This window comes from Rhineura floridana, chromosome 3, assembly GCF_030035675.1.
Source record: "Rhineura floridana isolate rRhiFlo1 chromosome 3, rRhiFlo1.hap2, whole genome shotgun sequence".
Taxonomy (NCBI): domain Eukaryota; kingdom Metazoa; phylum Chordata; class Lepidosauria; order Squamata; family Rhineuridae; genus Rhineura; species Rhineura floridana.
The window spans coordinates 192,398,624-192,466,022 of NC_084482.1; the positions used below are offsets into that span (position 1 = coordinate 192,398,624).

Here is a 67,399-nt window from a genome sequence, read left to right on the forward strand (position 1 = left end):
CACTTTTCCTGCTTCTGTCTTACTTTCTAGTAGTCCTTAGAATCTCTTTGCCATTCCTTTTTTCCTAGAAATTTGAATGCATCTTTCCTGTGGATGGTTTTTCTGAGACCAGGTACTCTATAGAAGTTATTTTCTGCACAATAAGTGCAGGTGGATGTTAAAGAATCCCCTTCCCAAATGGCAAATGCAAGATGTGAAACCTTTGGAAAGAGGTTTAGGCATGTCTCCTGCTGTGCAGGAGCTGCTGTTCAGGCTCTCTCATTGTGTAGTTCACTTGCAGTACAATGCTCAATACATGTTTACTTCAGAAGCAAGTTTCTGTAGTTAATGGAGCTTACTCCCAGGTAACTAGCTAGAGGATGGCTGCCTAGGCTTTGGTATAGGATTGGCATTGGGGAAAATAGGTTTCTTGTGCCTCTGGCAGTTGCAGCTCCACAATCAGAATCAACAGGACACAGCTGGCTTCCCATGGTAAATATGACGCAGGGGGAGGGGAACAGAGAAGCAATAAAGACTGTATTATCTATAATTTTTTCTTGTGTCATGCCCCCATGGCAATTTTGTGACTGGTGCCCTCAGTACTCTCAAAATTCAAAATGTGCCCCTGGTTCAAAATGGTTAGTGCCTGCTGTATAAAGCCTGAGCTTCCCCATCCTTGCACTAGCACAACAGCCTATCCTTCCACAATGGCCAATTGAATAGTTCTGTGTAACTCAAAAGGCGTGCATACCCCAGACAATGTTAATCCAGATGGTTTCACTTTAATTTTTAAAGTTACATGACCTGGCTCAATTTAGCAAGACAACCTTTTGATATTATTAAAAGCTTCAATGAAAGCAAGTTAACAGAAGGAATGGAAAATGTACAAGCATTTAACATTCACAGTCCCTGTTATGAATCCCATAACTGAAGAAATGGAAACATTTATCATTTACCATATTCAAAAACTTTATTTTTAAAGTTTGGGGGAGCAGTAAAGCAGAGGTTTCCAGCCTAAAGAGAAGGTGGTATTTCCACTCCCATAGGGTTGTGTTTAAACACTGCAGTTTAGGTTATAATGTAAGAGGGTAACAATTAAGGCCAGCACAACTTGCAGTCTACCAGACTGGATGCAGTACACCAGGGGGTTTGGTAAGCCTGCTTTTGTTAACTTCCTGGGAGCCCAAAAAAACGAGGCGCTCAAGCCCGGGGAAGATCCAGATACATGGCTAGTGAGCTGCCTTTGCTGGCCCGGACCACCAAGTCCTGCTGACTTACAACAAGTTTCACCTGGTGGCGGCTCAACAACCATAAGCTCACAGGAGGTTTCCAAGCTTTATTTGTTTTCTACAGCAGCTTTCTGAGACCACACCACCAAATGAAATGTAAAAAAAAGGCATGTCATTCAAACAGCTGTCAAAGTAGGAAGAAGCAACCTTTTTTGAGTTGCACAGAATTCTTTGATGTCTTAAAAGACCTGTGCAGCACAAACACTTGCCTCTTTACTTCAACCAATGATGCTTCAGATAAGTAAGGCAAATCTTAATCTTATTTGGGCAGAACAGTACACAGGGCCCAATGAAGCCAACTACTGTAGCTGCTTCCTAATAAAAGTAATGAAGGAACCATTGTTAACGCAACACAGCCCAGGCATTATCTGACACCGAGATGTGTTCATCTACAGTCTCACTTTTTAATCCAAAGGAAGTTTCACCTTTCCCTTCCATTAAGCCCTCCTCTTACCCAAATTCTATATTTTAATACACGTTCTTCTCTCTTGTAAGTATTACAGCAAACTGTTTAGCTTGCTGCCTCTAAGACAATAATAATAAACACAAAAGACTCGGGGGAGAGGAATAAAATCTAGGCTCTAATACTTTTTCTCCCAAGCCATTTGTTTCAAGGCAAAATGCTGCCAGACCAGAGCTTTGGCCTTCAGATCATCATGGCCTCCCCGGAGGCACCTGGCAAGGCAGATGTCACTGGGTGAGACAGCAACTCTCTTTGCATGAATAGCGCACAAGTTCCAGTCCTCAAATAGCTCCAGCAGATATGTCTGACAGGCCTCCCGCAGGGCCAGAATAGCAGGAGTCTGGAAACGCAGGTCTTGTCAAAGCCATGTGCCAGCCTTTGACTTCCGGGAAGGGTGACTTAGCCTGTGCCTGCTTTTGAGACGGGCTCCTGCCTCAAAAGAAGCTTATTCAGATATATCAGTCAGTTTTTTCTTTTTTTTTTGACTGATTAAACTTCTCCCGGGTAGGGAGAAACGAAGAGATTAACCTCAAAGCCTATTTTTGTTGGGACGACCAGATCTCATTAATTTATGGGACGAGGTCCAGCCGACGAAGGTGGGACGGATTTTCAACAGCAAGCTCTATCTGTTAAAGCGAACGTTCATCTTATCTTCTAAGAGAGAACGCACTAACAGGCAAGCACCCTTCTTTCTATATTTTTCTTTTACTTGACTTAAATTGTTGCTGTTTAAAAGAGATTTGCCAGATTGATCGGTTTTTGACATCTCACTGGGGAGCCGTAACTTCTCTCTGCTACGCACTAATTAATAGCTTATCTCTGTTTTTGTTGCAAAAAGCTGTCCTGGATTTGCATTCTAAAGATATACACAGAAGAGGGATTTCTATTCCAGATTTTTATTTTGAAAAATATTATACTGTTTTGAGACTACTCTCTTTTTGGTCTATTTTATTTTGACGAATCTGTTTCTTGACGATTGCCATTAATTGTTTCGATCCTGGGAACTGCATTTTGTTTACTTAACTATTGGAGAGATAAGGCTGTCTGCTCTGTTTATACTGTGATGTCACCAAGTTTGGAGTATTAACCCAATTGTTGCTGAAATAAGAAGTGGTTTTCCTATATTTTTCTTTTAAAATGGCAATTAAGAAAGTGGCTGAGAATCTGGAAATAACTATGTTTCAGAAAATAATGGATGAGATTGAGATAATGAAAATTGAATTGAGTAAAATGAAGCAGGAGATTAAAGATATAAGGGTCCCTGTGAGAGAGGTGACCCTGGAAGGGGTCCCTGTGAGAGGGGAGACCCCGGAGATTGGAACAGGGGTCCCTGTGAGAGAGGAGACCCTGGAGACTGGAATAGGGGTCCCTGTGAGAGAGGAGATCCCGGAGATTGGAACAAACGTGGAACAGGAACAAGATTTGGAGTCTATGGACTTTAGAAATAAAATCTATTGTTTGGAACTCAATGTTATCTCTGAAGAAATTAATGAAGATTCTAGAGATAAAGTTATCAATGGCATGGACTATCTTCTGGACTGGAATGATGTGATGGAGCCCAATATAGAGAAAATCTATGGAATTAACTGCAGCCATGTGACAATGGAAAAACTTTTAAGAGATGACCCAGTGTATTTTGAAAAAAAGAACAGAGATATGATTTTACAGCAGTATTTCAGCAACCTATTCAGAATGGATGGCAAGAAAATATTTGGGATAGAGGTAATTCCCATCAGACTCTTACTATATGACTATGGCTTTGACAGCAAGATTATTATGGAATACTGATAATGGAAGATTGGATATTGAAATTACTGGACTTAACAAGACTACTGAAGATGGAAGATGGAAAATGGAATTACTAGAGATAATAGAACAATGGCTACTGAAATTACTGAACCTAACAGATTCTGATGTGATGGATTAATTGAAATGTTTATTTTGACTATGGTTATGACAATAAGATTATCATAATTAGTAATGAGATGGATTAATCGATATGCTTATCTGGAAAAAAAAATTGATAGATATATTTCTTAAAGAATTGAAACCTCTCTTTGACTTTTTGTGGAAAGAATAAAGTAATGTTTATGAGATTTGATGATTAAGTAAGATAACTACTGGAGGAAAGTGATTTTATAATATGACTTAAGAGACAGGATTGTTATATATTATAGACTTATAACTGATTTGATCTTTGACAAATGGGAAGTCAATATTTTACTCTTTATTTTTTATTTTTGTTTTTTTTTTCTTTTTTTCTTTTTGTTTAACTATTTTTGATTTTGTTTTTTGTCTTTGAATGTTTTATGATTTTGTCTTGTATGTTTTATGAAAATCTGAATAAAAATTATTGAAAAAAAAAAAAAAAGCCATGTGCCAGCCTCTTGGTGAATTGCAGAAAAGGCGGCATGTTGAGCACCATCCGAGAAGCCTTTCGATACTGGTGAATGGACTGCAGTGGTGCCACTCAAGGATGGTGGCAGTGGCAAGGCTCCTTCCATCGTCATGGCTAGTAGTGTGATTATCAGCCTGCTGAGGGACACTCTTATCCCGTGGCTTGCTTGTCCTTGCCAGTTTTTGAGAAATCTTCATTGTTCTAGTTGTGGACAGTGGGACTTTTATGCAGCTGTAAGAGAAGGCAATAATAAGATTTCAGTTTGCTGCTTTCCCATATAAATATGCCCAAAGAGGCTCACAACAAAAATGCCAATCAAGAAAATAAACGCTCAAATACCAAATCATTTCAAAACATAATTTGACAATCCAGATAACTCATTTTGATAATATAAACATAATATTTTGAATTCTTATAAAAATAAGCTCTCAATCATTTAATCCGTTAATATCAAAGATAATAAAGCAGTTCCAGCACAATCATATATTAACCATAACAAAACCTGCAGACATTGCATAGCAATAGCAAATAGTATAAAACAAAGTGTGTAAAAATAAAAGTCACACAGTACCTAGCAGTTTGATCATATATCTGTTGGAGAATTCTTCTCGCTGGGATCTTTTGTTGGGGGTCCTTGAACAAATTGGAAGACACAGGCTTGGAGCAAAAGGTAGGCCTTTATTACTTACAAGCATATGCAGGGTCAGCCCCCCACCCCCAAAACATTCAGGAGAGACTGCACTGAGTGCAAGCTCTTTTATAGAGTACAGTTACAGCATGTGACAATGATTTCACCAATCTCATGAGTTCCTGCCCACCCAGCATCACAGTTCCTCCTCTCTACAATTGTTCCATATCAATCAGAAAGCATTAGCTAACTCCAGTGGTGATTCCAAGATTCTGTCAATCTCACTAATGTCTCCATTGTCCTACTGTCTTTCAAAGACTAATGAATTTTGGTTCTAGTTGGAACAGTTACTATTGTGAATATGCTTTCAAGCATACTTGGTACATTCCATATGCCATTGTGCCTGATCAGTCAGGCTGGACCAGGTACACCTGGAAATATTTGGACAAGTTCCCTGAGTTAAGTTTGCCTCAACTCGGTGTTTGGGAATGTATGAGCACCCCCAGTTCTATTCCTTTGCCATAGGGGTTCTTATGTCCTTATACTTTTCTCAGAAATCCCATTTCCTTACTTATAAATACATAGCTCAAGAGAGGGGATTATTTAAAACACTTGAGCTTCATTTTGAAGCCACACAGACTAAGGAAAAGACTGGGTGACTGGTTAACTAGTATCTTTCAGCTTCAGAGATATATAGAGGAGGCAGGCCACCCCTTTTTCTTAATGAAAACACCACCTTTTTCTTAATGAAAACACACTTATAAAGTTGTAAATATAACACACTCGGTTGTTTTAAAATCATTATAAAATCTCACTATTTCTCTTCATTAAACATTTGATTATGCTGTAAAACTTTCTTTTCTCTAGATGGCATTATTGCTATACTCAGGAAATCATCAAAGCAATATAATTTGTCAATCCTGACTACACAGGTTATATGCTGATTGGGTTTGAACAATAGACTAATTAATCACTTGTCAGTCATGCACTGGCCGATTTGGCAGGAACCCAAGAATTCAAACTGTTTACTTTGTTTACTAAGTTTACTTAGATTTTAGGATTCTCTGTGAGCATGTTCTCAACAGGCCTGCAATTCAATGCTTATTCCTTATGATATAAAACATATAACTTTTTAATATCTATAATTATATATGTGTGGATATATAAAATTCCCCATTATATCACTGTATTAGTAAATCTATACTATAAAGTGTCTAAAAATTAAACCATACACATTTCACAGTATAAATTCCCAGATTAATGCCAGTGGAAGAGCTGATAATCTAGTGATTTTCAGGCTTTACACACGGAATTGTGTGCTGGGGTGTCTGGCAACAGGACAGGCTTTTAAAATGTACACTCCATTCACACAGGCCCAGGGGTCCACAAATTATGGATGATTCCAACAGCCAGCCACTATTTGTCCTCTGGCACATTAAAAAGATGTGGGAAGGCAGAGGAGTAAGCCTTCTGCTTTACGCCATGATCTGAAGGCATTTGGAAACGGAGAGGAATTCTTGCTTCCAACTATCTGCAAAGCTCAGCATGTTTGTGTGTGTTATGTACCTTCAAGTCAATTACGACTTATGGTGACCCAATGAATCAGCAACCTCCAAGAGCATTTGTCATGAAGCACCCTGTTTAGATCAAATGAGTTGATTGTGGATAAGAGAAAAATCAACTCATTTGAAATGTGTTGGGGGAGAGCTTTGTGAATACCATGGACTGTGAAAAAGACAAATAATTGGGTGTTAGAACAAATTAAACCAGAACTATCAATAGAAGCTAAAATGATGAAACTGAGGTTATCATACTTTGGATACATAATGAGAAGACAGAATTCACTAGAAAAGACCATGATGCTGGGAAAAACAGAAGGGAGTAGAAAAAGAGGAAGGCCAAACAAGAGATGGATTGATTCCATAAAAGAAGCCACAGACCTGAACTTACAAGATCTGAACAGGATGGTCCATGACAGATGCTATTGGAGGTCGCTGATTCATAGGGTCGTCATAAGTCATAATCGACTTGAAGGCATATAACAACAACAACAACACTTTTTTCACTGTCTAACTTTCACATCCATACATAGAGATCAGGAATACTATGGTCTGAACGATCCTGACTTTGGTGTTCAGTGATGCATCTTTGCATTTGAGGACCTTTTCTAGTTCTCTCACAGCTGCCCTTCCCAGTCCTACCCTTCTTCTGATTTCTTGACTACAGGAATACCCCACTATACGGACCTTCACTTTATGGACACTTGCAAGTACGAACATATTTACAGTAACACCATTCCTGTTTATGTACGCTTGCTTCTCAAGAATGGACACTTAACGGCATGACACCACCATCAGTTTCCAACTACGAACTTTTTCTTAAAATAAGGCCTATTGTGTTTATTTTAGTTATAAATACATTATTTACATCAGTTACGCCCGTATGTGATTATTGCAATGCAGTATATGCATCGATAAATGAAAAAAGGTACTGCTTCACTTTAAGTACATTTTCGGTTTACATACTCGCTCTGGACCCATTGCGTACGTTAATGCGGGGTATTCCTATATTGTCTCCATTTTGGTTAATGACTGTGCCAAGGTATTGATAATCCTTGACAAGTTCAATGTCCTCATTATCAACTTGAAGTTACATAAATCTTCTGTTGTTATTACTTTAGTCTTCTTGACATTTAGCTGTAGTCCTGCTTTTGTGCTTTCCTCAGCATTCAGCATTTTTGTAACAAATGGAGCTACAAGCTCTTGAACTTTAAGGTTCAGGTGTTCCTAGATGTAGAACTCTTTCCTATCAAGTATGTACTTCCAGAATAAAGTACTGTAGTTATTTCTTATTTTAAAACTTAAAGTCTCTGTCTGACTAATTCCAGGGAAGGTGTAATCTTTAGCAAAGATTCAAATACATAAAGCTCACTCAAGACGCTTAAATACCTAATTTCACTACTCTGCAACAGAGAGAGCGAGGACAGAGAAATCTCTGTTCTGCTTAATAGTGTTGCAAACAAAAGGTTCAGGGGTAGACAGCATGGTATATGACTAATGTTAGAATTAGAAGACCTGAGTTTGAATCATTATTATGTATTAAATTTATATCCCACCCTTCCTCCCAGTAGCAGTCCAGGATGGAAATCAAAAACTCCATAAACACTCTAAAACATCTTAAAAACAGATTCCAACACATATCAAAACAAAACATCCCTAAAACACATTTTAAACAAGACATCTTTAAAAAAAAACCTTAAAAAACCCTTTTAAAACTAGCTTAAAAAGCAATTCCAACACAGACGCCAGACTGAATAATATCTCTACTTAAAAGGCTTGTTGAAAGAGGAAGGTCTGCCAAAGATTTGTAGAGCAGTGAAATAAATAAGGTTTTAAAAATATATATGCTACTTGTTGTGAGGATTAAATACAACCACAGAACATCGGAAATGCAGTTACAAAACTGCAGTAAATGAGAGATTCCCTTATCAGAAAGTAGGATGCAAGAGAAAATTCACAATATTACTTACTTCCTGAGAGACGCACCGAGCTATCGGAACTTTTTCAGCTGCTACTGCTCCACGCAAATGAGGAAGAGCTAATTGTAGGTTCAGCGATAAGACCATCCTAATTTGAATATCACTCGGTGAAGTTGATAACTATTGGGTTGCAATGGATGAAATACAAAATGGACGCTAGTTACTTTCAGAATGTTTTCAGCATTTTCAGTTTTCAATCTGGTCAGACTGTGACATGGTAGAATAATCCCTCCCTGCTTTTAAAAATTTTTTGAGGATGTCGGTTGGTTAGTAAGAACGTTTGGGAGGGAAAGTAGTTGTAAGATTGAACAGAACGTTAACAACACATGAGGGAGGGAGGCGAAGTCTCACTATGGGATTCCAACAGAAGCTTTGAATTGTTTCAGTACAATTAACAATATAGTGTTTGTAGTACTGGGACAATACAAATCTTCTGTTACGAAACCGAAGAGAATCCTTAACTCCCCCAAGACTCAGAATAGGTTTAAGGATCTTCACACGGTTGTGGAGCATTAGAGTTGCCGCCTTTTTCTGGCAGGACTCTGGTACCTTCTAATTGCGGGGCTACGGGCATAAATTCCACAGGCAGGTTCCCAACTATTTTGTCGCCCAGGAAAAGCTATACTAGCTGAGTTTTCTGCCTATACTTGGTTAGGCTGAGAGATTGTGTACTTGTCCAAAGTGTTTCATGACAAAAGCGACGGTTTGAATCTAGTCTAAAATAAGAACACACACACAACTTTAAATAGAAAGAAAAACTTCTGAACATATTTAGTACCAATCTTATTTTGGCATGCGCACTTAAGGTTAAAAAAAGTTTCTACACCAGCAGAAATTAACACTCCATCTCCGACCTTTTCCAGTCTTCTGTTAGGACTGACTAATAAAGGGCGTGAACCGAGTTCCTAGAAATGATCTTCCTCATTGGCCGTTTTCAGAAACCAATCAATACCAACACTTTGAATTTTCTACCCCGTCCTTTTGGTCCACCCTGTCATGGCAGTTTACAACGATTTGGCTCTCTTGCATCCAAGGATAGTATAGATTATTTGCTCTCTCATAAATGTTGCCTCGTTAGGAAGCAGCATTCCGGTTTATTAAGATTAGTCCGATCGATCGCCCAGGCATAAAATTACATTGTCTGAAAAAAGTGGTTTTCATCTGCTTTATTTCTGCAGGGGAGAATAGAAAAATACCCACATACCAAGGTGGAATCAAATGAAAATCCGGAGTCAGCTTGGAACGGCTAAGACAACTGAAAAGGGGGGGAGGGGAGTTCAATAAGGAAGATATCGTCGTAGAGATCCCACAGATGGATATTGCATTTGGGTATAGTCTCGGAAGTCGTGGCTTATGGTTTATGGCAAAATGCAAATGGACTGCCTTCAAGTCGATCCCGACTTATGGCGTCATGGTAAACGGTATTCAGAGGGGGTTTACCATTGCCTTCCTCTGAGGCTGAGAGGCAGTGACTGGCTCAAGGTCACCCAGTGAGCTTCATGGCTGTGTGGGGATTCCAACGGTCGTAGTCCAACACCTTAACCACTACACCACACTGGCTCTCAGGCTTATCTATGGATTCATTGAAATGGCGTTAGTGTGACCATCACTCTGCACTTTTAAATTCACATTTCCGCAATACTTTATTAGGACCAGCCAACATATCACAAAATGGTCTGTAAATTAGAAAATTTGCACAACTCTTCATTATGCTGAATAATAAGCAAAACGAAGGTGTTGCGGGGATGTTTTGATGTTGAAGACACAACAAGCGAGTCTTTTTATACACACATACACACTTCGGTTTTTGCTTATAATTCAGCCTCGATGGAGAATTCACGCTGGATTCTAAAGGTAGGTTCCGAATGTTCTACAGCAAGCTCCAATAAGAAAAACACAAATTTAAGTACAATAACAGCAAGTACATACCGACACTTCACAAGCTCGCTTCTTTTACCGCCTTGGCCAGAGTGGTTACAGAAGATCCCGATACAACTGAACTCACATTAAAATTGGTCTATTCAACTAACTACACAGGTACTCTTGAGAGTCTCGTGTCTGTATAATAGGAGTTCTTGCATTTGCATAGCATGTGGCATAGACGTCCTCTCATCCTCAAATGTGAATGTTAACTCCTGTCTCTTTGAGGAGCAATGCAATTTAACACGTCTATATAAATTGTTCATTGTAATGCTTTGTTTTTAACCGCATTTCTATAGCTTTATGCAATTTATAATATTAGTAAACAATAAAAATTGTTAGTAACAACAATAGGTTATTAAGACCTATTGTCAAGCCAGTCTTTTCCCACTGAGTCAAGGAAGAAATAAGTACCAAAGGAAAACGTCTAGTACCAAAACCTCACCGGTTAATTTGGGTATCCAGGAATAGAAGAAGGATGTGTGGTGGAAGCAATCTTTTAACTACAAATGGGAAGACTGGACGGTGAAAGGAAGACAGGATGTTCTGTGATTCCATGATATGGAACTAATACAAGTCGCTTGGAGTCACTTCTGTGAGGAAAAGCGACTAACAAATAATAATAACAGATACTAATGTGGACTTGGCAAGTGATACATTATGAAGATCTGGTCTTGGATAGCAATAGGAATACAATAACAGCTATATGTTCATGGCGGTGGCTAATACGTTGGAATTGTGACTGGAAACGCGCTTGGTTTACATCCCAAGTGGAGTGAACCCAGAGTTTCCTACAATTGTTTTGTCGTAACTGTAAACCTTTCTAGACTTGTGACTGCTGTAGAAATCAATTTACCTTCCTGACATAGAGTTGGCAATTTGAAATCCTTTTCCAGATTTTAGACACTCAACCAACTAACTAGGAATCATTTAAGGATAACGTTGTGTGAAAGAAATCAGAGATATTAAGCACTGTATCCATACAAAGCGATCCTATCCATTAATAATGAACAACAATTTATTTGTCGCCTAGGAACAAACGTCCAGGAAACTTATGTACGCAATTAAAACAACAATCAAATATAAGATTGAAACAATACCCCCCAATTTAAAACACAAATAGCAATAAGCGTGATAATATTTCCTCACATCTCACTGTATTCAAAATACAAAATACTCCAGGTAAGTGGGCACAGGATTGAAGTTTTAATATCGCTTTAAATAAAAAAAATGTAAGTGCAGAAGAACTGAGGGATTTAAGTTCAATAATTGGAAAGAAACACTTCGGGAACCTAATAAAGTGAAACTGTAGTTCACGAAAGCTTATGCAAGAATGTATTTGTTAGTCCTTAAAGGTACCGTAAAGACTGCTGTTTTTGAAACAGATGAGAACGTGGCTCCTCATCTAGCTATATATTATATCTGCCGTTAACCGTTACGGAAATAGAAGTGTTTAAAATTCGTATTTGAACTCATACAAGGTATAATGTCGGACAAGTGTATATTTTAAACAGAAAGATTATGACGTTATCCTAACAAATGTTATTTGTTGACAACCATCTTTTTCATTTCTGCACGTTATTATTGATTACATCTTTGATTTACAACGTCTCTCAAGGAGAGTACCTTCCTGTGAGGCGTAACTTTTTTTTTAAGCTGGCAAGCGAGAGGTGTAGGGAAGGAGAAAAGGCGGGAAAATGAGAAGCAGTTAGCCACCATTTCCCTCGCGTACCCGTCAGAGGCACAAGAATATCAAGTCCCGCCTCTTTCGCTTTTTCCACCACAGCCTGGGTTTCTTCAACCTTAGAAATGTATGCTTGGGAAGTGTAACAAGGAATTATCATCAGCAATTTGCATAACAAACTCATGGAAGGACCTTTGGAACTTTCGCGCCCTGGAAACGTATAAGCAAGGGAATCAGCTGGAAATCGTATGGGAAAACTTGCAAAATCTGCCCAGCTGCCATCAATATTATAGAGAAAGTCTAAAGACATGCTCGAACACCAACAACTTATATTAGAACAACAGCAAAGAAGGATCAGTACTGGTGTCAGATTAATAGGATAGCCAGTTTTTTTTCCTCCCCTGTATCATATAGATATTCATCCCCCTAAAACGAACAACAGAATTGTTTTTTTCCTTTAGGATAATACTCTTCTCTTATTGGTTTAAAAACAGAATCCTTATTTTTATTGGTCTATTAATCTTCGACCAATCGCAGTCAGCGAAGCTCTATCAAGAAATGTATAAAAGGGCTCTAGTGGAAAGATGCGTCGATTTTGTTGTTACTTGTGAGGAAGAAGTTAAAAGATTCTGGCGATGTCTGGTCGTGGCAAGACAGGTGGAAAGGCACGAGCCAAAGCGAAATCTCGTTCTTCTAGAGCTGGGCTGCAATTCCCTGTGGGCAGAGTTCATAGGCTCTTGCGGAAGGGAAACTATGCTGAGCGGATTGGAGGTGGCGCTCCAGTTTATTTAGCTGCTGTGCTTGAGTATCTTAGCGCTGAAATCCTAGAACTCGCTGGTAACGCAGCGAGGGACAACAAGAAGAGTCGAATCATCCCACGCCACTTGCAGCTGGCTGTGCGCAACGACGAGGAGCTAAATAAGCTGTTGGGTGGTGTAACCATCGCGCAGGGTGGAGTCCTGCCCAATATCCACGCAGTTCTGCTGCCTAAGAAGACTGAAGCCCTGCATAGTGCTGCCAGCAGCAAGCCGACTACCAGCGTTGGCAAGTCTGCAAAAGTGGCAGCCAGGACTTCTACATCGCTTGTTTTAGTAGAGTGAGGGGGGAAATGAAATAACCCTGTCCCGGGGGACAATACTGAGACCCAAAGGCTCTTTTCAGAGCCACCCACAAGATTTATAGAAGAGCTGGTGTGCTGCTAAATGAAATCTAAACTGATTTTATGATATTGACCAATACTTATAAAATACAGTAGGGAAAGGTTTCATAGGTGCCTTAGGCTATGTAAAAATGACCTGTAGGGTACATCAAATTTTAATGGCACTGCTCACAACTTGGGGGACTAGTGCAAGGCCTACACAACAAAGCAGGGAGGCTCAGCACATTCCTGCCTCATCTAGAAGCAACCCATCTTCTAATGGCATGGGAAGAGCTACCTGGCTTTTAATTAGCCATGTAAGGGGCCTGCAGCCAGTAGCACTAGTAGCTTTCCAACTTGTATTTTGAGAACAAATTGGTTGTAAGAGACCGTCTCTGCAGAGGGCTCACCTTTTCTCCAAGCGCTACACAGTACTGGCAGGTATCTGGGGGATTTATAATAGATCATTAAGAGTTTCTGACCCAATTGTTTTAACAGGGCTCCTGCTGGGAGAAAGGGTGGGATGTAAATCTAGTAAATAAATAAAGAGCCTGAGCAGGTCTCTCCCCTTAGGCTGCTGAAATGATGAAAGCTTGGAGGGAACCAGGTGTGGATCATGAGAAAGGACTACTAGCTCAGTTCTGGAACAAAAAATACAGGGTGAGCTGGTGCTGTCTGCCCGTATTTATTGATTGATTGATTTATATGCCGCCCTTCCTCCCAGCAGGAGCCCAGGGCGGCAAACAGAAATGCTAAAAACACTTTAAAACACCATAAAAACAGACCTTAAAATATATTAAAACAAAACGTTAAAAACATTTTTTTAAAAACGCTTTAAGAACATCTTTTTAAAAAAGGGTTAAAAACATAAAAAAACATATATTAACAAGCAATTCTAACAGACGCAGACTGGGATAGGTCTCAACTTAAAAGGCTTGTTGAAAGAGGAAAGTCTTCAAAAGGCGCCAAAAAGATAGCAGAGGTGGCGCTATCTGCCCCCCCACCCCCATCCCCAGCTCACTCTTAAAAGAATTTATATATTGCTTGGTTATAAATAGATCTGCTAAGTGGTTTATAAAAAATAAAAACCTTAAACTTGACAATCGGATGGTTAAAGGAATTCGCTATTAAAAATATTTCAAATCGACAATAAGGTAAACACATATCGCCTTTTACATGTCTGGATAGGGTTGTGTGAACTAAAACGCTCTCAGTAGGAGGGAACAAAAGCACAGTGAAGATGCCTGCCGGATATCTATACGCAGGGGATTCCAAAGGGTAGGTGCTGCCTCGATAAGATGTTAAGTGCTGACAGAGTCTCTCTCCTGTTAACCTACGCTAACCTCAGTTTTCAGGTCAAGCCCAAGGGAAGCCCCACATAGAGTGTGTCATAGTAATGTTTTGCACCAGGATCCTGTTTAATAGAATGGGTTCACCAGTAGTTCTGACAAGCCTATGAAGCTGGCTTACCTCTGAGAAAGACCTATTTTTCTTACACGCTTCAGTGGTTTGATGCCTTCCCCACCCTTGTGTTTGAGAGGCATAAGAAAATACTAGCGCTTAGAGAAATATTGATGCTTTATTAATTTTTCACTTAAAAAGATACAGCTTTTTAGATATACAAACAATCATATGAAAACGTTACCCGGTAAGCAGCAACTTAACTATAAACCTCCATCCTTCCTCTCTGCGATATGGCCGGAGCACAACTAGATTGGGCTAGCCTCTCTAGCAAGCAAGCCATCCAAAGTTGGCTCCGTGTTTCAGTTATGTAATTTTATCTGGGCTCCGTATTTCAGCACCATGAAGAATGGAAAGATTCTCTCCCCAGTGAAAGCAACTGCCGTGAAAGTGGCAATCAAGTCACTGGAACTGTCATCAAAAAATGCCACCCGCCCTCCCTCGTAGTCCAGATAAACGCAGATTCTGCTGAAGTCTCTCCGCCAGGGCAGACAATGGACTTCTGAATTCAGAGCCCAGATCCCGTCATCCAGGCCGACTGCAACGTCACCTTTCATTTTGAAAGATTCCTTGGCAACACCCACAGCCCACTGTCCACCCCGAGCGCTTATCTCTACCTCCCAGTAATGCCTTCCTGAGGCAAAGCCGTCACAGCCCAGCACGCAAGCGACAGAATCGGTGTCTTGAGAACCTGCGACTAAACCTCCATGCTTTGCGCGCTTTCGATTCTCGGACAGTACTAGGTGCGGATGTGCTTTGGTTGGATCCAGAGTCACGTTTGCTTGTGGAAAAATAGAAAAAACTCCGTGTTAGAAGCCAGCGCAGACTTGGAGAGACATCTCTAGCTTCAGGTGGATTCTCGAGGGAGCAACAGGCAGCACAGGAAAGTTCTAACTGCACCGTTGGAGTTCATAGGCGGGCATTCCAGTGGAGCGTTCCAGCTTCTCGCACTGTGTTCAGACTGGGTCTGAATTTACAACCCGAGCGTGCGTAGAGTAAGGCATGCTTCGGTCCACTGAAATCAATGGACTTAAGTACACTTTAGCTACATCAGATGAGGCTGTTTATTTAATAGATTTCTGGGGCAGAATATGAATGTTAGTGAAATACATGCTTTTCTATTACACTGTCTCCGTTCAGGGGAAACGCTTTACCCAGAGACAGGAAACTGAGTTGTCAGAGAAAGAGGCTGACGGCACAGAACGAAGCCGACACAGGAAGTGATGAACAAAGGTGCATCCCTTATCGGTGGGGTCTTTTCAAAGCTATTGGCCTGTCTAGCCACCACAAGCATGTAGCTATTTCTCATTTGGCACAGGAGATCTAGACATACGTGCTTGGGATGCTTCTGTTTTTGGTAATATATCCCATTTTTGTTGCAGTTGCAATGAAATATATAGTCTTTCTAGGGAAAAAAAAATTATCTCTTACCACCACCAAGATCAGCAACGTCTCCAAGTGCTGTTCAATTTAAACGAATGTCATGGGTGCCTATTGGACAGCATTCATATTTTCACTAGCCCAAGTGGCAGCTTTCCCTCACCTGTGATGGGGCTGTTTTGTTTTAAGTATATACATAACGCTTTGTCTCTAAAAAAGGTAATCTTGCAGTGTGCAAGAATGTTTTTGTGGTCCTTTTGCCTCCCACCTTCACCTCACTTGCTTAGGAAAGGGCAGAGCTGTAGGTGCAGTTGTAAAGTTAGGTTTTTGCGCTACTGCTGTTACAATGGGGCTGGCACAAATCACACGCAAAAAAAGATAGGTGTGTGTTTTTGAAGTGCCTGGATAATCCTCCCCAATCCTGGAGAAAACGGAAAAGCATTCTCCTTTTAAAAACGAGAGAATTAATTTGCATCTGTGCTTTTAATCCCTTATATGGAACCTAGCATTATTTACCTTTTATGGCCTTTGGTTGCAATGGTAGGGCTTCTGGAGAAAGAGGGAGGGAAAGAAAGATGATAGGTTACAAGTTTTTTTTTCTTTTAGTTGTACTTTAGTTAGTACTAAAGTTACCTAAAGATAGGACAACCATCCATCCAAATACAGCAGACCTGGTTTCTACCTGTAACTAAATATATTGGCACATCCATAACTCAGTATTCACCCTACAACCCCATTCACACCATATATTTATTCCACTATGATTCTACTTTAAGCTGTCATGGTTTCCCCCAAAGAATCCTTGGAGGTGCCGAGAGTTGTTAGGAGACCCCTATTCCCTCCACAGACCTCCAATTCCCAGTGTTATCTGGGAAGAAGGACTGACCGTTAAACCACTCTGACAATTGTAGCTCTGTGAGGGGAATAGGACACTCGCTCCTAATAGCTCTCAGCACCTTTCATAAACTACACTTCCCAGGATTCTTTGGGGAAAGCCATGAGTGTTTAAAGTGGAATAAATGTATGGTGTGAATGTGGCCTATAGAAGTATTTCAGAATTGCTGAAAGCTTGCAGTTCAAGTCACAGGCCAGTGTTCCAGTTCACACTGAGTTTTAAAAACAAACAAACACACAAGCAGCAAGAGCTCCACGTTGCAAGACCTGAATCCGATTACAGAATTTGCCCATCAGAAGAGACTGAGTCTTCAGGACAAGCTTTGAGAAGGAGTGCAGCACAGTGGCGGAGTATCTGGTTCGTATGCAGAAAGTCCCCAATGGTATCTCCAGGTAGGGCTGGGAAGGACTCCTGCCTGAAACTGCCAGTCAGTGTAGACAATACTGAGCTTGATGGACCAAGGCTCTGACTGTCGGTATAAGGTAGCTTTCTATATTCCTAGGCAGCGTCAAGCAAAATCAAAAAGGGGTCTTAGCCGTGCTTTGCACGGCTCCCTCATCTTAGAAAGCATTTCTTAATTTTCTCCACTGCCCAAACTGTAGGCAGCACTACAGGAGAAAAGGATAGGCATGAGAAGGGACCAGAGGGCAGTGATTAAATCCCAGGTCCAATCCCTGGCATCTTTATCATTTATCTTTAGCTAAGACCAGGTAGCAGGTCATGGGAAGGACCTTTGCCAGAGATCCACTGACAGCCAAAACAGTCAGATCAATGGACAAATAGGCTAGCCTAAGCACTGAGCAGCTTTCTGTGTTAGTTCTCAATTGAGCATCCCTTTCCATACAAACCCTGGCAGAACAGTCACCCTTCTGGTCACTGCCACAGGAACTGCGGGAGCCAAAGCAGCAGCCGAGCTTTCTGCATTTTCCTGCTAGCAGATCGGCTGGCTCAAAATCAGCGTGCCTCTCCTCTTCCAAATATTCCTCTTCCCTCAGAGGGCTGCCATCACCTCAAGTCTCTCCAGGCTTTTGTTAAAACTTTTGGGACTTGGCAAAGATATAATCAATTCTGCAAACCATGCATGTTTTGCTGGATTGGGTCAAAGATCCATCTAGTCCAACATCCTGTTCTTACAGTGGCCAACCAGATGCGTATGGGAAGCCCGCGAGCAGGACCTAAACACAAGAGCACTCCCCTCCTCCAGTTACCTGCAACTGTGGAGGTAGAACATAGCCATTGTGCCTAGTAACCCTAGTAATTCCTCCATGAATTTGTCTAATCCTATTGCAATGAGGCCAGATGCAAGAGCAGGACTCCTGAACGCTGAAAGCTTATGCCAGAATAAATGTTAGCCTTTGCAGTGCCACATATCTCTCTTTAGTGGGATCCACTGGAGAGGCCTTACCTGCACATTTTCTAAGTGTATCCTGCACAAAAAGGCTTCTTAGAGAGAGATCCCACAGCTTCACTTATACCAGCGTATAGAAGGGAGTTTAGGCAGTCAGAGCTGCATCTGCTCAAAATGTGCTCTTCTTTAAAGGTGTAGAACCCCTTACCTCTGCTGCATCTGGCCATGCTCCCTTGCTAAAGATACAAATGAGTGGCACAATGTACATTTATTTCATGTGTTAATTTAAATTTTTTAGAATGAGGATATTTTTGTACCACAGCAGTTCACCGTTTAGGATGCAACAATTACTGAGATAATAGGAATCAAACTGGAAATTAAACATACACATTAAAATAAGACAACAGCAGCGATTAAAAAATAGTAGGAAAGGAACAGTTTTAGGACAGAAGTACCTTAATTAGATCTAAAGCACTTTAAATATGGTTTCAGTTCTGGTTCCCACAAATGAAAAAAAAAGGATGTTTTAGAGTTGGAAAAGGTATAAGAAAAGGGTAATCAAAATGACCAGGTAGCTGCAGGAACTCTGTGATGAGAAACTATTGTAGCGTTTGGGGTAATTTAGTGTTGGAAAAAAGCAGGTAAGGCTGTAAACACACTAGTTGCCAGATAAAACATTTCCATTAGCCACACCTGGAGGGGGAATGGGTTGATCTACCAATCAGTTTCAAAATCTCTTTGAAGCCAATTAAAAATGCACTTGAGCTGGTTTTACAGTAAAAAGGAACGGGGTTTGACTAATGTTGTCTACCCCCATTTTCAGGAGAGAGGTGGCATCGCACTGGAACCGGCAGAACAGTGAGTTTGTTTCTCCCCTAGGTGGAAGGGGGGAGGGAGAGAGAACATGGTAAGAGCTGGTATGTCGCCAGACTCCATCATCCATCATCTCTGACTATCTCTCTGACTGATTGGAGTTGGTGCCACAGGTTCCCCACCCTTGATATAAAATTATTCATTGTGGGGAGAAAGTAGACAGAGACATTTATATTGGAACCTGTAAGCCACCCGGTGAAGCTGAAGGTTGGGAGATTCAGGAGTGTACATAGATTCACAGTCACATAGTTATACCATGGAATTTGCTTCCACAAAATGTGGCGATGGCTGCCTGGCTTGGATGCCTTTAAAAACTGGATTAGACAAATCCATAGATGATAAAGACTATTAATGGCTGCTAGCCATGAAGGATATACGCTACCTCCAGGATCAAAGGGAGCATGCTTCCGAATGCCAGTAGCTGGAAAAGAGCAGTGGGAAGGGGTTGCCACTCCCTTCTTGCTGTTTTGAGGGCTTCCTACTGTGGGAAACACGATGCTGGAGTAAATGGGCCTTTGGTCTGATCCAGCAGGGCTCTCATGTTCCAATTTAAGCACCAGGGCTTCACCCAAGGAAGCTCCAGAAGTTGTAGATTTGCAATGTATTGATAATTCTCTTAAGAAGTCTACTAGTTGCATCCTCATCCCCAAACCACAGATCCTGGATTTATTCTGGCATAAGCTTTTGTGGACTAGATGAAACAGACTCTAGGCTACGAAAGCTTATGCCAGAATAAATGTTAGCCTTTGCAGTGCCACATATCTCTCTTTAGTGGGATCCACTGGAGAGGCCTTACCTGCACATTTTCTAAGTGTATCCTGCACAAAAAGGCTTCTTAGAGAGAGATCCCACAGCTTCACTTTCAGCTCAGGTGAACCACGGTCAGGATCTTGAAATGCATCTGCTCCAAATCTTGAGGGGAAAAAAAAGTTACTTGCCAGCAAGAGTCAAGGGAGAAGAACAACAAGGAATCATCAGATATATATGCTTAAGAGGATATGCTTGTTTCCCACGTAAGTGCATGCTGGAAGGAGCTTTGGAATCTGTTTACAGCATGCACCCAAAGCACATGCATATAATATAGTGATTAAGAGCATAGGAGTGTATTCCTTATACAGAGTCTGACCATTGGTCCATCTAGATCAATATCGTAGTCACTGACTGGCAGCATCTCTCCAGGGTTTCAGGCAGGTGTCTTTCCCTGCCCTACCTGGAGATGCCAGAGATGGAGCCTGGGACGTGTGCAAAACATGAGCCACAGGCCCCTGGTTTGAATCGCATCTTAGCTATGAACTCAGTGGGTAACAGTGGTAAAATCCATCTCAGCCCTTATTTATGATGTGTAGGAAGCTAACAGTAGCAACAACCACACAAGGTAGGCTGCATGGATTGCTATGTAAGTATTCAGGGCACTTGACATACAATTATTTTTATTTATCACTTAAGAAGCACCCACCGTTTTCAAGTACTGTACAGAGATCTAAAGCTTAAGATAGCCCCTTTACACATTCTTAAAAACTAATAAACATGATACAAAAGGGAATGGGGGGAAATAAAACAAGAAAATTCCAGCACAAATTTTTGCGTACTTAAAATATTGCAGGCTAACATCTGCATTAGGTCCTTTTTTTAAAAAAAACTACAACAACTGCATTTTAACCCACAGCGATGAAACTCAATTAAGGTTTTGCCATCAAATCAACTGGATGCAGCCTGTGTCCTTATGAATTTGGTCCAGCACAAAAAAGACTTCTGTGTTCTCATCATTGGATTTCATCTTATTTTGTCCAATGGCATATTGTAAAGGAAACATGGACTGAGGAGAGAGGGGGGGAAAGGGTAAGATTTCATACTTGCTGATGGTCTGTTTGATGTCCTGAAAGAGAAACACAAAGGGAAAGATGTAAGTCTCAGGAAAGATTTAACTCTATCATTTTATGTTCCTCCCCACATGCTTTGTTCTTCACCGGAGACCCTACTCCAAATTCCTTGCTGGTCTGAGGCCCAAGGTGTGGCAACATGGAATATGGCCTTTTTAGTGGTGCCCCCCCCCCATCCTGTGGAATGCCATCCCGGATGAGATTTGCCATGGCCCAGCACTTCTTATGGCCAAAACTAGGCTGCGCCATCCAAGGCGCTTTCAACTTTCTCACCTGCAGAAATTCAGAAGCTGGCTGTTCATACTTGCTCTCCAGCTCAGCTATTTGCTTTTCGATACTGGTGATTTCTTCACAGAACTCTGTAAGTTTGTTGTCTAAGTCTTTCCTCATTGATGCAGCAAGTTCTGTTAGGTTAGCCTGCAACCCCTTCATCACTTGACAGAGTTGCATGTATTCTAGCATGATCTTCTGGGCTCCACCTTCCATAAGTTTCTGAAAGAGAAGGCCCAACCCAGAAATAGGGGAGCACAAGTTTATTTGCTCCCTATTTTTCTACACAAGATACTCAAAGCAGCTAACAAACTCCATATATTAAACCGTGAAAATGGGTAAAATCACAAAAACATACATAAACAGCAGATAATGCAAATTTCTGAAAGACCTAGCCAGAGACTCAAAGCCTGCTGGAATAAAGAGTCAACAACTGCCCTTTGAAAAGTGAAGTCAGGTTTGGGCAGCGATGGCTGATGCTGTTGATGCCCCCACCACAATCTTGGATGATGGCAAGCATTTGTGCACAGCTTGCATACCCGAGAGGATGGCTGCTGCAACATCATCCACAGCAGCATTGTGTCACAGGGTGCACACTCCATGACCTGATGATATTACAAACTGCTACACCCACCCAGCCCCAGCAGCAGGGGCCCCTCTCAGCGCTGGGGGTCCTTGGCCAATGTCCATCCTGGCCACTCTCTGTAGCCAGAGCCAATTACAAGAGGAACCAGCTAGTCATGATTTTGCTCCCATCATCCTCCCTGCTGAATTCAACAAAGGCAACGCTGAGGGCATATATCCATTGCATGATAATGTGCATGCAGTGCTTGTTGCAAGTGCCTTGTTGGGATCCTGCACACATGCCATCACCTGTGTTGTCCCTGTCCCATTCTATGCGTAAACCTAAAACGCATTCTGCTGGAACTTTTATAACACATATTGTGCCCGCAGATGCATTTCTCAGGCGCTTGCTGCATCCAGGTGTACACAGAGACCGTTTTCTCAGGTCACCTCCAATTGGGGCAGTCCTACTGACGTTGCAGGGCTGTGCCACATTTAACTTGTCTATGAATGAAAACAGGCAAAATAGGAAGCAGTACACTAACTTAGCCGCCTCTGTATACCAATAGATATCCCTTCCCTGTATATCAGTATAGCAACAAACCAGTTTCCAGCCCCTCCCTTTCGAAAGGCTGCAAAAAATAAATAAAAATGTCTGTGGAAATACTAACTGAGGGGAAGGGGAGTTTGACAACATGGAGAACAGCTGCCACTTTTGATGATGTTATCGCACGAAGGTGCATCCAATTGCAAACCGTTTTGTACAAAAGCACTCTGTGAAAAAATGACCCCTGTGCATTTCAAAGGCTATGTGTGTTCACAGCCCGAGACTAAAGCAGAGGCGACTGACAGCCAGTGCCACCCTCTAGACTGGTTATGAGTATGGAGGCAGGCAGTGGCCGGCTGAGGGAAGACTGAACTTGGTGGGCAGTGCCCCATTTGCCCTAAAGGACCAGCCTCCACCGGCTTTGAGGGCTGGGAGAAGAAGAGAACTTAAATGTCAAACTAGGTCTTCTCAGAACCAGGCTTTCAGCCTCAAAGCTCAGTCCTGGAACATCCGAAGCAATAAAGTTGTGATGGGCAGGGCCATCACCAGTCTCTGGCACCTCTGGTTTGAAGGGACTCACAACTGGGCAGTGGTGCCATCTGGGCAGGAATTTTGGGGCAGGCACTAGGGCTTGGCTCATTCGAATGAGCAGGGGAGTCCCCCAAATGCAGTAGGGGGGTGGTTAACCATATTTTGAAGTAACACACATTTAGCATTTGAAGAGGGTTAGAAGACCATTACATCCAAAGGGTTGTATTCAACTAAGTTCTACTCAGGAAATCAGTGAATCTAAGTTAGTCATGCCTATTAACTTCACTGGGTCTACTCTGAGTAAGAGTAGCTTTGAATACCACCCAGAATCTAACATTTCCTTATGATACCAGTGGAGGTGAGAAAAGAGTGCTTTGCCTGAGAACCTAGAAAGCTGCTGCCTGGAGACCAGGAGTGGGGAACCTTTGGCCCTCCAGCTGTTGCTCAACTACGACTCCCAGCATCCCTAGCCATTGGCCATGCTTGCTGGGGCTGATGGGAGCTGCAACTTAACATTTGGAGGACCAAAGATTCCCCATCCCTGCTGCAGACTATGATCTTAGGGTAGATGAGCTAAAACAGCCTTTACCAATGTAGTCCAAAACATCTGAAGCGTGCTACAACTCGCATTAGCCTCAGTTGGCACAGCTGTGCTGGCTGGGGCTGATGGAATATATGACCCAAATATGGAGCACACCAGGTTGGCAAAAGCCGTACTTAAGTATAATATCAGCTTACATGAATACAAATAGATACTGTAGTGAAGGCCAAAACATTTCACACAGCAGAGTAACCATTACCAGCTTCTAAGTATTGGGATTAGAAGGGAAGGATTTCCAGCTTAAAGGATGTGGCTTCCAAATATGTACAGCCCCCCCCCCCCCGCTGTTAACTTGCATAACTTGGGGTGCATAAGAAAGTCAGAGACACAACTGTGATGGATTGTACAGCACACAACAATCTCAGAAGTGGCCTGGGCTACAATTCAGTGGTGAAATTCCCTTTTCTGTATAGCTATTAAAGGCACAGGAGCCCTCTTTTTTTCACCTGGCCACCTTAGCTACATTTCACTGGCCATTTAGCATGCCATCAAGGCAGAGTCACAGGTCTGTAAGACTAGATCAATCCAGTATGTGACATAATGGCTAGAGTACAAGTAGCTAACATGGTGCCTTTCAGATGTTGTGGACCCCATCATCCCCAGCCACCATGGTCAATGGCCAGGGACAATGGAAGCTGTAGCCCAGTAACATCTGGGAGGGCTACAGCCAGCACTGGATTAAGCATTAAGCAAAATAAGCACGTGCTTAGGGCACCAAGGGAAGGGGGGCACCACAGAGTTTTTTCCCCTAGCTATCATGCCCTTAACTCTCAACTCTTTCACTGCCACACTCGACTTTAGTCGATTTTTTTGTAATTCTCCTTATTTTTTATATTTTTAACATTAATGGCCACAAATTGCACAACTGAGCATTCATTTTCTCAGCTCAAGCATATTAAAAATCCTAACAGAACAACTGTGCGACAAGACAGGCTGGATGCCTTGTCTCTGCTAAGTATAGAAGCAGATTTGTTACACCAGATTAGTTTTGAGGACTTGATCAAAGACTTTGCAATTAAAAAATCTAGGAAAAAACCTTTTAAAGTATAAATAAAGTTATAAGTAGGCAACAATGTCATTAAGCATTATTTTGTATCTTTTGATCCATGTATGCTGAAATGCTATGTGTCTTCAAGGTTAGAAAGCAATGGAATAAAAGATGTTTTGTTTTGTACAAATAATGATATTTCTCCATTAGAATATCTGTTTTAAAAATTGTCCACCAACATCGATTTCTGTAGAAAGAGGATTTTCAAAATTGAAAATATGCTCTCGAGATCACGTAATTTCAGTAGAGATAATATCAGATCTTATTTTGCCTTATAATCTTTGGGAGGGTGATTAAAAATCATTTTCAATAAATTTTTGTATTTGCATTTTTCCCTTATAACAATTTTATTAAGAAATGTGTAAAACAGTGTTGAAAATCTGCATTTTTTCTGTTGCCCTAGTTATAAGTAAATAATTTGCTTATATTGCTTACTGCTATTTAGTGTTAAATATTTTTTTTTTAAAAAAACAGTTTTTATTTAATATAATTGTGGGGTCTGACCTGGAAGAAAACTGAATTTTCAATCTCTTATTTCACCTTCAGCACTTATTGAGTCTTAATGTCTTGTCAGTTAAGCAATGGAAGGGCCGAGGGGGGCACCATTGTTGGGCTGTGCTTACGGCATCAGATGGCCTTAATCCGGCCCTGGCTACAGCTTCCCCCTGAAGCTACTACCAGGGTTGGGCCCTCTGTTCAACTAATCCAGTTCTGTCTACTTTGACTAGCAGTTCCTGTCCAGGGTCTCAAGAAAGGAGGGGTCTTCTACATTATCTGCTACCTGATCGTTTTAACTCAGCCTTGCTGAAACCCACCAAATGGTTTGGACTACAATTCCCATAATCCATGACCAGTAGCCATACTGGCTGGGGATGATGGGAACTGTAAACCAAAGCATGCGGGGGGGGGGGGAATGCCAGGTTGCAGAAGACCATTTTAGCTGAAGGTGCCTGGAATCAAATATTTTGCATGCAGGGCATGTGCTTTGTCACTAAGGTATGGCACCACCATCCAATTTTTTAAGAGAAAGCCACCCCATTTCCCTTCAGCAGAGCTTGTCTGATGCTAAATGTTAGCCTAAAATTGAAACACCTGCAGTAACCTAACTTGAGTTCTTTGCATGATTTATGCCTCGGGGGGGGGGGGGAGGCTCTTGTGCTTCTAACAGCATGTGGCTGGCAGAAATCCAACAGGTTAAGCCTTTTCTAGTATGTAAATATCACATGGGAAAAGTTCGCCTGTTGACCTTCTGTCAGGCATCTTATTATTTATTTATTGTTATTTATTCAATTTATATCCCCCCCTTCCTCCCAAAGGAGCCCAGGGTGGCAAACATAAGCAAACTGATTTAACAAAAAAAAGAAAAACATTCTGCAACAGTTAAAAACATTTCAAATACACAATTACAATTCAAAACACTTTAAAACACAGTTAAAACATTCTACAACACAGCTTAAAAACATTCCTTCATCAGTGATCTTCAGGCTGCCAGGAACAGTCCCCATGAACCATCAAATGCCTGGGTAAGCAGGAATGTTTTCAAATTCCTCCTGAAAGTCCATAGTGATGGAGACAGATGCACTTCACCTTATTACTTGTGTCCCCCCCCCATTTGTTTTTTTGGCCCTCTGCCTACCTGCAGAAATGGTCACAAATACTACTTGCACGCAACCCCCCCACAGCTTTGTGATGGGGGCTGTTAACCTCTAGACACCCCCTAAACACCACACCAAACGATTTAGAGGTGCATACCACGAGGTTTTGCCTTTGTCCCCCCACTTCAGAGAAATAGCTCAGAACCACTTCTCGCTGCTTCTTTTTAACTTCCAGTAGTGTTTGGATTTCATCCTGAAATAAGATATATAGAGATAGGTTATGTTTTCAAAGAGTCAGCTGATACAGTGCTCAGTTCTGATCTGCAAGAACCAACTTGTGTGTGCTCCATCTCGACCATATATGTTTCTGAATTAGCCACTTCGGTCAAGTAGGGGTTTGCTTAGAAACACAGGGAGCTGCCTCATACCAAGTCAGAAGATTGGTCCATCTAGCTCAATGTTGCCTACATTGACTGCCAGAGGCTCTCCAGAGTTTCAGACAGGGAGTGTCTCCTAACCCTACCTAGAAATTGAATCTGGTACCTTCTCCATACAAAGCAGATGCTCTACCATTGAGTTACAGCCCTTCCCTAGGTTGCTTGCCAACTACTTTGAAGAGAAAAAAAAACCCTACCCAGCCTCAACTCTCTAACCTGCAACATGGGAATATTCACAGAACTAGACAGCTTCCCTATGAACATTTACCCTTTACTTTCCACTCATCTGAATATCCATAACTACTCCTGCTTCCACAAATGGCATTGCATCCATGCTAGAACATCAAGGACCCTAACACTACCCCTGCAAACAGAGACACATGCTGTATTTTTAGATTCAAACAAAGGAGAAGTTTCTCCAGAGCTCTCAGGCAGGATTTATTTGCTCAACCTCTTTGTACCTTGTATGTCTCAGCAGCTGGTTCCAAAGGCGCAAAAATGTGACTTGCATGAGCGCTGAGTTTGGTACACTCGTAGCAGAGAAGTACTTGGTCATCCTTGCAGAAGAGGTTCAGTGGCTTCTGGTGGACCTCGCACAGACTAGCCATTTTCACAACCACTACGTCTTGCAGCCGGCACTGCTTAAGAAGGCCCAAGATATTCCCCAACTGTCTGTTTGGCCTGATATTTACACAAGTAAAAGTCTGCCTGCATTGAGGACAAGATACATCAGTCTCAGAGCCTTGCCAGCACTGGATAATACAAGCATTACAAAAATTATGCCCGCAATCTAAAATCACTGGTTTCGTAAAGATCTCTAAGCAGACAGAGCAGGTAGCCTCATCCTGGATGCCTTCTACTACCTTCCTGACATCCATACTCATGAAGAGCATCCAAGCTGCTCTCTTTATAGGCGCTCCCCTTTGACTCAGTTAAGATTAACCAAGACATTCCTCTGCTCAGCCAAAGAGCACCAACCAATCCACCGTGAGCAAGCATCTGCTGGAATTTCTGATTGGCTCATTAAAGAGAGAGGCCATGGAAATGTCTGCCGCTCTTGCTCCGTCTCAATTTTCAACAGCATCACTTGCATATTTGTGGACCTGGAGATTTATAATGTGGCCAGATGGAACCTAGGCCAGGGTTCCTGCACCTTTAATAGCTGTAGAAGAAGGAATTTCAGCTGGTGTGGCTTGCATGACAAGGTACACCTGCTGAAACTTGCTCTACTACATAACTGTTAAAGGTGCAAGAGCCTTGTCTACTTTTCTAACTGGCCACCCTAATTTGTAGGGAGCTAGGAGGTTGTAAGGAGGGCTAGGGCTAGGATTTGATCTGCCCTTGCTGCCCTGATGACAGCTAATTTTACGTGCATTGAATTGAAACCAGACTGGGCTGGCTTAACCATGCTGTTGCCTGCTACTAAGTACTCTGCAGAATGGGACTTTAGTCCAATCCTGGGGGCAGGAGACACTGCTTTAGCATAGTCGTTTGGATCCCTGCAGTATCGTCTGTTGAGAGTGTTGACTAAGCTGAGAGCAATGCTGTCAGGAGTCTAGACCAAGAGGCTGGACTCCTAGCAGGGGCACCCAAGGCGGAATGGTCAAAGCTGAGACACCAGACTAAGATGCATCCAACCTCAGAGGAAGGCAATGGTAAACCACCTCTGAATACCTCTTACCACAAAAACCCTATGAACAGAGTATCCAAAATGCAACACGACCGAGCTACTGGGGAAGAACAAAGGACAAGTACGAGTAGTGCTGTGACTAATGATGCAGCTGGGTCAAAGCCGAAAGGAAGCCCAGAGGCTGATGCGCACAGTTGCGAAAGGAGAGTTCAGAGTTGTACAACGCACACAATAGGAACATGGAATGTGAGAAGCATGAACCAGGGAAAGTTAGCAATTGTCAAGCAAGAAATGGAACGCATCAACATTACAATACTTGGTGTAAGTGAATTAAAATGGACAGGAATGGGACATTTTCAATCAGGCAACTACAAATATTTTATGCAGGAAATGAGAAATTAAGAAGAAATGGGGTTGCTTTAATAGTGAGAAGTGATGTAGCAAAAACAATTAGGAGCTACAACGCAAGGTCTGAGCGAGTGATATCAATGAGATTAAATGGGAAACCTATTAACATAACCATCATCCAAGTCTATGCTCCAACGTCAAACACAGAAGAAGAGGAATTGGAAAGATTTTATGCAGAAGTACAGGAAGAAATTGATCATACACTAAAACAAGATGTGCTGATAATCCTGGGGGACTGGAAGAACTAGGAATTGTGGGGAAATGGGGCTTAGGAGACAGATGAAGCAGGAGAAAAACATTGAATACTGTGACACTAATTTGTTTATTGCAATCACATTTTTTGAGCAACCAAAAAGATGGCTGTACACGTGGACATCACCAAATGGTCAATATAGGAATCAAATTGATTATATAATTGGTAGCAGAAGATGGAGAAGTTCCATACTTTCTGCGAAAACAAGACCAGGAGCAGACTGCAGTACAGATCATGAACTGGTCGTATCAAAAATCAGAGTAAAGCTAAAGAAGACCAACACAGCAATCATAATGCCAAAATACAATTTAAATAACATCCCAGAAGCATATAAAGATCAAATAAGGAACAGATTTGAGGCTTTAAACTTAGTTGACAGAGAACCAGAAGAACTATGGACTGAAGTCAGAGACATTATCAGGGAAGAATGCAAAAAGACAATACCTCTAGTTAAAAAGAGAGAAAGACCTCAATGGATGACTGATGAAACTCTTAAAATGGTTAAAGAGAGAAGGAAAGCAAAAGGAGGTAGAAACACGGTCAGAACCCTAAATGCAACTATACAGCGACTAGTATGTAGGGACAAAGAGAACTATTACAATAGTTATTGTATAGAAATAGAAGACAACAAAAAGGGAAGAACAAGAGCCCTGTTCAAAAAGATTAGAGAAATGAAAGGGAAATTTAAACCAAGAGGGGGGATGTTGAATAATCAACAGGGGAACACACTGACTGACCAAGATGAAATAAAAGGAATACGGAAGCAATACACTGAAGAACTTTATAAAAGAGATGCCAGGATGACAGATTCATTCAGAGGAACTGTATGATGAAGAACCAGAAATTTTAGAATGTGAGGTGAAAGCTGCTCTTAAAATACTTGGAAGAAACAAAGCACCAGGAACAGATGGCATACCAATAAAGTTGCTACAAGCTACTGAGACTGAATCTGTCCAAATTTTGACAAACATTTGTCAAGAAATATGGAAAACTAAACAATGGCCCACTGACTGGAAGTGTTCAATATACCATCCCAATTCCAAAGAAAGGGGATCCCAGGGAATCAGAAATTATCAAACTATTGCCTTAATATCCCATGCAAGTAAAGCATATATGGAGCAAGAATGCCAGATGTCCAAGCTGGATTTAGAAAGGGACGAGGGACCAGAGATCATATCACAAACATACGTTGGATTATGGAACGGAGCAAGGAATTTCAGAAGAAAATCACCCTGTGCTTATAGATTACAGCAAAGTCTTTGACTGTGTAGATCATGAAAAACTATGGAATGCTTTAAAAGAAATGGGGGTGCCACAGCATCTGATTGTCCTGATGTGCATCCTATACACTGGACAAGAGGCTACTGTAAGGACAGAATAAAGGGAGTGAGCCAGGGGTGTATTTTATCACCCTATTTGTTTAACCTAAATGCAGAACATACCATACGGAAAGCGGGATTGGACCAAGATGAAGGAGGTGTGAAAATTGGAGGGAGAAATATCCATAATTTAAGATACACAGAGGATACCATACTACTAGCAGAAACCAGTAATGCTTTGAAACGAATGCTGATGAAAGTTAAAGAGGAAAGCACAAAAGCAGGACTACAGCTGAACGTCAAAAAGACCAAAGTAATGACAACAGAAGGTTTATGTAACTTTAAAGTTGACAATGAGGACATTGAACTTGTCAAGGATTATCAATACCTTGGCACAGTCATTAACCAAAATGGAGACAATAGTCAAGAAATCAGAACAAAGTTAAGACTGGGGAGGGCAGCTGTGAGAGAACTAGAAAAGGTCCTCAAATGCAAAGATGTATCACTGAACACTAAAGTCAGGATCATTCAGACCATTGTACTCCCAATCTCTATGTTTGCATGTGAAAGTTGGACAGTGAAAAAAGCAGATAAGAGAAAGGTCAACTCATTTGAAATGTGGTGTTGGAGGAGAGTTTTGTGCATACCATGGACTGTGAAAAATAATTGGGTGTTAGAACAAATTAAACCAGAACTGTCACTAGAAACTAAAATGATGAAACTGAGGTTATCATACTTTGGACACATAATGAGAAGACATGATTCACTAGAAAAGACAATCATGCTGGGAAAAACAGAAGGGAGTAGAAAAAGAGGAAGGCCAAACCAGAGATGGATTGATTCCATAAAGGAAGCCACAGACTTGAACTTACAAGAGCTGAACAAGGTGGTTCATGACAGATGCTCTTGGAGGTCGCTGATTCATAGCGTCGCCATAAGTCATAGTCGACTTGAAGACACATAACAACAACAACAAATAAAAATCCTTGCAGGTCAAATGAAGTTGCCAGTGCCACCTTTTTAAATTAGTCCTGCTGTTGCGCCTTTTAACATAATAAGTGCAGTAGGTGAAACTTTTTGTTACATGGAGGTGAGCATTGGCAAACACTTCACTGGCTACCTTTGTGTGCATCAGCCTGTTGTTAAAAGAGTCAGGGACAGAAAGACAGTGGCAGCTTTCAACAAGGAACACTTTGCTAACCCCATGCCAGAAAGCATTGGCCATGATCCCAGACTGAAAAGGGCTATTCGTTTAACCACCATGAGGCCCAGAATACTGTATTGACTGTGGACTGGACAGAACCAACACATATTGTCTGGGTGGGGCACATATACTAATATATGCCAGTAGCTGCTTTCTGGATCATCACCCTGGCTGAAGGGTACATCATACCATGGCATTGAGCGATCCACTGGGACTGATGTTCTGAGTGTGTCCATAGGAACACAAGAAGATCCCTGCTGGTGCTGGATCTGGCCTAAAGGCCCATCTAATGCAGCCTTTGCCAACCTGGTGCCCTCTAGATGTTTGGGGCTACAATTCCCACCAGCCCCTACCAGTGCTGGCTGGGGCTGATGGGAGTTGTAGTCCAAAACATCTGGAAGGCACTAGATTGGCAAAGGCTCATCTAGTCCATAACCTGATTCCCATGGAGGCCAAGCAGATGCATCGAGGAAGCCCAAAACTAGGGCATAAATAGCCTCCCAGCACTGGGCATTTACTGTCATTGAAACATGGAATTTCCAGTTATTTATCTGTAACAGGAATGGGGAAGTTTTGGCCCTCCAGATATTGTGGAAATGGTGGTGGCTGCCCCACCCCAGCAACACTCGCAGGATGCAGAGCTGGAGGAGCCACCCAAGACACAGCACAAAATGATGCTCTCATGCTCTGACTGGCTTGGAGAGACCCTGCGTGGAGCCACCATGAGGATGCGCATCCTGGAGAGGCTGAGGTTGGACTTCCACCACCACCTCTTCTTGCTGCTGAATTTGGCCGCCCAACTAGCCAGTGCAGACGGAGATGCCGGCGAGGAAGATTCGGAGGGGGCCCCCTCGGAGGCAGGTCCTCCGGGCCATGGGACCAGTCATTGGAGCTATGCAGACAAGGCAGAGTGGGCCTCTGATCTTTCCTATTGTGGAGGTCACATGCTGTCCCCCATCAACACAATGGCCACGGGCCACCCTCTTTAGCCCCCAGCTAAAGCCGGTCCTGCTCTTTGATCACAACCTGCCTCCCGGAGAGATGCTCTGCCTTCAAAACAATGGACACACAGGCCGGCCGACTTGTTCCCACCGCCCCCCCACCCCGGGAGGAAGGAAAGGCAAGAAAAATGGTGCAAGCCACACCAGGGGAGCAATAACCTTTTACCTGCTTGTCAATGGTCAACATTTCAGTTTTCTGACACTTTTATAAAGTGGGGAGGGTGGCTTACGGGCTTCCCTTGGTGAATTTTGACTTTTATACTGTGTTTATGTATATTGTTTATGTATTTTGCTTTGTAAATTAATTTGATTTTTTTATTGTACCTTGTGTATTCTATTGTAAACCGCTTTGAGATCTTTTAGACAGTAAGCGGTCTATAAATGGAAATAATAACTACAACTCCGATCAGCCTGAGCAAGCATGGCCAGGAATGATGGGAGATGCCATTCAGCAACAGCTGGGGGGCCGAAGGTTCCCCATTCCTGTTCTATAAACACTTGCAAAGACTTTACGCATAGTTTATGCTTACACCTTTAAATACTCCAAAGGCACTGAAATAGAATACAGATATTTCACCTGCCTGCGCTAAGGCAAAATTAGGATCCTGGTGGCCACAGCTAATAGGCTTCACTTTGTTTGGTCTGCATCAATTAGCAGGTAATAATGCTTAATCTCCATACTATGAAAAGATTCATCTGCTGGTTTCTGCATATCCTCTGTTAAAAGGGCAGGAGCAGGCCAGATTTTTTTGCTGGCCAGTGAGCAACCCTAACACCAGGTGGTGGGGGGGGACAGGAGAGCAGCCTGTTACAAAAGGCAACTTTATGCAAACAGGAGCAGTTGTAAAATATAAGTTTATGTGTCCCAACATGCACATTCTCTTGAACATGTTTCAAAGGTTCCATTTTTTCCTGACATTCTTTTGTGCCATTAACAGCTGCATATCAGGCAGAAATTCAGTAGGCATAGATTTCCCATCCCTGGATTACCATGCTGAAAAGCAGCACTTACTGTTCAGTGGTTATAAGCACACACCCAAACCAGAACAAAAAGGCAGCCACCCTAGCTTGGTGTAAGCATGGCCACAAACATTATAATAATTGCAAAAATTTAATCAATAGCCACACTGTGCCAAACATTGTACCAATGAAAAGATGGACAAACTTCTACCTTCTGCTATCCAGCACTAGTGTGCTATCATTCTACTCCCCAGCTTTTCTTTAAAATCAACATTTGGACTAGATAACTCTTTATTTTAAAGTCCTTTAAAAGGGGAAGGGCCGGCGCTCAGTGGCAGAGCGTCGGCTTTGCGTGCAGAAGATCTCAGGTTCAATCCCCGGCATCTCCAGGTAGGGCTGGCAGAGTATCCAGCCTGAAACCCATGAAAGCCACTGCCCTTTAGTGTAGACAGTACTGAGCTAGATGGACCAACGGCCTGATCAGGCAGCGTCCTATGGTCCTGCGTTCTCTTGTAGAAGATCACAACTCCACAACATATAATCAAATGCCCATTTCTTCAGAACACCACAAGCAGGAGGTTGTTGAAGGCGGAACACTGCAGGCTGCAGTCCTCTGGCCACTTACCTGGGAGGAATCCCCATTTAACTCAGTAGGGCTTACTTCTGAGCAAACATGCATAGGACTGCACTGTAAATATATATATGACTGAAGGATAACATGTGAGTTCATATTTTCTTAAATGTTGCACTTCGTTATCAGCAGCGGCTATGTCTGTTATGGGTGCTTCCTCAGCAGCGTTCCTGGATGTGAAATGTCCAAGATTCACTTTATTTTATTTCAAAGCATTTGCATACCATTGAATATTGCAAAAATATCAAAGTGGTGTACAGTCTAAAAAAACAATTATATCATTAAAATGTTACAGCAAAAGCACAACTTAAAACCAGTAAAAAAAAAGGAATATAAGAATACATCCAAAGCATATACAAGCAAACAAAACAGAATTTCAGAGGATTCAAACATGTAGAACAGGGTCCAATCTTACAGGACTCAGTGAAAAGATGCCAGCATTTTGTTTTTCTTAAAGTTGGCAGATTTGAGGGACTGAACTCCAGATGAAATCTATACACCCAAAACATATTACAAAACACTTCTGTCAACTCTGAGTCAACACTGTCCCTACAAGTTTATTTCAGCCCGGTGTGGGGAACTCTTTGGTCCTCCACATGCTGCTAAACGGCATCATCCCTGGACCCTGGCCATGCTTGCTGGGGATGCTGCAAATTGTAGTGCAGCAACATGTCGAGGCCAAAAGATTCCTCACCCTTGTTTTACAGTGTTCAAGCCCTTCACATACGTTACTTTGCAACCGTTACAACAACCTGTATGGTAGTCAGTTTACTATTCCCATACTGCCGATGGGAGAGGCGAAGAGACAGTAACTTGCCCAAGGTCTCCGCAAGCTTTAAGAAGAGAAGAGATTGGAACCTTCTGATTCATAGCTCAGATGTGCAGCCATTATGCTTTGGCATCACTTGCCTTTACATGCCAGCTCTCCTTTATTTTCTGGCTGGAAAAAACATAAAGGAAGTGTGGCTTCTCCTTCTGCAGTCAGTCTCCATCTCTTGCTGTATCCTCATGTAGCACTGTGATGTTCCTGTATTAATGTATATATGGTAAGTACTGTTTGTATAGAAGATATGTGGTAAGTGGAGTGAAAGGGGGGGGAGTAAATGAGCAGTAGAATACTGGATGATTGGCTGAGTGTTTGAATGGCTGAGAGTATAAATGGAAGGATGACAGTTGAATCTGGGTGGACATTAGTGGGTTGTTTGAGAGGTGTTTGGTGGACGTTGGTGGGTTGTTTGAGAGGTGTTTGGTGGACGTTGGTGGGTTGTTTGAGAGGTGTTTGGTGGGGTTTTTGAGAGGAGATTGTGTGGAGAGTTGGTGGATGTGAGGAAAGTGTGGAGTTCGGATTAATACTAAGACAAGTATCACAGGAATAGATGAAACCATATGCTTATGTGCCTTTATAAAGTAATATTGTTATTTCTAATATTTAATAAACACTATTCTGGTTTACAGGAGGCCTGATCCTTGGCTGGGGAATATACAGACCAGAGGGGAGGGCAAGGTACTTACCAAGGCTGAAGGGAAACTGTAACAATTGGTGGCAGCGGTGAAGGGAAGAATATAACACCACAAGTATCCAGAGCAACCCAGAATTATATGCATTCTATATAGATCAAAGGGATTGGGACAGCTTAAGCACGCAGTCACAGAGGTAACCTGATTGAGAGAGACTCAGGCAGAGTCTCTGGGAATACTGGTTATAGGACGTGACTGGTGGTGCTGCCTAGCAGAGGGATCTGGTGAGGTCTGTGCTACAGCGGAGAGAGAAACCATAAAAAAGGACAGTCCGGACTGGTGGAGTCCCTGGTGGTGCCTAGTGACAGGCAGTAGCCATGAGCAGAGCTTGGAAAAGTTACTTTTTTGAACTACAACGCCCATCAGCCCAATCCAGTGGCCATGCTGGCTGGGGCTGATGGGAGTTGTAGTTCAAAAAAGTAACTTTTCCAAGCTCTGGCACAAGCAGGTAGGAACCTGACAGGGAGAGCCAGGGAAGGTCGTCACAAGCACCCCTGAGCAGCTGCTATGGTCCCAGTGCACCATTGACACCTCATCTGGATGCCCTTTTTAGAAATAATTATTTCCAGTGTTTCAGTCTGTGCCAGGCTGCTGGGAGCTGCCACTTCAATTTCCTACAGTGTCCTGGAGTGATGCTACACTGGAGCGCTCTGGAAAATTTAAATGGTGGCTTCTAGCCTTGATTAAACCACAGTGGATGGCTTTAAAAGACAACTGGACAATTTTATGGAGGAAAAGGCTATCAGTGGCAACTAGCCATGGTGCTCTGCCTCCATAGGCAGAGGCAGTATGCTTCCAAATACCAGCTGCTGGAAGCCGCAATAGGGGAGAGTGCTCTTGCACAGGCAACTTGTTGGCCACGGTGAGACCAGGATGCTGGACTAGATGGACCATTGGCCTGATCCAGCAGGCTCCTCTTATGTTATGTAGTGCTGCTGCCCTCTGCTACCAGTTAAACTAACCAGGGCTCCCTGACAAATTTCATAGCTGCCATCAAAATAGGTCATAAAAAAAAACAAATATGGGCAGAGGTAGAAGAAATTGTATATTTTCCCCAAGACCTGCCACTTTTTGTGTGTGTGTGGGGGGGACACACAACGGATTTAGCCCTATTTCCACCGCTCTCTCCTTTCTATGTATGCACAAAAAAGATCCCTGATCTCCCGGGCATGGGGGTTTGACACGTACACAGGCTGTCTCTCCGGCTGCTGGTAAGACCTTGAGACGGATCTCACCGCTTCCTCCCACCCTTCCTGGAGAGGCTCTCCTTTGGACTCACATATGTTGTGCAGAATGCAGCAGGCCACAATGACCCTGGGGGCATAGCGCTCCCGCACATCCAGGCGGGAGAGGAGGCATCGCCAACGGCCCCTCAGGCGCTCAAAAGCGTATTCCACCACCATTCGACAGTGGCTGAGGGTGTCGTTGAACAGCTGCTTGACAGTGTCCAAGTGGCCACTGTAAGGAGCCATTAGCCACGGCAGAAGGGGATAAGCAGGGTCCCCGAGGATGACCGGTTTTACTTTCTCGCCCTTCATGTCCATGGTCATGTTGGGACCAAATGTGCCTTGATTCATGGCACGGAAGATGGGCGAGCTACGAAAGATCCTGGCATCGTGAACTTTCCCAGATCGCCCGGCGTAGACATCCGTGAACCTGCCTTCGTGGTCCACAAGCGCCTGCAGGACCATGGAATAATAACCTTTGCTATTGATGTACTCTGTTGCTCTGTGCGCTGGAGCAATGATAGGGATATGAGTTGTGTCAATGGCCCCTATGCAGTGAGGAAAGCCCTTGGCAGCAAATCCTTTCATCACTTCCTGGGAACCAGTCAGGTGGACCACATGGTGGTACACATCGTATAGTGCTTGGCAAACCTCCATGACTATCCTTGACACTGTGGAGCGCCCGACGCCAAAACACTCTGCCACTGATCGGTAGCTGTCTGGGGTTGCCAGCTTCCAGATGGCTATAGCTAGCTGCTTCTCCACAGTGATTGGGGCTCTCATGTTGGTGGTCTGCCGCTCAAGGACAGGCCTCAGCATGTCACACAGTTCCATGAAAGTTTGCCGGCTCATCCTGAAATTCTCTTGCCAGAGCGGGTCATCCCAATGGGGCAGGACAACCTTTTCCCACCATTCAGAGCGGCCCGGCTGCACCCAGAAAGCACGTTCCATTATGTAAAGCTCATCTATCAGCCCGGCAAGAACAGCAGGAGACTGGAAGAGGCAGGAGCACATCAGGGCTTTCAAAGAGTCAATGCTGGACTCAACAACCGCCCGGAGGCGCACAGCGGCTGTATTTTCCACCATCCGCTCAAGGTCATCCAGATCGTCATGCTCACGGAGCAGAAACTTCCGGCGCATCGCCAGTCTTGTGAAAATGCGAGACTGGATTCCTATGACGGTCTTAATGGCAGCCACAGCAGCCGTGGAAACTGTAATGGCTGCAGAAGCCATTTTGTCAATTTCTAAATAAAAGGAAAGCAAGAGAAGCTATTTTAGGAACACAAGAAGCTGCTTTGTACCAGGTCAGACAATTCCAATATTTATGCCAAAAGGCAATGGCTCTCTCGGGTCTGCCATCACCTGCTACTTGATCCCTTTCATTGGAGATGTCAGGGCTGAACCTGGGCCCTTCTGCAGGCAAAGCACCTGCTCCGCTACCAAGCTAGGGTCCTTCCCATTTTCATAAGCACTCTTGGCTTAATTTTTTTCAAGGTTAGGTGGGGCCGCTTATTTACATTTGGATATTTATATTCAGGGCAGCTTATGCTCTGCAACGCAAAATAAAAAAATCACCTTATTCTTCAACGGAACCTTATCCTACTGAAATTAGGTGGGCACCTACTTTGGGGTGCTTTGATAGCTAGAAAGACCCATGTATTTTCCCTGGCCTTCCTGACAGCGAGTGCCAATCCTGGATGCCTTGGTATTGCGATGCTTTACAGATTTTGCCTTCACTATATGGTGAAAAGTTTTTACATTATGTACTATTTTGTTATTGTTGGAAATGAAAAGAGGCATAGAAAGTGTCTGAATAAATTACATGCATATGTAAATATCTGATTGTTTACGAGCTTTTTATTTTGCTACTGCTAAGCCATAGCAGGAATCATGCAGTACGCTAGAGAAATTCAGATGACCACCACCCTCCCCATATGTTAAAAACAACACAAGGGGGATTGTGGGGCTGCAGAGAGTAGCTCCACCCCAAGATGCTGACTTATGCAGCAGCCACAGTCCTCACCCTCAGTGCATTTCATAGAATCATAGAATAGTAGAGTTGGAAGGGGCCTACAAGGCCATCGACTCCAACCCCCTGGCTGGCATGTGAAGGGGAATTCAAATACTTGAATACTTCTTTCTGTACAAGGAGATTTTTTTTTAACATTCAAAGTGAGCAGTCATAGAGAAGGCTCGGCCACTTTTGTAAGTTCAGGATTCCCTGCCCGAAATGGTATAGCTCAGAAAAGCTGACCCAGGTGACTCCTCTGTTGTGTTTTGCTAGTCGCTGTGAGTAAAGAGAGAGATGTTTTTGTTTAATCTCTCAAAAACTGAAAACATCCCAAAATGCCCTGCAAGAGTTTGCACAATCCAGGGTCAGACTGGGATGTCTTTGGAGGCTGGGAAGGCAGTAGAAGCAGTCACGTTTATCAGTGTCTCATGAACTCTCTCACCTCACATACACATGTCCACAGCAGCCATTAAAAGCCTTTCCTGCTCACACTCTCATTCTCAAATCTGATAAACTAGAAAGTCTCTTTTTATTCTATCAACTTACACCAAGGCATATATCTTAAGTCTCAAAATTACTTTTGAAGAATGAGAGCGAAAAATAAAAGCAATAATAAATACAACAGCCTATTCTCATACATTGTGAACTGTGCATCTCTTAGCTTATTGTGAGCCAGAGGAACACAACTTAGCTATACATCAAGAGGCAGCCTCTTAGCTTGCCAGGCAGATGGCACCAAACACGAAGCAAGCACATCTACCTCCCTCCTGATGAGGTCAAAATCATTGTTCATGTGGTTGCTGTTAAAATACTCTTGGTTTTTCTATGTGAGCCCTTACCTTTAGAGTGTAAGCCTATGGGCAGGGAGTGTCTTCTTTATTGTTTTTATTAATATTTTGTAAGCCATTCTGGGAGCCTTTTTGGCTGAAGAGTGGGGTAAAGATGGCTTTAAATAAATAAATAAATAAAACAAACACCTGAGCTGGTCTCTTTTGAAGTCTCCTCTTGGTCAGGTTCCTGGGGATCCAAGTTCCATATTTCTTCCTTCCTCTCCATCTTGAACTTCACCTTAGCTTTTCAGATAAAACCTAATCAGGAAAGAGAAGTCAAAATAAATGAAACCAGGGACTGACAGATTCATAAGGACAAAAAAAGAGCATGCCGGTTCAGGCCAGCAGCCCATCAAGTCCAGCATCCTGTTCACACAATGCACAAGGGAAGCCTGCAAGCAGGGCCTGAGTATAACAGCACTCTCCCCCTCCTGCATTTTCCAGCAACTGGTATTCAAAAGCATACTGCCTCAGACTATGGAGACAGAGCATGGCTAGTAACCATTGATAGCCTCATCTTCTGTGAATTTGTCTCATCTTCTTTTAAAGCATTCCAAGTTGGTGGACATCACAGCCTCTTGTGGGAGCAGATTCCATAGTTTAACTATGTGCTGTGTGAAGCAGACCTTTTCTTTGGTCTGTCCTGAAACTTCCAACATTCAGCTTCATTGGATGTCCATGAGTTCTAAGAGAGGACAGCCACCTGTCAGGGATGCTTTAATTTGGATTCCTGCATTGAGCAGGGGGTTGGACTCGATGGCCTTAGAGGCCCCTTCCAACTCTATCATTCTATGATTCCAGGGAAAAAAACCTTTTCTCTATCCACTTTCTCCATGCCATGCATCATTTTATACACTTCTATAGTGTCACCTTTTACTTGCCTTTTCTCTAACCTAAAAAGCCCCCAAAGCTGCAACCTTTCCACATAGGGGAGATGCTCCATCCCCTTGATCATTTTGGTTGCCCTTTCCTGAACCTTTTCCAACTCTGCAATATCTTTTTTGAGGTGAGGCGACCACAACTGTACACAGAATTCCAAATGCACCCACCCCATAGATTTGCATGAGGGCATTATGATATTGGCAGTTTTATTTTCAGTACCTTTCCTAATGATCCTAGAACGCAACTGGGCCTTTTTCACAGCTGCCACACACTTTCCAATGAGGCCTGCCATTCAGACTGTGTCAGGCTCCAAGCCTCACTTCACCAGATTATACCCTGTGTAGATTATAATTCAAGCATGTGCAGTTTACAGTAGGTTCTGGTGCAGTTTTTGGTTTCTGGTAGGCATGGAAAAGGTTCAGAATAGGGCAACTGCAATGATCAAGAGGCTAGAGAAATTCACCTGCATCACAGATTTATAGGATAGTATGATAATACTCATCAGGCTAGTGTCAGCCCCTGGCATCCTCGGGCACATGCCAGGGCAGCAGCATTCCATCGGGGCACACTCCTAATCCACCTAATGCTCTGAGCAGTGCCAGGCAGTGAACCTTAATTCCCACAAGAACCCATAGCTACCACCTCACAGGGTTGTTGTGGAGATTAAATGAGGAAGGGAAGAACTATATATGCCACCTTGAGCTCCTAGGAGAAAAAGGCGGGATATAAATCCAAATAAATAAATAAATGTGAGGCTAACTGAACTCAGTGGGACTTACTTCTGAGTAAACATGCATAGGCCTGGGCTGCAACTGGGAAAGGGGGGAATTGCTCTGTAGTAGAGAACGTCTCAATTTTAATACCAGGCATCTCACACTGCTAGTACTCCAGGCAGTTAGACTGGGGAAAAGTATCTGTCAAAGGCAGTGAAGGGAGACCTGTGCCCCCCCCCCCATGTTGCTGGGGACCACAACTCCCATAATCCCAGGCCACTGGCCATACTGGCTGGGGCCAGGTGCAAAAGCCGTACACTTAGAAAAGGAGTAGCCAAAGTATGTGCTCCAGTGTTTTGGACTACAACTCCCATCAGCCCCAGCCAGCATTGCTAACAGTCTGGGATGATGGGAGTTGTAATCCAAAAAATCTGAAGAGCACTACATTGGCTACCTGGACCAAGAATTTTAAAAAAGGAAACAGCTGCCTCTGAGCACATTCTGAATCCTAGAAATCTGTTTCGGGTATCAAAACGGAATTAAACTCACAGCCCTTTCACAAAAGCCCATTCCTGGTTAGCTTCCTTCATTCCAGCAGCCTTAGGTAGGAGAAGGCATTTTGTTATCGCTGCTGTTAGACGATTGAGAGCTGGAAACCCTTGCCGATCTATTGCAAGACGCCCAAAGGTCTACTCGGTAGATTCCAGTCTACCTTCTGCTTAAACCCTGGTCTGGATGGATCACCGCCAGTTTTATTCCGCACAAAGTACTTTAAAGTGACACGCAATTCCACGGGAATAAGATCGAAACAAAGCTCCGCTACTTGTAGTGCCCTCCCCGGATTCCCAATTGATACAGCCTTGATTGTGTCTTCTTTCAACATCTTCCCATTCGCATTCAGGGAGGCGACAGGCACCCTAATCTCAAACTGCCCACGATAGGAATCACCTTGATATTTCCATGGGGGTGTGTGTGAAAAGGTCTCAGCTCCCCGGTTCTCCTCTCCTCTCCGCAGACAAAAATGGATTACCCAGTCGCGGTTTTTAAAGCCAGCCGACTTCTCGGCCTTGTAAGCAGCACAGAATGTCCCGAGAACTGGATCCACTGGGATACTCCGCTTTCTAGACCCACCAAAAGGAAGCTTGGCAGGAAACGTGCCTGCAGCTGTAAGCCGCTCGGGATCCAGGTCTAGCCACAAACCCCTCTTGCACCCATTGAGCTGAGCAGATTCTCTTCCGGAGGCCGCTGAGCCCGACAATTTCTTACGCGTTAGCTTCTTCAGGGTCCTAAAGCCTGTTAGCTCTCGGGATGTCCATCCTCAGAGTCTGTGATACAATTCTTGCTGCAGTTATATATCATGATTGTGTCAGGAACTGGAGGCTCAGTCTTCTTCAGACTCCGTGCAGTTCCTCCATATGTATTGCCATGTATGCAATACAGTACAGTATGCAGGGTAATCAACTGGCAAAAAAATAAAATAAATAAACCAGCCGGGTTTGCCCTTGGGCCTTTGATAGAATATTACACCCTAACCTGTAGGGTTGCCGGCTTTCAACTGGCAGCAGTAGCTTTGCCTTCAAAAAGAGTCAGATCTTAGCAGGTGATCAATGTTTATCTGTGTGTGCTGCATAATATAAACTGTGGACCTCCGAGAGATATTGGATTCCAACTCCCATCACAGCTTCACTAATAGACAGGGATGACGAGAGTTGTAGTCCAACATAGTCTGGAAAGTGCCACATTGGGAAAGGTTCTCCTAGCTCAACTGACAGAGAATGAGGGTGATCGTAATCCTTCATTTCCCACATTTCTTTCTCATGACACCATTTTCCTTCAGGATCCCAGCTTCCTAGAAGTATTGCAAACTGAAATGCAATCTTTTTTTCTTTTCAGATTTGCATGGTGGACATTGATCCCGCTGGTGTTTTATTGCATGCTCATTCTGCTTTTGATGGGATGTGTTATTCAGGCAGGCAAGAGGAACCTATGGCCCTCTATATGTTACTGGACTACACCTCCTACAACCCTTGACCAGTGGCCATGCTGGCTGGTGCTGTTGGGAGCTGGAGTTCAACAACTTCCAGAGGACAACTTTACAATAAGGTGCAAGGCAGCAGTGATGGGGAACACCGAACAGCAGAATCCTGACAATGTCTCCTCAGAAGTAAATCCTGTAGAATCCAGCGAGGCTTACTCCAGCTAAATGGGATTAAGATTGCAGTTTAAGCCAAAATATTTTTTCTAAATGAAGTAATTAAAATATCCACATATTCTTCCTCTGCCTGTCTATTGCTTTTCTGTCTCTTTTAGATTGTAAACCACTTGGGGCAGGGACCTGTTGTAGGAAGCTGCCTTGTACCAAAACCAGACCATTGGTCCATCTAACTCAATACTATCTGGCAGTGTCTCTTCACAGTATCAAGCAGGGGGCATTCCGGGCCCTACCTGGACAGGTTGGGAATGGAACCCAGGGCCTTTTGGAAAGCAGGTACTCTTTCACTGAATTAAGTACATAGATTGCACTGTAAAAATAAATAATCTGATTAGAATGATGGATCTCGAGAAGGCTTATTGGTTGCAATGCAGAAGGCCAGAGATTCACTCCCTAAACTCTTCCATTGAAATCATCACAGGTAGCAGGTGTAGGGGAAGACTGTTACTTTGCTAGAGAGCCACAGTCAATCTGAATAAACAGTACTTGCCCAGATGGACCAATGGCCTAATGCTGCATAAGGCAGTTTTATATATACTCTGGTGGGAATTTCTTAACGCCTGGACTATGCCAAACAGCATATTGCAAACAAAATACTGTATGCTGGAGAGAATGTGATGTTTTTATCTACAACAATGAACTAATGATGTTTGGTGCTGAATTATTCAGATGCCTACTTGGCACAGATTTCTAGCATAACTGATGTAGTAGCAGAAAATGGGAAAATCCGCAGTGGTGATTTGCCTTATGAAGGTTTTTGAAATGTTGTGCTGTGAGACTTGTGTCAGATTTCCAGCAGAGAAATGTTTCTATGTATAAATGCCTGGAAGTAAAATGAAACCCAAAGAGGGTGGGTTTGTTTTGGTCAGAGGCACACAAGTGATGAGATTCACATTTTTAAAAAAGGAAAACTCCACAGCCCTGAATGGGATGACTTGATCCCACCAAGCAATCCACAAGTGCAGAGGCTGCTAGTTATCATCTATATAGGTAGGGACAACTGGTTCTGGCATCTCTCAGGGGAAAAAAGCCACTTACTCCCTCAGGGCCTTTCTCAGAGATAGGCAGGTGTGTCAACTCTGCCAGTTACAAGAGCCACCTTTACACAAATAGACCCAGTCAGGCAGACTAGTCTTGCAAGATCTCCTAACCCCCTCCTTTCAAACATCCAAACCCAAACTCTTTTGCAAAGGAGGAAGTGACTACTTCTCTGACACAGCACCATAACAGCCTCCTTATCCAGCAGCGTGCAGAAGGACAATCTCTGAACTCCCTTCTCCTGTCCTTGGCTGCTTGCATGCTCCCCCTCCCTGCCTTGCCCATCCTCCTTTTCATCCATTGCATCTTCTCTCAGTCCTTCCTCCCCAAGTCTTTCTTCTTAGGCCATTGCCACCTGCTCTCTTCTCCATCTTTCAGCCACCCTGACCTCTTTCCTTCCATTCTCCAGCTCTAAAGACTCCACCTGCACCCCCACCCCCTTCTTATCAGCACTCATGAGGGTTTTCTCCCAGCCCAATCCATGCTTCCCTTCCTTCCCAAGTGTTTTGTCAACAGTATGTAACTATCACTTCTCCTTCAGCAATTAGAATACTTGCCGACATCCCTTGACATTGCAGCAGCTTAGCTAATGGCTGGAGGGCATTTTGAGCAGCAGCCTAGTTTAACCTATTACAATCAGTCAGTCTCCAGAATGGGGCTTGCAATTACTAGATAGAGGCCAATGGGTCCTTGTTGTAGCAACAGCTAATCATAGAGAAAAGTGACCATATAGTGCTTCATGTGGAATAGTCTCCCTGAGGAGGTACGCCTGGCGCCAACACTATTATCTTTTCGGCGCCAGGTTAAAAACTTTCTCTTCTCTGAGGCATTTTAATCTAAGTTATTTATGTAAATGTTGTAATTTTTATTTTAGATGGTGTACTTTTATATTTGTTATATTGATCCTGTAATTTTATTATTGTATATGTTTCTATGTTTGCCGCCCAGAGAGCTGTTTGCTAGTCGGGCGGGATATAAGCTGAATAAAATAAATAAATAAATAAATTCATGTGTCAGTGAAGAAATTGCTTACAGGATTGCTGCCCAGGACTCTGGGTGGAGGGGGGGGATATGAATTTCGTAAATAATATATGGTGGTTCCCACTCAGATTGATTTTCACCAGAGGCAGCTGAGAAGAAAGGCCTGGAATCTATCCACACTTTGGGGGAAGCTGTTTTAGAAGTTTGCTCATTCTCCTTCTACAAACATGGCAAGATCTGCATTGAGAGTCAGCATTCAGAAGCCCAAATGATGGGGGCGCCGGCTAGGGAACCCCCACCAGCAATAACCTTGTTATGGATTGCATCTCTTCCAATCCTCTGTAGCTGCAGTGGGCTCCAAGCTGTGGAGACTGGGAGTTACTAAGCTCTGGCCCGTGATGTGACTGTGCTACTAATGCAGTGCAGTGTATTGGAAGAAGCAAAGGCCACCAGTGTTGAAGCAATGATCCTCCAACATCAACTTCGCTGGACCGGCCATGTTGTTCGAATGCCTGATCACCATCTTCCAAAGCAGCTACTTTACTCCTAGCTTAAGGATGGAAAACGGAATATCAGTGGACAGCACAAGAGGTTTAAAGATGTTCTCAAAGCTAATCTAAAAAAATGTAACATGAGCATCGAGAACTGGGAAGACTTGGCCCATGTGCATCCCAATTGGAGGTCGTCCATTAGCAAAGGTGCTATGGACTTTGAAGAAGCACGAGTACAGGGCGAAAGGGACAAACGAGCTAAGTGGAAGGCACATCAAGCAAGTCCTCGTTGTGGCCATCTTCCATCTGGAAACCTATGTCCTCACTGTGGGAGGCTGTGTGGATCCAGAATTGGCCTCCAGAATCACTTACGGACCCACTGTAAAAGACCTTACCCTGGAAGACAATCTTACTTGGCCATGAGTGATCACCAACAAATGAATGATGTTACTGTGCTACTAATGCAGTGCAGCGAATGTGAAAATATGGATTATGTTGGGTGGGTCAGACTCAGACCCATTGGTTCTGCCAGCCTGCTTTCCTTTGGCTAAGCCACAGATCTCCAAGAACCCTTCCAAATCCTGCTACCTCCTTGAGATTTTTAACTGGAAATGCCAGGGACTGAATTTGGGACCTTCTGCATGCAAGGCATGCACTGTGCCACTGAGCAATGCCCTCACCCCCCTTTTGTTTCATATACTTACAACATCCAGATTCCAAGTCACTGCTCAGGCACAAAGCTCGGTGGGGTTAGTTACAGTACCATATTTACTCAACTGATTTGTTACGAGACTTAATTTTTAAACAGATTTTCTACATGTGGGGACTGCAACATAATGTTGCAGTGTGGAGTTCTCGTTAAAATACCATTCCACTCACACACACATACTGCAACTGTCCATCGGCATTCCATGATCATTGAGCATGCTGCCCTTATCTGGGTGTTTCTCCCCCCTGCAAAAACACACACACACACACACACAGTGAGGGTTCCCCCCCTCCAAAAGATCTTTTGACTTCTGCAAACTTTGATATTCCACAAATCTGTTATTACCTCCTGATTGTGCTGCTTGGGCTACATAGGGCTATAGCCAATATTATTTGTCCACTAGCAGGACTCTTACGCTAGTCGATGGGCAAGTTTTAATGTTGCGCAACAGAGGAATCTAATGCAACAGTTGGGCTAGTGGAAACTCTTTGTGCAACAGATTGTGCAATCTATTATGTAACACAGTTACCAGCAACCTGCTTATGAATTCTCTTGCACAACAATATTCCGCTGACACAAAACATTTCACTAGCAGAACAAGTATACCGCTAAGTTTCACTTGCTCTCTTATTATTGTAGTGGAATTGTTTTAAACTACATTTTATTGTGCCCTGCCCTGAAATTGTTATGTTGAAGGACTGGTTATAAATATTGTATATTTCTATCTAAATAAAGTATATCTATTTCTATGGTACCTATACAACTTATGAATGAGAATACCAAAACAGTTATAAAAACTCATTGCTCCTCTGGCACCCTACGATTGTGACCGAGCCTGTGAAAGGGCCTTTTCAGTAGTTGCTCCCTTACACATTGGGGAGGATGTTATTGGAGCTGTGTGCGTGGGCATTTTCTGGGGAGTGAGGGATGATGAGGCGCCTGAGGCTTCCGTTACGCGCCAGAGGTCCAGCCAGTCTTCTTCAGTCAATGGTGGTGGTGCACACAGCAGGGAAGGATACAGAGTACTCCGATAATTTGGTGGCGGTGCCAATTTTGCCATGGAGTCCAATTTCTCTTTACAGGCCAAAAGTTCAGCCTTCAATTTAGATTGAGTATTTTGGTGGCTAGCAATCAAAGACTTATGTTGTTTTTCAGCTTTGCCTTTCCAAAGGTACCAAGTATCCATCTGGCCAGGATGTTGATCTTCTAAATTATGTCTCAAATGAGCCAATTTGTTGAGGTCAAATGTTCCTACCTGAGGAAATTGCAAGGTGGGGTTATCCTGGGTATACCAGTTCCTTTTTTTCAAATACGGGCAGGATTTCTGTCCATAATTCTTATACATATATCCAGCTAGGCTATTGGGTGGGATCTTACTCTGTGAATCCCCCACTTTCTCCAGATATCAGTTCCAACACACAGGGATATCAATTCCCTATTTGTGATATGCCCTCCCTAGTGAAGTGCGTCTGTATCCATCACTATTGACTTTCAGTAAGAAGCAGAAAATGTTTCTATTTACCCAGGCATTTGATGGCTGCAGAGGATTGTTCTTGGCAACCTGAAGATCACTGATGAAAATGTTTTAAAGCTGTGTTTTGGAATGTTTTTAATTGTAATTGTGTTTTGGACTGTTTTAAACTGTTTTTAGTACGCTTTTCTTCTTGTTGCTAAGTGTTTTGTTTATGTTGGCCGCCCTGGGCTTCTTCAGGAGAGAAGATGGCAAACAAACAAAATAAAATTTAATATATAAATCATTTCCCAGAACTAGCAATGAAAAAAGACACCACACCTACTTTAATCCCCCCTCCCCCCATTTACACAATTGGGAAATAAAAATCATTTATTGTAAAAAGATTTTAAAATTCCTGAAAAAGAACGCCACAACCCATTATAAATGTAGCCCCGATGTCCCGCATGCTAACAGAACTACAAAGACACCCACCTCCCCGCAAGCCCCATTCACACTGTGCAACTCTGGAGTCACCTTCTGTACCGGGCCCTGGCAACGGGCCGCCGGGTGACGCCCAAGCGCAAGGGAGAAGGCTCTGCAGAATGGTTGGGCTGCCCAAGCCGTGGGAGCCGGGTATGACGGGTGAGAGCGGGGGAAACTGGGGCCGGGGTCTGAGTCTGCTTTCGCACCAGCGACTCCAGCAGTTCTGTCTGGCGGTTCATGAGTGCAATGATTTGCTCAGTGTCCACACGGTCCCGCTCACGGTCCTCCAAATCTGCCTTTGCATATTCGCCAAGAGCCGACAGGATTCTGTCGGTGGCAACTTGAACCCTTCTGTCTGCTGCCTGTGTGATTTCCAGGGCCATGTCTTGTCTGTTTTTCCTTTTCCGTTTTCGGATGTTGGCGAGGCGCTCAGTGGCGTAAGACGTTGCAGGGCCAGGCAAGGGACTAGGGGAAGGTGTTCTGGCCCCATCTGAAAACATGAAACAAGATTAAGCTTAAAACTCACTTCTTCAAGAGTAGGAAATCCCATTGAACTCCATGGGACTTTCTAAGCCAACATAATTAGGATTTGTACTGTTACTTTAAGAACTGGTGCCTGAGTCTGCTTTTACCACCTCCTCCCTCTCTCTTCCTTTTTCCTTTTGTGTTGTGTCTTCTTTTATTGTAAGCCAGAGGGCAGGGGCTATCTTTTTTTCCCCTATTGATCCGTAAGCTGCTCTGGGAGCCTTTTCAGCTAAAGAGTGGGATTAAACAGACAAAATAATTACAAATAGTTGTCAGAAATAGAATAGTACTAGCATTTAAAAAAAGTTTTTATGTTTATTATACTGATTTTTTTATGAGATTTCACTAAGGTGCCTTGAATGCCAACAGCGGCAGTGTTTCTGGTCACAACTCAAGGTGCTGGTTCTAACATTTAAAGCTCTAAACACCTTGGGACCAGGATACCTCAGGGCAGGGCTAGCCAACAAGGTGCCCTCCACATGTGTTGACTACAATTCCCATCATCCCAGGCTAATGGTCGTGCTGGCCTAGGCTACTGGGAGTTGTAGTCCACAAAATCTAGAGGTTGGCTGCCCTTGCCTCATATACTGCCTACTTTCACCTACTAAGGCCATATCTACACCAGAAGCTTATTCCTCTATTATTCAACTTTAAACAGTTATGGCTTCCCCCAAACAATCCTGGCAAGTATAGTTTGTGAAGGGTGCTGAGGGTTGTTGGGAGACGCCATATTCCCCTCACAGAGCTCCAATTCCCAGAATTCTCTGGGAAGAGGGGCTGACTGTTAAACCACTCTGACCACTGGAGCTCTGTCAGGAGAATAGGAGTCTCCTAACAACTCTCAACACCCTTCACGAACTACCCAGGATTTGTTGAGAGAAGCCATGACTGTTTAAAGTGGAATAAATGTTTGGTGTGGGTGTGGCCTAAGATCCCTTATCAGAGGCCCTTCTCCAGACCCATAAGAGGCAAAACAAGCAGAGGCCTGGGATAGGCCTTTTCGGTTGTGGATCTTTTGTCTTTGGAATGCTCGTCTCAGAGAGGGTCTCATAGCACCTGCTTTCTTTTTGGTGCCAGATGAAGTCTTTTATTCACCCAGACCTATTAGTGTGTTTTAATCTCAGGCAATAAAGTCAGCAAGCTTCTTCCCCCCATCAGCCTTGCTGTTGTTTTCTACTATTTTATTCTATTTTTATTTACATTTGGTATTTTATTTTATCTTATTTTTCGATGGAAACAATTTTGTAAGGCTCCCAGATATGTGAAGGACCAGGAAAAAACAGAAAAATAAAAGAACTAATTTTTTCCCCAAAGGTTTCTAGATTTTTTCCTGAAAAACTGGGGGGGGGGGGTAGGGGGTCGGCTGGAAAAAAAGAGTTCCATGGGAAGAGGGACTGATCCTGATTAATCACTCTGTTTCAGTGGATTAATACTGCTTTCCTGTCTAGGATGCACACCTTAACGTGGTGAGGGGGTTTGAGAGTGTTGAAGAAGCTGAGAGCAATGCCGTCAGGAGTCTAGACCAAGAGGCTAGACTCCTAGCAGGGGCACCCATGGCGGAATGGTCAAAGCTGGGACATCAGACTAAGATGCATCCAAACTCAGAGGAAGGCAATGGTAAGCCACCTCTGAATACCTCTTACCACAAAATCCCTATGAACAGAGTATCCAAAATGCAACACGAGATAGTGCTGGAAGATGAGACCCCCAGGTCAGAAGGCACTCACCGAGCTACTGGGGAAGAACAAAGGACAAGTACGAGTAGTGCTGTGACTAACAACGCAGCTGGGTCAAAGCCAAAAGGAAGCCCAGAGGCTAATGTGCACAGATGCGAAAGGAGAGTCTGGAGTTGTATGAATCACACAATAGGAACATGGAATGTGAGAAGCATGAAGCAGGGAAAGTTAGCAATTGTCAAGCAAGAAATGGAACGCATCAACATTACAATACTTGGCATGAGTGAATTAAACACACACACACACAGATTTTAATTAGCGCTAAAACTTTTCCCCAGCTATATACTTTAAAAAAAATGAGAGAGAGGTATAGTGCTATAACACCTTAATGATGTAATGTGAATACTTTCAAAAAGTGTAAGCACTCACACTTTCCAGTATATTGGTTGCATATTAAATTCCATTCTTAAATTATATGACATCCCAATAACATAAAAAATCATGGCCACTAGACATCCAGGTTTAAGAGTCCAAAATATTTCCTGACCAAGTCTCCTGGTTACAATCCCATGCATACTTATATGGGAATAAGCCCCACTGAATACAGCCAGTCCTGCCCAAGTCAACCATGGTTGGCTGATGGACAACTTCAGCTCAGCATTGTGCAGGCCTATCTGCCGCAAACAGAATGTTGAACATTCTTCTCCAGATGTTCTTGCAGCAGCTTCCTTCACAACCAATTATTTATGATAATTTGGTTACCTTTGCCCTCTAGTGGTGTTGGGTAAAGGTTTGCAAAGCTGCACAGTGACAGAGCCAACATTCGACACAGATACAGGGAAACACTTTTCCATAAATGTCCTCATGTATGATCTACAATTCAGCCTCAGTTTTTGTGTCATGGTAATGGGGTTGCATCCTGGGACACCAGTCTGCAACCCTGGATCCCCAGGCCTCAGTTACATTTTCCCCTCCCATGCCTGAGCCCTGTATATATAGGTTTGCATTGTGAGTCTCTGACAAGTAAGATGAAAATTTCCCCCTTGGGTGACTGAAGAAACTCTAAAATGGTTCAAGAGAAAAGGAAAGCAAAAGCAAAAGGAGATAGAAACAGGTCAGAACCCTAAATGCAACTATACAGCGACTAGTATGTAGGGACAAAGAGAACTATTACTTACAATAGTTATTGTATAGAAATAGAAGAGGATAACAAAAAGGGAAGAACAAGAACCCTATTCCAAAAGATTAGAGAAATGAAAGGGAAATTTGAACCAAGAGTAGGGATGTTGAATAATCAACAGGGGAACACACTGACTGACCGAGATGAAATAAAAGAAAATTGGAAGCAATACATTGAAGAACTCTATAAAAGAGATGCCAGGATGACAGATTCATTCATGGAGGAACCGTATGATGAAGAACCAGAAATGTTAGAATGTGAGGTAAAAGCTGCTCTTAAAATACTTGGAAGAAGAAAAGCACCAGGAACAGCAATAGAGCTGCTACAAGTTACTGAGACTGTCCAAATTTTCACAAAAATTTGTCAACAAATATGGAAAATAAAACAACGGCTCACAGACTGGAAGTGTTCAATATACATTCCAATTCCAAAGAAAGGGGATCCCAGGGAATGCAGTAATTATCAAACTATTGCCTTAATATTCCATGCAAGCAAAGTAATGCTCAAGATTCTACAGTAAAGTACAATGCAAGTAAAGTAATGCTCAAGATTAATGACAGAATATGGAGAAACTGATTGGTTCCTAATCAGGTGGGAGACAGGGGTCTACTTTATCACCCTATTTGTTTAATCTATATGCAGAACATATAATACAGAAAGCGGGATTAGACCAAGAAGAAGGAGGTGTGAAAACTGGAAGGAGAAATGTCCATAATTTAAGATATGCGGACAATACTGTACTACTAGCAGAAATCAGTAATGATTTGAAATGAATGCTGATGAAAGTTAAAGAGGAAAGCACAAAGGCAGTACTACAGCTGAACATCAAGAAGATTAAAGTAATGACAACAGAAGATTTATGTAACTTTAAAGCTGGCAACGAGGACATTGAGCTTGTCAAGGATTATCAATACCTCAGCACAGTCATTAACCAAAATGGAGACAATAGTCAAGAAATCAGAAGAAGGCTAGGACTGGGGAGGGCAGCTATGAGAGAACTAAAAAAAGGTCCTCAAATGCAAAGATGTATCACTGAACACCAAAGTCAGGATCATTCAGACCATGGTATTCCCGATCTCTATGTATGGATGTTGGACTGTGAAAGTTGGACAGTGAAAAAAGTGGGTAAGAGAAAAATCAACTCATTTGAAATGTGGTGTTGGAGGAGAGGTGTGCGCATACCATGGACTGTGAAAAAAAATAATAACTGGGTGTTAGAACAAATTAAACTAGAACTATCACTAGGAAATAAAATAATGAAACTGAGGTTATCATACTTTGGACACATAATGAGAAGATATGATTCACTAGAAAGGACGATAATGCTGGGAAAAACAGAAGGGAGTAGAAAAAGAGGAAGGTCAAACAAGAGATGAATTGATTCCATAAAGGAAGCCACAGACCTGAACTTACAAGATCTGAATAGGGTGGTTTATAACAGATGCTCTTGGAGGTCGCTGATTGATAGGGTCACCATAAGTCGGAATCGACTTGAAGGCACATAACAACAATACTGCTTTAAATATATAGCGCAGATGGGGCATAATTTGCAAGGCTGTTCAGTGGAACAGCATAGCTGTTGAGATACAACAGGCACCCACTAACTTGTACTTTCTGGAAACAACTAAAGACATTTTTGTTTTGACAAACCTTCAGCTGGATGAAAAGGTCTCCACCTTAGGTTTAAAAACAATAGGAAATGAAAACATATCTTCAGTTCAGTTTTTGCACTGATTTCAAAAATCATTTTTAGCTGTTTTCATGGTACGTCTGTAAAATGCCTTGAGACATATTCAAAAAGATTCAAAAATTAGTAAGTAACAATAATGAGGCTGCCTCTTAATGTTGCTTTACCAATCCCTCCCCACTGTAAACTCCTCGGGGCAGTTTCTTTTCTTCGTTTCTGGTTCGAAAGGTCCTTAAACACCCAACTCACACCCAATTCTTAGCTTCTTGCTTGTCCCTTGGAAAGGATTCTTTCTTGCCCCGGCAAGCATCTAATTTACATCCAGTCATTGGAACTACCAACGTTAGGAATCATCCCTTACCTACTTTTTTTGTTTTGTTCTTACCTACTGTTGAGGCAGAGCTGCCTGGTTTATCACAGAAAGCAGACAGCAGGGGGGCAGCTGGACTGCTGACTTCTGCTATTCCTGAAGGAAGACATAAAGTTGATTAATTTCAGCAGCATAGCCTCTGTTTGTCCACAACAGCAAAAACGCAAGAGCTATAGCTCCACAAATACCTACTGCTCTATAGCAGCCCAAAGCATTTGTAGGGTACAAACATGTGCATCCAATGCATAGAATGGACTGAGATGATGGGAGCAGATATGTAAGAATAAAGTGATAGTTACACAACACAATTCCTGATGCATTAAGCTAGCCCTTGTGTTCAGAACAGATAGTCATGAACATAATACAATCTTGTATTAAAGCATCGGTGTGGCAGTCATAAAAATCATATAAATCACCCTGTGCTTTATAGATTACAGCAAAGCCTTTGGTTGTGTAGATCATGAAAAACTATGAAATGCTTTAAAAGAAATGGGGGTGCCACAGCATCTGATTGTCCTGATGCACAACCTATACTCTGGACAAGAGGCTACTGTAAGGACAGAATATGGAGAAACCAACTGGTTCCCAATCGGAAAGGGTGTTAGACAGGGGTGTATTTTATCACCCTATTTGTTTAATCTATATGCAGATCATACAGAAAGCAGGATTGGACCAAGATGAAGGAGGTGTGAAAACTGGAGGGAGAAATATCCATTATGTAAGATATGCAAACGATACCATACTCTTAGCAGAAACCAGTAATGATTTGAAACAAATGCTGATGAAAGTTAAAGAGGAAAGCACAAAAGCAGGACTACAGCTCAACATCAAGAAGACTAAAGTAATGACAACAGAAGATTTATGTAACTTTAAAGTTGACAATGAGGACATTGAACTTGTCAAGGATTATCAATACCTCGGCACAGTCATTAACCAAAATGGAGACAATAGTCAAGAAATCAGAAGAAGTGCACCATGATGCGCGCTTGCATGCCCGTCACTTGATGACTGCACCGGGTACAGAGTCCTGCAATGCACAAAGTGATGCATGAAGCGGCAGGTGAGCCGTCTGCCCAGTCCTGCCCGCCCGCTGTTGCTTTCCTGGAACCCTCCCTCGCTGCCTGATAACACGGGTCTTTACACCAAGGGAGGAGAGGAACCATTTTACTTCAGGCTTGAAGAAATCTGCTTGCTGTGTCCAGTATTGGACATTTTTGAAGATCTGGCTGCCGCTTATATTTTTGTTGCTATTTTACTGTACTGAAAAGTGTTTTTCATGTCTGATTCTGGTTCATATACCTTGGTAACTTATTTTATAATGTATTTTAAATTATAACATGCATGTTATCAAAATGAATTCTTTGTATGGATTGTTATATTGTGGTTGAGTGGACATTGGATTGCTATTATTTGTTTTTAATGTTTTAATTGTTGTAAACCGCCCAGAGAGCTTCGGCTATGGGGCGGTATACAAATGTAATAAATAAATAAATAAGAAAGAAGGCTAGGACTGGGGAGGGCAGCTATGAGAGAACTAGAAAAGGTCCTCAAATGCAAAGATGTATCACTGAACACTGAAATCCGGATCATTCAGACCATGGTATTCCCAATCTCTATGTATGGATGTGAAAGTTGGACAGTGAAAAAAGCCGGTAAGGGAAAAATCCACTCATTTGAAATGTGGTTCTGGAGGACAGCTTTGTGCATACCACGGACTGCGAAAAAGACAAATAATTGGGTGTTAGAACATATTAAACCAGAACTATCGCTAGAAGTGAGAATGATGGTACTGTCACTAGAAGCTAAAATGATGAAACTGAGGTTATCATACTTTGGACACATAATGAGAAGACATGATTCATTAGAAAAGATACTAATGCTTGGAAAAACAGAAGGGAGTAGAAAAAGAGGAAGGCCAAACAAGACATGGATTGATTTCATAAAGGAAGCCACAGACCTGTGCTTACACAAGATCTGACAGGGTGGTTCACGACAGATGCTATTGGAGGTCGTTGATTGATAGGGTCACCATAAGTCATAATCGACGCGACGGCACATAACAACAAGTGGCAGTCAGGGATCAAGGAATTCCACACAGGTGACCGACCAGGCTGCCAGAGGAAGGATGGAGTGATCCATCCCTCTTCTGCACCCAGCAAAGAAGCCCAGTGGGATGCCTGAGGAGGGTTGGAGTTCTCAGACTCCCTTTTGCCAGCCCACAGCAGGTTAGTAAAAATAAAACCAAATAAAAGTGAAGGCTACTAACATTTGTGGGCTTATTCAAGGCTGCAATTCAGGCAGCTACTTTACTCCCAACTTAAGGATGGAAAACGGAATATCGGTGGACAGCAAAAGAGGTTTAAAGATGTTCTCAAAGCTAATCTTAAAAAATGTAACATGAGCATCGAGAACTGGGAAGTCTTGGCCCATGAGCGTCCCAATTGGAGGTCAGCTATTATCAAAGGTTCTGTGGACTTCGGAGAAGCACGAATACAGGGTGAAAGGGAGAAACGAGCTAAGCGGAATGCAAGTCAACCAAATCCTCATCGCGACTGCCTTCCATCTGGAAACCTATGTCCTCACTGTGGGAGGCTGTGTGGATCCAGAATTGGCCTCAACAGTCACTTACGGACCCGCTGTTAAAGACCTTATCTTGGAAGACAATCTTACTGTGCCATGAGTGACTGCCAATGAATGAATGAAATGAATCAGAGGCCAAAAAAATAAAATAAAAAATTAGAAGGAGGTTTATTTGTCCTGGAATGCAAATACTACTCATACTCCTTATACAAATCCTCAATGAATTCTGGTTATGTGACCATCTTCCAGCAACTGACCTTTGAAATTGCTCTGCTGAAGTCCAGAAACTTAAATTTTGTCAGAAGGTGGGAGAAAAAAGAAGTGCTTTCACTTAGAACAATTTAAAGAAGTCAGCTGGGAGGGAATTCCTTTGCAAAGCCAACTGCATTACTCAGCACTTGAGCCTGAAGAGTGACGTGTATGTGCGACATGTGTATGTCATTTTACACACACACACACCTCACACAGGGCTGCTTCTTATTTTAGGGGCGGTTATCCTGTGGCCTGAAAGATGCCGTTAGACTAGAACTCCCATCAGCCTCAGCCTGGATAGCCAATGGTCAGGGACAATGGGAGTTGTTGTCCAATCACCTCTGGAGGTACACAGGTTCCTTCATCCCTAGCTTGTCTGTTTCAGCTCTTAGCAAAGGAACCCCCATTTCATGCAGAAAAGAATTCCTGGAGAAGTCTGCAAGACCCAGAATGGAGCTCACTTGCAGTACTGGAAGGGCATCCTTCATTTAACCTCCCTTACGACAGAAAGATTTCTGTGGTGCTCCAGTATGACTACACCCTAGAGTCAGAAAATCAGAAGAGCCCCGCTGGATGAGATCAAAGCCCTATCTCCAGGCTAGCCAACGTGGTGCCCTCTAAATATTGCTGAACTGCAACTCTTACCATCCCTGACCATTGGCCAGGCTGGCAGGGGCTAAAAATAGGAGTTCAACAGAGCTACAATTCTCAGTTCCCTGGGAAAGGGATTTTTTAAACCACTTTGGAAACCGTAGCTCTCAGAGGGGAGTAACGGTCTCCTAAAATTCTGCTGGGCTCCTGCTGGGAGGAAGGGCGGGATATAGATATAGATATAGATATAATAATAATAAAATCTCTCAGCACACTTCATAAATCACAGTTCCCAGGATTCTTTGGGGGAAGCCATGACTATTTCAGTTGGTATAACATTGCTTTAAATGTATAGTGCAGATGGGGCACTAGGTCTATTCTAAGTATGACTAACACGAAGACATCACCCCTTGGAAATCCTTCTTGGGGAAAAGGCAGAATATGCATTTTGTAAATAAGCACAGCCCTCTGCGGGTTCAAAAGGTTATTTTGAAACCTCGTTCCACAGCACACTCATTGGGTATCAAAATGCCACCACTGACCCATTGGAGACGTCCCTGCCATTTCGTCGGGGGATTCTTCCTTTATGCAGGACACAGGAAAGCAATCTCCCAGACTGGAGACCTTGGCAGGCAATTGGGTCCGTAGAGCCAGCATCTCCTGACTGGTTGGGCTACTACATTCTTTAGTCCCCTCCATCATAGCCTCCTCCTCGGTGGAACACTGGGATATTGAGTCGGCAAGAGATACCCCGCGGTGGCTTAAACTGGGCAGTCTCTCTGGAGGAGGGACGTCAGCGTCATTCGCCAACAGGTGATCAAGCCGATCGTAAAACAGCCAAGCTAAATGCCCTTTCCCTGGAGAGTTGTTGGCCTTGGCAATTCTATAGTCCCTCTTCAGCGTCTTGATTTTTGACCTGCACTCCAGCGCTGACCGCTTGTGGCCTCTCTTGGCCATCTTGCTGGCAACCACCTGAAAGGTTTCAATGTTCCGATGGCTCCTCTGCAGCTCCTGCTGGATCTCCCGTTCTCTCCAGATGACCAGGAGGTCAATGACCTCAGGGTAGGTCCACGTGGTGCCACGGTACTGCCTGTAGGGGGTGATCGCAGGTTCTGGAGTTTCAGCAGCTGTAAAACCTACTGGGAGGGAAAGAAATGTTAAAACAGACTGGCAAAAATAGCCACCCGCCTGTAGTAAACGTGACTTGTCCTAGCAAAGAGAAGGACAGGGTGGTCTCTGCTGTTGGCTAGAAGAAGATGAAGAAAGGCCGCAGGGAGGCTGCACCCTCTCCCCCCACCCTCAGAAAGAATGTCAAGGGGAAGGGGAAGACCAAGCTGGCCCCATCCATCGGCCAGAGAAGGAGCAGCTACAGAGTGCACGCTTCCCATTCCCTTCTCCAATTTCCAGTTGTGCTGGGGCTGTGAAAGAGGAGGAGGAGGACCTTCCTGCTTCTGCCATCAGCCAAAAGAAGAAGGGAAACTAGGTTGGTTGTCTTGATTTGATCAAAAAGTGGGATAGAATCCTTTGCAATATTTTTTGAAAGGGTTGCATGTAACATAAGAAGGACTCTGACGGATCAGACCAAAGGCCTCGTTCTCTCATACAGCATCCTGTTTCCCAGTGGCAAGTGGCCTTGGGAAGCCCACAAGGAGGACCTGAGGACAGCCGTGCTTTGCTGCTTGCATTTCCTGGCAGCTGGTATTCAGAAGGATGTTGCCTCCAATACTGGAGATAGTAAACAGTCATCACGACGAGAAGCCAGATGCTCAGTCAAGGAAGCTTTGTCAACACGTCTCTCTCTTCTTATTGGCCACAAACGGCAGAGAGGCACGAGACAGAAGGTGGGCAAAGCTACCTGAGACCACAGACAGCTGCTGCTGAGAATCACAGGTGGGGACAGTTGCTATTGCGCTCAGGACCTGCTTGCAGGCTTCCCATATAGGCATCTGGCTGGCCAATGTGAGAACAGGATGTTGGACCTTTGGTCTGATCCAGCAGGGCTAGGAAGTTGCCTTACAGAGTCAGACCATTGGTCTATTTAGCTCAGTCTTGTCTACATCAGGTGTGGGGAATCTTTGGCCTTCCAGATGTAGCTGAACTACAATTCCCATCATCTCTGGCTGATAGCCATGCTTGCTGGGGCTGATGGGGAGTTGTAATTCAACAACACCCAGGTGGCCAAAGGTTCCCCACACCTGGTCTATACTGACTGGCAGTGGCTCTCTAGGGTGTTGGACAGGGGACATTCCCAGCTCTATCTGAGGACACCGCAGATTGAACCTGGGGCCTTCTATATGCAAAGCAGATGCTCTACCACTGAACTAGAGCCCTCTTTGTATGTTTTTATGCGGCTGCTGGCTAGGGTAAGGCTGCAGTAGGTTTAATTATATCTTGCCAAAGCATTCAAGGCATTTTACAATTTTAAAAGATGGCGCACGGTGTCAGAACACACAAAAAAAGCAGAGATGGGGAGAAACAGCAATTCAGGTGCCAATCCTTTTTTAAAATTGAAATTAATTAATTTTTAAATATCAAATTTAATAAAGAAAAAAGAAATACGAAGACTACAAAGGGAAAGAAAAAACAAAATGACAAAAAACAATGTCAGGACACATTACAAATACAATAACCATCAGTGCTTCCATCTAAAATTAAACATATAAGGTGATATACGCCCTCCAGATGTCCAAATAGGTATCTACACAAGACTGAGCCTGGAGATTATAGAAAATATGTTCAGATGTAGCAAGCGTGGTGAAATCCACAGACTATTGTATAGTAGACGGTGGGTGTTTATCCTGCCAGGCTCCAAGTACAACTCTCTTAGCGACCATAAGGGCGTGCAAAATCCACTTTTGTTGTGTTGTCATTAATCCTCATATTACAGGTACCAATTCTTATACAATGTTACACAAACATTACATATAGCCTTTTGCGTTGGAAAAATCTTTTGTCCGATTCAGAAGGTGAAAGATCCATACATATCTTGCATTCCACAAGATCATGAGGAGGTCCACCCACAGGCAATAATCACAGGATCAAATCTGCCAAGATTTGTCTCAATATGTTTCAAGTGGGGCAAGCTGAACCAATGCATCTGTCCTTCTTCAAGCCAGTAGAATTTTAATGCCTGACAACAGCAACCCAAATATTTTTAATTTGGCTTTAAATGCAAACCGCCCAAGCCACATGTGTATTATGAGCATCTCAAAGTTTGCACAGCCAAAAACAAGCAGACAGAAAAAGGCCTTAAAATAGAAAATTAAAGAACCTTCTAGACCTACCGTTATCGAGAATTCTATCTACATTAGCTGTCTCCACCCAATCGACACAGCAAATTGTGCACTGGCTTTGTTTTCAAGCTAAACTTGCTGTCCAACTTCCAATATGATCCACATGTGGCATCAGTCTCAAGGACAAAGGTGGCTAACCAGGGGCTCCAGATGCTGTTGGACTCCCAACTCCCACCAGCCCTAGCCAGCATGCCCAATGGTCAGGGATGATGGGAGTCCAACGACATCCATGTCTTAAAGGGAAAGAAGGAGAATGGAGGCAGGGCGGAAACAGCTGAGAAATTTAGATTCGAAAACCCTTCTCTGTCTTGAAGTCTCATAATTGTGAGAAAGGTTAACCCTGGGAACAGAGGAGGTATCAGTGAAAATAAGGTCAGAGACTCTGCAGCATTAGATCCTACACTGCTAGCTAGAAGGTTTTCAGCATTCATTCAGTGGCTTCTGCTCTATACTCAAGCTTCGGATATGCAAAGCATGGATGGGGAGTGTACATCTGAACATGCACAAAGCGTATTCTCCTCAATGCTAAGTAACTACAACCTGCTCCACCACATGAGGCGGGGGGAGACTTTGCGGTTAGAAGGTGTACCCACTTGAACCTCCATCCCCTTCTGATTGCATTGGCTCCTCACCTAACTTGCTTTCTCTAGTGGCTTGCTCATTTGAGATCCACGGCTCTTCCCCAGGCTCAATCTTGCAGATCAGCTCTGGTTTATCAGCGGGCAATCCTGTGCAGCAATGAGAGAAAGGGGACAAGACTTACTGGCTAAGACAAAGGCAGGGAACCTCTGGTCACTTGTGACTTCATCTGCTGGGTGGGAGGTTGCAGTTAAATCCTGTGTTGGCTGTGCATGCCCATTCCCAGCAGGAAACAGGGGCATACAGCCAAACTGAGCAGAATTTTAAATCCTGCTCAATTCAACAGGATTCCATGCAAACCATCTCCTGGGTCATGAAAGGCTTTGCGTGAAATCCGCGACTAAAATGGAGGAAAAAACCCAACCCTCGTAAATAGCCCCATGCTACTCCTTAAACTTCTGATTCCAGAATTTTAAGGAGCAGGGTGGTGCTGTTTGCCACGGGCTTTCAAACAGTCCTGCACTGCGGATTGAAGTCCTGACAGTCGGGGTTTCAAAGCAGAGAATCACCTAATGTTACTATTGGCATGTGATTGACAGGTGGGTGGCCTCACCCACCTGTCAAATTTGACCCATGAGGACAATCCTGATAAGGATTTGGCCTATGAAGTCAAAAAAGGATCCCCACCCTTGGGCTAGGAGATGTTCTCCATTACCTGGTCCTGAGCCTGGGCTAGGAGATGTTGTTCTCCATTGCCTTGTCCTGACCCCGAGATACAAAGAACTTAATTGATAGAGAATAGAAGGGAGGGAGGGATTAGGGCTCTTACCCAACAACGCTGTTGTTGCAAAGCTGTTCTGCATGACGACACCCCCAGTGCAGAACTCTTTGGTTCAGGTCCAGAAAGGCTTCCTGGTGAAGTCCAAAGTCAGCACCATCCAGAGCAATACACAGGGCTTGGTTTTAATTTTCACCTAGGAACTGTAACAAGTAGGGCAGGGGGAAGCAGAGGGAAACAGCAAATCATTCGGGAGCACCAGTGCTGTGACGTTGCTGAAGCTAAGCAGGTATGGACCTAAACAGTGTGCAGACGAGAGACCACTGGGAGCCCAGCCCAGCTGGACAGAGGGAGAGCAGGACAGGAACCCCTAGGAAATAGACGGAAGGCGCATTAGATACAACCATCCTGCTGAAGCAAAACAACTCTGGATCTGCTCAATGCATGAATGGGAGACTGCTGAGAATGTGAACCTAGGAAGAAGCTGCCTTGTGCAGAGTCAGACCACTGGCCCATCTCGCTCAGTATTGCCTACACCGACTGGCAGCAGCTCTCTAGGATTTCAGGTAGGGGATATTCCCAGCCCTGCCTGGAGATTCTACGCTTGAACCTGGGGCCTTTTACATGGAAAGCAGATGCTCCACCACTGAGCTATGGCCCTTCCTCTGTTGATTCCAAGAAAGAAAGGCGGGATATAAGAAGTAGAATGATTGACATTTTTACTTCCATTTGCAGGCCACCCTTCCCCCCCAGAATATGTAGCTGTCCCATTTTACCTTCACAACCACCTATTACTTAGAACAGGATCTAGCTGTTTTTTTTAGACAGCCCAGGAGACCATAAAGGTTTTTTCAGCTGGCCCAAGAAACACAGACTCAGAGTGTCTTTTCAGTGCTTTATTGACACACACGTCTAAATAATACGGCACACACAGAGAAACGCAGGTCCTGTAAATGCAAGTCTGTATCTCTAAAAATCTAGCACCCATGAAATAAGAAGCACAATGCTATCTCAACATATATCAGAAACACAACCAGCTGGGTAATCAACAATTGATGGATGCAGATCTTACCCCAGAGCCAGGGAGGCCAGGAGCTTAGTAGCACAGAGTAGATACTGGGGAGAACATAGGAAGCTGCCTTAGAATGACTCATTTCCACACTGACTGGCAGCAGCTCTTCTGGGTTTCAGGCAAGGATCCCCCCCCACTCTACCTGGAGATGCCAGGGAGTGAACTCAGGATCTTCTGCATGCCAAGCAGACACCCTACCATTGAGTCACAGCCCTTCTCCTTGGTGAAAGCTATTTGCTCCACAGGCTATCTGAATTGTGCTGGCAGTCAAGGACATAGTTCCCCTATGATTAAGGCAGGGGTGGGGAACCTTTTTCAGCCTGAGGGCCGCTTTACCTCATGGGCAGCCTTTTGGGGGCCGCATGCCAATGGTGGGTAGTCTAGATGCAAAAGCGGGTGGAGCAGTGGATGCGATTTGTAGAGCAGGGTATGTTCCAGCCGCGCAAAAGACATTCGTCTCTCTACATATCTATCTATCTGTCCACACACGCAGCCCTTCTCCAACCAGGCAAGAAAGAGGAATTATGACAATCTAAGGTCACTTTCCAGTAAGGCAAAAGAACCCAAGGAGGGCACAGAGCAGGGCTGCTGAGGAGGCACAAAGAAGAGTCCACCGCCTCCTGTTACTCGGTCAGACAGCATTTGCTGCTAGAATGGTTTTTTCCAACATTTTGCTCGAATCCGCTTTGTTGCAATTTTTATTTATTTATTTATTGAATTTATTAGTCGACCATCTGGCTGGTTGACCACCCAGTGGTCCTACATTCTGCTCTCTGTAGCAACAGAGAACAAGCCTACTCCGTCTTCATGACAGCCCTGCAAATATTTGGAAGACAGTTACTGTATCTCCCCCTTTATCTTCTCTTCTTCAGGATGAAGCATACCCAGTTCTTGTAATTGAATTCTTCTAGGACTTGGGGGAGTATTCAACTAATGAATTCATCAGCGCAAGGATTGCCACTTGCACAATGGGACTTTCCCATTTCTTCTTTCTCCTTGTGCATCCTGCATCCTCCTCAAATCTGTTCCAGGGGATTGGGGGATGCCCTAGAACAGATTTGGGGGACATGGGGGAAGGGGGGGGATCATATTGTGCAAGTAGAAATCCTTGCGGTGATGGGGCCTTGACAGCACTGCGCTGAATTCAACCTTTGCTTTCCAGACCCATCAACATCCTGGTCACCCTGGTCAAACATGCTCCAGTTTGTCAATGAGTGCCCAGAACTGGACACGGTACTCCAGAGGAGGTCTCACCAGCACAGAATACTGTGGAATCATTACTCGGGATGTAGACTCCCATGCTTTGCCTGCATTAGCTCTTTTAGCAAGCCATGTCACACTGTTGGCTCCTGTTCAGCTTGTGGCCAACTAAGACATCTATGATACTTTTCACATGCACTGCTGCCAAGACACCTCTCTCCCATCCTGAACTTGTGCCTTTGATGTTCTGCACCTAAATGGAGTTTACATTTTCCCCTCTCGAATTTCATCTTTTTGGTTTCAGCTCAGGGTTCCAGCCTGTCTCAAGATCCTAACTGGTGTATCATCTAAGCCAGCCTTCTCCAACTTGGCGCCCTTCAGATGTTTTGAACTGCAACACCCATCAGCTGGCTGGGGCTGATGGCAGCTGTAGTCCAAAACCGCTGGAGGGCACAAGGTTTGGGGAAGGCTGCTCTGAGCCGCCTGTGACACCCAACCACAGCATTTTCAGGGTGGCTTTTTCCCCCAGGGCCTCCTTCAAGCACCATTAAAACCTGCAAAACCAGTTTGAACAGAGATCACAGCCACTGGGGGTGGGCAAGGGGGAGAGGCAGAGAGTGTACATATATTGAGCAAGGATACCACCTCCTTGCCTCAGAAAAGATTGTTTTCAGTACTAGAGCTGTTTCTAGCAGTGAAGGTGCTAGAAATCAGGATCTGAACACCTTACTGGTTGCTTCCAGAGGTTCAAAATTAAGACCAACCATTTGGAAAAAAGCCCAGAGGCAGAAGGAAATCAGAGCAGTAAATGCAGCATAATATATTTAGGGAGGGGGTGTCTACTTTAGAAGCAGCACAACAATAATTTCAGATCTGCTCTAAATGACAGGTTTACAACCAAGCCCTCATTTTTTACAAAATACAAGGCTGGATACATAACAGAGTTTGTTCCAGTCGCACAAGTCATGTCTGCATTGTGCACACTCATACCACCATCATCTCTGATCAAATAGTCCTGCAGGTTTTCATATTGCTTCAGAAGCCTGCAAAACCTGTTTGATCAAGCGCTACAGTGGAGCAAAGAATATGAACGGATGCACACCCCAGGACAACACTGCCTCTACCATACCACCTGCAACTCTCTCTTAAAAGTAAGACATAAAGTAGCGGCTCTAGCCACAGACATGCTAAAAATAAAAAATAAGTACACACAAAGAGGGAGGCAGGGGTGGGAGTGTCAACCGAGGAGCACTGGTTGTTCTAACTCACTAAAGGAGAAAGACATCAGAATTTAAATCAGAAAAAGGAAAGGAGGCAGGGAGATGGCACAGATCTCAATTTTCTTTAGGGAATTTGAAGAAAGACAAAACAGACACACAGTCCTTACCCAGAGCTTCTCAATCTTCCCTTTCTGCCAAATGAGAGCCAGAAATGAGGCAACCCATCTGGGTGGAATTATACAGCCTTAGGCCACATCCGCACCATACATGATACCACTTTAAACTGTCATGGATTCCTCCCCCCCCCCAAAAAAAGAATCCTGGGAATTGTACTTTATTAAAAAAAAGGTACTTATAGTTGTTAGGAGACCCCTGCTCCTCTCACAGAGCTACAATTTTCAGAGTGGTTTAACCATCAACCCCTTTTCCTAGGGAACTCTGGAAGTTGTTTCCAGGATTCTTTGAGGGAAAGCCATGGCTGTTAAAGTGGTATTATGTGTCATGGATGTAATAGGAAGAAATGCCAGCCAAATATCCAGTCTTATATCTGCCCCCTCAAAAGTAAGTTCCGTTGTGTTCGATTTTATTATTTCACAAGCAGAACTACCAGCTCCACTATCGAATTAAATACTGTAGCTCAAGAGAAACTACCACTTTATCTTTCTACTCCTACCTAGCTTAAACTTGTACTTGGTAGGTACAGATATTTCACACACCCCTAGTCGCCTTTTCCGCTTCTTGCGTTCCCGTGTGATGGGGATCCCTGTTTCTGGCTTTTTAGGAATAATTGTTCTAGGAATAATAATTACTGGGAATACCTGTTGATAAATCAAGAATATTTGCTACTGTTTGCTCTCCTTATCACCCCCTCTTTTACAAACAGATCTGAGGGGTTTCAACAGAAGAAACAGGAGTGAAAAGTACGAAACGCTAACCTCCCCCCACCCCAGAAAAAAACCCCATAGAAGCAAAGGCACGTGAGAGCATGCGAGAAGGTGGGCAGCCAAACACATACACACGTTTATTTAGGTGGGCAGCCAAACTCTGCCGCACTTCCTGTTGAAGGAAGCGCTGGGCCAGCCAAATATAACTCACCCTTCGCCCCACTCCCGCTAGGTCCTAGAGACGCGCCTTTTATCCTCCGGATTTCAAAGTGGCGGGGCTGCAAACCCTTCAGAATCCTCGATCCTAAACGCACTTGATCTGAAAGGAGACAGCCCCGTTGGTTGCAACTGCAATGGCTCCGGCTGCTGCTGTTGCTGTTGTTCTCGAGGAAATGGGGCGAAGAAGACTTCAGAGCACGTCCACACACTTCACAGAACGCAAAAAAAACCCTGTTTTAGCTGTCATGGCTTCCCTTGCAAGGAAGCTCGGAGACTGTAGTTCAGTGAGGGATTAGACCTCTCTGTACAGAAGTCTCTTTGCTGCCCGCCAGGAACTACAACTCCCAGAGTGCCCTGGGAGCAGCCCCATACTAGCTAAACTAGTTTTGGAACCGGTTTGTGTTTGTAGTGTAGATGTCGAGAGGAACAATGAGGGACCAACGCCTTGAAATGGGGCAATACAATGAGGGTTTGAGGGCTTTTTTTTGGTAATTTTTACGGAGAGCTGAGAGTCTTTCCATGGCTGATTTTAAAAAGCTGGACAGTTAATGAGATTTTGTTCCTTGGGTCTATATGAAGCCTGAATGGTCCATGCATTTGGAAATATATTAATAGGGCAATCCTGTGCATGTCTACTCAGAAGTCCGTTGAATTCAATGTGAATTATTCCCAGGTAAGCCTGTACAAGATTACAGCCACGACCTGCATCCCTAACTGAATGCTTACTAAGGAATTCAGTGGGATTTACTTCTGAGTAAACATGTAAAGGATTATATTGCACTGATGCAGACCTTTGCATGCTTACCTGGAAGTAAGCTTCATGGAACACAGTTGGACTTCTGTATAAACATGCATTAAGGTTGCAGTATTGGG

At 43.4% G+C, this 67,399-nt stretch overlaps 4 protein-coding genes and 1 long non-coding RNA gene across 20 annotated transcripts; 1 reads left to right on the top strand and 4 right to left on the bottom strand.

The window, feature by feature from the left end:
* Positions 1–3,987: 3,987 nt before the first annotated feature.
* On the bottom strand, positions 3,988–9,163 carry LOC133380913 (uncharacterized). 2 transcript variants are annotated; one of them, XR_009761581.1, is made up of 4 exons: positions 9,074–9,163; positions 8,287–8,415; positions 4,701–4,786; positions 3,988–4,360 (listed from the first exon to the last, which is right to left on the bottom strand). It is a non-coding gene; the product is annotated as an uncharacterized LOC133380913 (long non-coding RNA). The 2 variants fall into 2 exon arrangements; XR_009761580.1 differs by having other exon boundaries at positions 3,991–4,360; positions 4,701–4,762.
* A 3,061-nt stretch (positions 9,164–12,224) lies between these two features.
* On the top strand, positions 12,225–13,651 carry LOC133380908 (histone H2A-like). Its single transcript, XM_061619122.1, has one exon. The coding sequence runs from the start codon at positions 12,535–12,537 to the stop codon at positions 12,997–12,999; it is 465 nt and encodes a 154-aa protein (XP_061475106.1). The 5' UTR covers positions 12,225–12,534; the 3' UTR covers positions 13,000–13,651.
* A 1,405-nt stretch (positions 13,652–15,056) lies between these two features.
* On the bottom strand, positions 15,057–27,592 carry LOC133380905 (zinc finger protein RFP-like). Of its 2 annotated transcripts, XM_061619119.1 has the most exons (6): positions 26,929–27,591; positions 26,188–26,283; positions 21,148–21,366; positions 20,848–20,870; positions 16,395–16,427; positions 15,057–15,279 (listed from the first exon to the last, which is right to left on the bottom strand). In XM_061619119.1, the coding sequence occupies exons 1-6, from the start codon at positions 27,358–27,360 to the stop codon at positions 15,147–15,149; spliced, it is 936 nt and encodes a 311-aa protein (XP_061475103.1). In that variant the 5' UTR covers positions 27,361–27,591; the 3' UTR covers positions 15,057–15,146. The 2 variants fall into 2 exon arrangements, with proteins under 2 accessions (XP_061475103.1, XP_061475102.1); XM_061619118.1 differs by lacking the exons at positions 15,057–15,279; positions 16,395–16,427 and adding an exon at positions 19,702–19,906 and having other exon boundaries at positions 26,929–27,592.
* Positions 27,593–34,130: 6,538 nt separating this feature from the next.
* On the bottom strand, positions 34,131–42,086 carry LOC133380896 (uncharacterized). Of its 3 annotated transcripts, XM_061619084.1 has the most exons (4): positions 42,002–42,086; positions 39,606–39,716; positions 36,580–37,861; positions 34,131–34,900 (listed from the first exon to the last, which is right to left on the bottom strand). In XM_061619084.1, exons 2-4 carry the CDS (start codon positions 39,682–39,684, stop codon positions 34,855–34,857), a joined length of 1,407 nt encoding a protein of 468 aa, XP_061475068.1. In that variant the 5' UTR covers positions 39,685–39,716; positions 42,002–42,086; the 3' UTR covers positions 34,131–34,854. The 3 variants fall into 3 exon arrangements, with proteins under 3 accessions (XP_061475068.1, XP_061475066.1, XP_061475067.1); XM_061619082.1 differs by having other exon boundaries at positions 34,131–37,861; XM_061619083.1 differs by lacking the exon at positions 42,002–42,086 and adding an exon at positions 41,603–41,687 and having other exon boundaries at positions 34,131–37,861.
* Positions 42,087–46,687: 4,601 nt separating this feature from the next.
* Positions 46,688–66,609, bottom strand: LOC133380902 (uncharacterized). Of its 12 annotated transcripts, none has more exons than XM_061619099.1 (6): positions 66,519–66,609; positions 61,983–62,134; positions 61,207–61,302; positions 57,824–58,420; positions 53,874–53,954; positions 46,689–48,910 (listed from the first exon to the last, which is right to left on the bottom strand). In XM_061619099.1, the coding sequence occupies exons 2-6, from the start codon at positions 62,014–62,016 to the stop codon at positions 48,468–48,470; spliced, it is 1,251 nt and encodes a 416-aa protein (XP_061475083.1). In that variant the 5' UTR covers positions 62,017–62,134; positions 66,519–66,609; the 3' UTR covers positions 46,689–48,467. The 12 variants fall into 12 exon arrangements, with proteins under 12 accessions (XP_061475093.1, XP_061475083.1, XP_061475084.1 ...); XM_061619100.1 differs by having other exon boundaries at positions 61,983–62,301; positions 66,519–66,607; XM_061619103.1 differs by having other exon boundaries at positions 66,443–66,521.
* Between the last annotated feature and the right edge of the window lie 790 nt (positions 66,610–67,399).

Bases quoted from the DNA above. Each gene is read 5' to 3' on its own strand.
- LOC133380908 (XM_061619122.1), top strand. From the start codon at position 12,535: ATGTCTGGTCGTGGCAAGACAGGTGGAAAGGCACGAGCCAAAGCGAAA.
- LOC133380905 (XM_061619118.1), bottom strand. From the start codon at position 27,360: ATGCTCTTCATGAGTATGGATGTCAGGAAGGTAGTAGAAGGCATCCAG. The intron at 20,871-21,147 runs GTGAGAAAGTTG...TTTCTCTTTCAG, and splicing joins CAGCTTCTGAATTTCTGCAG to GACATCAAACAGACCATCAG. The intron at 19,907-20,847 runs GTATGAAATCTT...TTTCCCCTCAAG, and splicing joins ATCAAACAGACCATCAGCAA to ATTTGGAGCAGATGCATTTC.
- LOC133380896 (XM_061619082.1), bottom strand. From the start codon at position 39,684: ATGGAGAGGAAGGAAGAAATATGGAACTTGGATCCCCAGGAACCTGAC. The intron at 37,862-39,605 runs GTGTTTGTTTTA...CCTTTTATTTAG, and splicing joins TTCAAAAGAGACCAGCTCAG to AAATTGACAAAATGGCTTCT.
- LOC133380902 (XM_061619099.1), bottom strand. From the start codon at position 62,016: ATGCAGAACAGCTTTGCAACAACAGCGTTGTTGG. The intron at 61,303-61,982 runs GTAAGAGCCCTA...ATTGCTGCACAG, and splicing joins TGCAACAACAGCGTTGTTGG to GATTGCCCGCTGATAAACCA. The intron at 48,911-53,873 runs GTAAGAACAAAA...TCATGTTTTCAG, and splicing joins CAGCTCTGCCTCAACAGTAG to ATGGGGCCAGAACACCTTCC.